This window comes from Drosophila miranda (genome assembly GCF_003369915.1).
Source record: "Drosophila miranda strain MSH22 chromosome Y unlocalized genomic scaffold, D.miranda_PacBio2.1 Contig_Y2_pilon, whole genome shotgun sequence".
NCBI classification, from domain to species: Eukaryota; Metazoa; Arthropoda; class Insecta; order Diptera; family Drosophilidae; genus Drosophila; species Drosophila miranda.
This window is the reverse complement of record NW_022881614.1, coordinates 17737225-17792551: the sequence shown is the minus strand read 5'-3', so window position 1 is coordinate 17792551 and position 55327 is coordinate 17737225. Positions and strand designations below refer to the sequence as shown.

The 55327-nt window shown below is 51.4% G+C and overlaps 6 protein-coding genes across 7 annotated transcripts; all 6 read right to left on the bottom strand.

The window, feature by feature from the left end:
* Window positions 1-8245: 8245 nt before the first annotated feature.
* Window positions 8246-8820, bottom strand: LOC117193131. Its single transcript, XM_033397863.1, has 2 exons — window positions 8608-8820; window positions 8246-8534 (listed from the first exon to the last, which is right to left on the bottom strand). Exons 1-2 carry the CDS (start codon window positions 8678-8680, stop codon window positions 8272-8274), a joined length of 336 nt encoding a protein of 111 aa, XP_033253754.1. The 5' UTR covers window positions 8681-8820; the 3' UTR covers window positions 8246-8271.
* A 788-nt stretch (window positions 8821-9608) lies between these two features.
* LOC117193125 lies at window positions 9609-37952 on the bottom strand. 2 transcript variants are annotated; one of them, XR_004474512.1, is made up of 3 exons: window positions 37748-37952; window positions 37362-37674; window positions 9609-9709 (listed from the first exon to the last, which is right to left on the bottom strand). XR_004474512.1 is itself a non-coding variant. In XM_033397857.1 (3 exons), exons 1-2 carry the CDS (start codon window positions 37818-37820, stop codon window positions 37412-37414), a joined length of 336 nt encoding a protein of 111 aa, XP_033253748.1. In that variant the 5' UTR covers window positions 37821-37952; the 3' UTR covers window positions 9609-9716; window positions 37369-37411. The 2 variants fall into 2 exon arrangements, 1 of the variants encoding a protein (XP_033253748.1); XM_033397857.1 differs by having other exon boundaries at window positions 9609-9716; window positions 37369-37674.
* An 800-nt stretch (window positions 37953-38752) lies between these two features.
* On the bottom strand, window positions 38753-39533 carry LOC117193116. Its single transcript, XM_033397847.1, has 2 exons — window positions 39232-39533; window positions 38753-39158 (listed from the first exon to the last, which is right to left on the bottom strand). The coding sequence occupies exons 1-2, from the start codon at window positions 39305-39307 to the stop codon at window positions 38896-38898; spliced, it is 339 nt and encodes a 112-aa protein (XP_033253738.1). The 5' UTR covers window positions 39308-39533; the 3' UTR covers window positions 38753-38895.
* Window positions 39534-40261: 728 nt separating this feature from the next.
* Window positions 40262-40841, bottom strand: LOC117193123. The gene is made up of 2 exons (XM_033397855.1): window positions 40748-40841; window positions 40262-40674 (listed from the first exon to the last, which is right to left on the bottom strand). Exons 1-2 carry the CDS (start codon window positions 40818-40820, stop codon window positions 40412-40414), a joined length of 336 nt encoding a protein of 111 aa, XP_033253746.1. The 5' UTR covers window positions 40821-40841; the 3' UTR covers window positions 40262-40411.
* A 2009-nt stretch (window positions 40842-42850) lies between these two features.
* Window positions 42851-43568, bottom strand: LOC117193129. The gene is made up of 2 exons (XM_033397861.1): window positions 43340-43568; window positions 42851-43266 (listed from the first exon to the last, which is right to left on the bottom strand). The coding sequence occupies exons 1-2, from the start codon at window positions 43410-43412 to the stop codon at window positions 43004-43006; spliced, it is 336 nt and encodes a 111-aa protein (XP_033253752.1). The 5' UTR covers window positions 43413-43568; the 3' UTR covers window positions 42851-43003.
* Window positions 43569-44334: 766 nt separating this feature from the next.
* Window positions 44335-45029, bottom strand: LOC117193130. The gene is made up of 2 exons (XM_033397862.1): window positions 44824-45029; window positions 44335-44750 (listed from the first exon to the last, which is right to left on the bottom strand). The coding sequence occupies exons 1-2, from the start codon at window positions 44894-44896 to the stop codon at window positions 44488-44490; spliced, it is 336 nt and encodes a 111-aa protein (XP_033253753.1). The 5' UTR covers window positions 44897-45029; the 3' UTR covers window positions 44335-44487.
* Between the last annotated feature and the right edge of the window lie 10298 nt (window positions 45030-55327).

Below are 55327 nucleotides of genomic sequence, written 5' to 3'. Positions count from 1 at the left end.
GCCTACCTCGGTAGGTCAGCTGCGAATAAGCGGGCATCCCTCACGGGAGAGTACCGAAATAAGCAGTCCCGGACAGCCAGCGGGTGTTAGCTAGGTAGCAGCACTGACGATGCGCTTGTGGTGCCGCCTCAATAAGTAGCTCACACACTCCCACAATACACAATACCTACCCACATCCCAACCCCCACACCCACCTCACACCGCGCCGGACTAAGTGTGTTACTCGACCCGTGCCGAGAGTCAGCCTGGCTGGGGGCCCGGTATAAAAACTAGCCCAGTCACTAACGGAGGGCTCAGGGACTTGGCAGCCCCCTGTTCTAATGATGCCTTACCCGGGCAACGTGGATCTCTGCCCGGGCTGACCTTTCCCTTTCTCTGCATCTCGTGGGAACAGGATGTATAACAAGAACAAAAACCAAAAAACAAACAAAAAAACAAATGAGTGCGGCGCTCCCCAAATGCCAACTGGGAGCAATCCCAAGCTCGGAAAGGCAGCGGCCCAAAGGCCTGGCCCAACCGGCTCTATAGTAGGGAATACCTGCAAGGTGGAAGGTGCCTGTGCGAACCCGAGGGGGTCCCATCCCGAATCCGGTGTGGGTGGCAAGGTAACTCCCGAAGCTGACACCTTGGAAGGAAAGCTAAGCAATATTGCGGCTGCCCGACCTTCTGGTAAAGCGGAGGGGGTTGACTTGCCGTCGACAAGCGCCCAAGCCAGACGCTACACATATGCCGAAAAGAGGAGTGCAGGGCACATACTCCGTCGGCAACACGCCAGCAGTGAAGCCAGCCCATCAGCCGACTGGCTGAAGAAGGTGGAATGGGCTTCGGCCGTGATCCCGGAGTTCACCTTGGAACAGAAAAAGGTGGCTCCCCAAGCCAAGAGGCAGCGCTCGCAAGAGACACCGGGACCGGTAGCAAAGCGCTCCAGAGTGCTGCCAAATGTCTCCTTTGCGCAGATTGCCAAGGAGAGGACGCTAATTGGTGTCCTCGACAGAGGCAGCGCAGAGGGTAGAATCCCAAGGAGTCAGTGGAAGTGGGTGGAAGCCTCACTGGCCGACCGCTGCTTCGAACTCCTCGACAAAGACCCTGGACCTCCGCCAGTCTGCAAGGACATGGGGTGGTTCCAGGGTAATGTTAAGATAATTGCCTGCGAAGACGCTTTATAAAGCGGCGGTAGCGCAGGTCGGCGAGGTCTATGCTGGGGCGAAACTCGTCGCAGTCGACTGGAGCGAGGTGCCCAGCAGACCGAGGGCCAGAGTTTGGGTGCCGGCTACCTTTAAGGAGCCAGAACGCATCCTTAAGATGCTGCAGAGATGCAACCCAGGACTACCAACCTCAGATTGGAAGGTAGCCAAGGTTGAGACGACACAAGGGCCGACTAACCAGGCAGTGCTCGTTCTCAATAAAGAGTCGCTGGCCCCGATAGAGGCAGCAAAAGGAGAGCTAAACTTCGGCTTCAGCTCGGTCACCATCAAGGTGTACAAATCGGACGCGGCGGCCGCGGCGCTTCCTGTCGTCAACCCAGACGAGCAGGATGTCGCTGCGGAGATCGAAGCGCCTGACGACGAGCTGGAGCCAGACCAGGAAGGCTTCTCCTCAGAGACAGAGCTGATGCTCGACTTTGAGTCAATGTGCCGAGAGAGAGTCTCAGATGACTCGGACGCGGACATCACGGTGGTGGAGAATCTTGAAGATGGTCCTAAGGATCCTTCAAATAAATCTCCACCACTGTAAAGCAGCATCGGCTGCTCTCATACTCCGCCTAGACGCAAGCGGAGCCGACGTAGTCCTGATCCAGGAGCCTTGGGTGGTAGGAGGCAAGGTCTGTGGATTGGGGACGAGGGAATACAAGATCATTGTATCCCAAAATGAAGGTAAAATCCGTACCTGCATACTTGCTAGAAAGCACCTAAATATCTTTCTGCTCCATAATTATAGCGATAGCACGGCGGTAAGCCTAGAACTAAAAGGGAATCATCTCAGGCTGGTGGCGTCCTATATGGACCACGAGGAGGATGATCCTCCGAACGACCTTGTTCGCAAAATAGCCAGCGACAGCGAAAGGACGGACAAAGACCTACTTATAGGTTGCGATGCCAACGCCCACCACACCCAATGGGGGAGCACGGACACGAATGTAAGGGGTGAGTCACTGTTCAGCTTCATCCTGAACTCAAATTTATGCATATGCAATCGGGGTAACGACCCCACATTTATAATTAAAAATCGGCAGGAGGTCATTGACCTCACGCTAGTGTCAAGCAAACTGCTGGACACAATCAAGAGCTGGAGAGTCCTAGGAGACCACTCCTTCTCGGACCACAGGTATATCGAGACGATATTATCCTTCGATATTCCCAAACCAACCGACTATATCAACCCCAGAAAAGCCAACTGGGAAAAATATAACACAACCCTGGAGGAGCTACTCCCTCCTAACGCCCCTAATTGCCCGAACACTGAAGACAACCTAAACCGTCTTGTGAACAGGTTTACGGATGCGTGCAACAAAGCCTTCAAGGCAGCATGCCCTTCTACCAGACCAAGGGGGAAAAAGAAAGCCCCCTGGTGGTCTAAGCAACTAGACACCCTTCGTAGAACTTGTAGGACTCTATTCAATAGAGCCACAAGAACTAAGGAGGTACTCACTGGGCAGACTATAAAACCAGTCTAGCACTATACAAAAAGGAAACGAGGAAGGCTAAAAGAGCCTCCTGGCAAAAATATTGCTCCGAAATCGAGGAAACTTCGGAGGCCGCAAGACTCCGGAAAGTTCTCTCAAAAACTACCCCATCGGTAGGTTACCTCAAAAAGAATGATGGCACGTGGACCAACTCTAGTGAGGAGTCCCTACACATTCTGCTCGACACGCATTTCCCCGGATGCACATCCACCGAGCCGTCACACCTCCCAGGAGAGGGATCGGTAGAATCGATGGACCATATCCTTACAAAACGGAACATAAGTTGGGCAGTAAACAGCTTCAACCCGTTTAAATCGCCAGGCCCGGACCAGGTAATCCCGGCCCAACTTCAGAAGGCCGGGGAGACGGCCATCAACTGGCTACATAGTATCTTCAGGAAGATACTGGCGGTATGTACAATACCGCAAGCGTGGATTAAGGCTAGGATAGTTTTCATCCCTAAAGCAGGCAAAGCCTCACACTCAACCCCGAAAGACTTTAGACCAATCAGTTTATCGTCTTTCCTACTCAAAACCTTTGAGAGACTTATCGGGTTACAATTACGGACTACCATAAGTCCCCAGCTGTACTCAAGTGCGCAGCATGCCTACCGGAAAGGAAAATCCACGGAAACGGCACTTCACGAAGTGATCTCGAGTGTAGAAAAATCCCTGCATCTCAAAGAATACTCACTAATAGCTTTTCTCGATATCGAGGGAGCCTTCAACAACGTCACACCGGGCGCCATTACAGAAGCCCTGACTGACCTGGGGGTGGACCGTCACTTGGTGATGCTCATTGATCAATTGCTCATACGCAGGACGGTGACATCATCGATGGGATCGTCCACCCAGTCAAGGTATGTCAACAGAGGAACCCCGCAAGGGGGAGTTCTGTCTCCTCTTCTATGGAACATTGCAGTCAATAAGATTCTATGCGACCTGGAAGAGGGGGCTGTAAAGTAGTGGCATACGCGGATGACGTTGCAATTATCTTTGCGGGGAAATACACCCAAACACTATGCGACCTAATGACCGCAAAGCTTGCTCGATTGTCCGAATGGACAGAATCGCGCGGATTGGGACTAAATCCCTCGAAAACGGAACTCGTGTTATTCACAAAAAAATACAAGGTCCCGCCCCTCAACCCCCCAACACTAAACGGATACAGGCTCTTCTTCAGCGACAGTGCCAGTTACTTAGGGTTGGTAATTGACAAAAAGCTTAGCTGGAACCTGAATGTCAAGGATAGAGTGAGGAAGGCAACGACAGCACTCTATACTTGCAAAAAAGCTATCGGCCTAAAGTGGGGCATGAACCCAAGCATAGTCCGATGGATATATCTGGCAATAGTCAGACCTATAATACTCTACGGAGTTACTGTCTGGTGGCCTGCCCTAACAAAAAGGACAATCACCAATCAGCTGGGCAAGGTTCAGCGAACAGCCGCCTTCTCCATCAGTGGAGCTCTTCGAACTACACCAAATGATGCGCTAAACGCCATGTTATGCCTTCAGAGCCTTGACTTTGCAGGAAAGGAGCGGGCAGAAATGGCAGCAATACGTCTTAGGGACTCTGAACAATGGGTACCCCAGAACATAGGTCACTCATCTATACTAAATAAAAACAACATGGTCCCAGCAAGAACGGACTATCAAGTTCCAATGGAGCACACGGAGACTCCATTCAGCATAATCATCCCTCATAGAGACGATTGGCTCGAGGGACTGGAGGAGGAATCTACTCTGAACAACTTAACATAAGGCAATCTTTCAGGCTTCCGGATCACTGTAGCGTCTTCCAAGCGGAAGTTACAGCAATCAGGGAGGCTCTGTACTGCCTTCACACGGTTACCACCACGGCAACCAATCTAAACATCTACAGCGACAGCCAAGCTGCGATCAGATCACTTAACGCGATCTCCTCGAACTCGGCTACTGTGGCGAAGTGCCGCAGATCTCTTCACGAGATGGCTCAACAATTTGCTATCAGCCTTATATGGGTCCCGGGCCACCGGGATATCGAGGGCAACTGCATAGCGGACGAGCTGGCCAGATCTGGCACTACAACCCCCCTTCTCCAAGATAAGGATGATATTTGTATGCCTATGGCCACCTGCAAGCTCATCATAAAGGAGCAGTACACGCGACTGATAGACAACAAGTGGCAAATAGGGCCACGTTGTCGCACAGCTCGGCAAACATGGCCGACCATAGGTAAGAAGCGCACCTCAGAGCTCTGCAAACTAGGCAGGGAAAGGTGCAGCGCAGTCATACGTTCCCTCAAAGGACACTGGCTAGTAGGCACCCACGCAAGCAGGCTGGGTGCCCCATACAATGATTTCTGCCGCAGCTGCAGAGACGAGGACGAGGAGGAAACAGTGGAACACCTGTTCTGTTCCTGTCCAGCTCTCAGCAGAAGGAGGCTGCATCACTTGGGCTCTGCCTTTCTGAACGACATCTCCGAGATGTCCACGCTATGTCCCAGAAAGATCGTCAACTTTATAAGGGCATCTGGATGGGACAACTGTTGACATGAAGTCTCATCTGCAGGGGGGGAATGATCCCAAGCGGTATCACAACGGGCCGAAACCGGCCTAAGTGTGCTGGGCTCCGAGCGAGCTTGGCGGCCGTCTCTACCTAACCCAAGGTGGGGTTCTGATTGCAGTTAAATCTGTTTTCTCATCTGAGTTATTCCCATTCAATAACATTCATGGAATTGAATTTGTTGCAGTCAAAGTTCGTGTTGGCTCCGCATTTTTCTATTTAACCTGCTCTTACATTCCTCCCAGGTCTGATGCTGAGCTTTACTTACACCACCTTTCAGCAATTAATAATGTTGTTTCTACATTAGGGTGCAATGATCGAATTATTGTCATGGGGGACTTTAACCTCCCATTTCTTTCTTGGCTGCCTTGTAATGACGCTAACCTGTTGTTTCCCAATTGCCATAATGACTTTATCAATGGGCTAACGGATATTTCCCTTGTCCAAAGTAATGCCGTTAAAAACATTAGGGACAGACTTCTTGACCTCGTTTTTGTTAACGATGGTTCTCTTGCTACTGTATCTAGAGCAAGCCCAATATCTCTCCCTGAAGATCCTTACCATCCAACTTTGTTGATATCACTGGAATGTACACAATCTGGACTGGTGCTGACAGTTCCATGGCTCCTTGTCACATAAAGTGTTTTCGCAAAACAAACTTTATTGATTTAGATCTACATCTCTCGCGTGTTGATTGGTCGTTTCTTTATTCATTACCGAACATAGATGCAACTGTTAACTCGTTTTATAGTTCTATTTACTCCGCCCTTAATACGTTTGTTCCAGATATCACTGTACCTGTATCGTCCAAGCCTCCCTGGTTCTCCAAGTATTTGTCATACTTAAAAAATAATAAATCCCGGCTCTATAAAAAGTACCAGAAGTCGGGCTCCACGTTGGCCTTAGCTCTCTACTCCTCCGCTCGCTCTCTGTTCCTTGCCGTCAATAGTCAGTGTTATAATCATTACCTTTCACAATGTAGTAGTAACTTTCGTAAAAAATTATATTCGTTCGTTAATTCTAAGCGCAAGTCAAACGTTTTTCCTCCGTCCCTTCATTACCAGAACAAAACAGAAGCTTCTGCTGTTGGTATTGCAAATGTATTCGCTAACTTTTTCGAAACAACGTACTCGTCTCATATTTACAACGCATCCTCTCCGTATCCGTACCAGCTACCTCAAGCTAACAGCATTTTTCTGCCCTTTTTCGAGGAAAGCGTTGTTCTGGAAGGTTCGTCATCTATGGACATATCGTTTTCTGCGGGTCCAGATAAGGTACCAAGTTGCATCTTAAAACACTGTGCCCAGTCCCTTTGCAAACCCTTGACCTTTCTCTTCAACCTCTCCTTGGAACAGTCTTGTCTCCCAGTAATTTGGAATGAGTCCTACATCATTCCGCTTCACAAAAAAGGTTCAAGATCTAACATTGAAAACTATCGTGGTATCGCAAAGCTTTCCGCCATCCCGAAGCTTCTTGAGTTCCTGGTCACACGGCAACTGCAACATCTTTGTTGCAGCTTGATATCTCCGTCGCAACACGGTTTTTTCAGACATCGTTCAACATCGACTAACCTTCTTGAGTTTTCTAACCTAATCCACCGGGGTTTTCAAATTGGTTTGCAGACGGATGTAGTTTTTACGGACTTCAGCAAGGCATTCGATTCTGTGAACCATGCTCTGCTTATTCAAAATCTCTCTTTATTAGGGTTCCCAACGAATCTTCTAGATTGGATTTTGTCCTATCTCTCAAACCGTACTCAACGTGTTTTGTTTTCTAACGTGTTGTCAAATACTGTTAATGTTACTTCAGGTGTGCCACAGGGAAGTCATCTGGGCCCGCTTCTGTTTATTTTATTTGTGAACGACCTTCCTCAAGTTATAACATACTCTACTACACTAATGTATGCTGATGATGTCAAAATCTGTCTTTCTTACTCTGATTGGTATTTGCACACAAGCCTTCAACTGGATCTAAGTGAACTACTATTGTGGTGTTCAACTAATCTTCTTTTTCTGAACCTTTCCAAATGCAAACTTATGACATTTTACCGTCGCGCTCCTCATCTTGTCTCATATGTTCTAGGAAATCATGTCCTTGAGCGAATTTCGAGTTCAAATGACCTCGGAGTCCTTTTTAATCATAAGATGTGTTTCAACACCCATATAGCTGCAACTGTAAATAAAGCTAAGGGTGTTTTAGCGTTCATCAAGCGTTGGTCCAAGGAGTTTGACGACCCGTACGTTACGAAACAACTGTACATCTCGTTAGTACGTCCTATATTGGAGTATTGTTCTTGTGTGTGGAGCCCGCAGTATAAAGAGCAGCAGGCTGTTATTGAATCCGTGCAAAAGCAATTTTTAATTTTTGCCCTTCGGAACTTTAACTGGGACTCGGGTAGAATCTTGCCACCCTACCGGTCTAGGCTAAATCTTATTGACCTGCCGTCGTTGCACCATCGCAGAATATGCAATGGCGTAATGTTCGTGCACAAGCTCCTTCTTGGGACTGTTGACTCCCAAACTCTCTTAGGTCAGATTAACTTGGCCGTTCCATCCAGACCTACCCGTACTTTTAGGCCTATCCGTCTACCCATATGTAGGTCTAATTATGCTGATCATGAACCTTTTAGGGTTTTATGCCATAATTATAACTCCCTCTGTCAAACCCTATCCCCTGAACTGTCTCTTAAACTAATTGCATGCAATATTTATAATCATTTAAATTTAGCTAACTTTTAACTTATCTTTTTCCGCCTTTAGTAACTAAGTACCATTATTAACAGAAAATTTGTTAATTTAATAAATAAATAAATAAAAAAAAGCAAGAGACGCTCTGCGCAAAGTAGACATCCCCACTCTGCTCAAGTCCTAGTATTCTTTTGGATGAAACGATGTTACAGTGCAGTATTTTTTAATTGCTTTAGTCTTAGGATCCATCCACACCCGTGCACATGTATGAGTGTTCGCATGGAATGTGTATGTAGTATTTCAGACGTATGTATGTTTATAAACCCGTGTGAATCGTGTGATTATCCGTTGCTCGACTACTTCTGGGATGTGTCACCGACGCTATTGGACAGGGAGCTCTCCGTGTAGCGTGATGGTGGGGTTTTAATGGAGTAATGCCTGGACGACCCAGACTCGTTGTTACCCGGCGATTTCCAGGATTGGGTCCGCTTTGCCCGCCGCAGCAAGATCCGGCGCACCATGAAGAACCCAGCTGCCAACAGGGGAACTATCAAATACGGCTTGCAGAACAGACCCAAAATGAAAAGACTAAACGACATCATCCAATTGATTAGGATCTCTGTGGGATCAGATCAGACAGTCATACAGCTCATACGCTCGAACCAAATCATCTTTCCACTTTCTACACTCACGTTGAACCTGCCAAAGGGTGGCCACCGTAGTATAGATTGCCATCGAGAGTGTCACCAGCATGCCGTAAATCATGATTTAATTTGTAGGTTTCACCTTACTCGTATTTTACGGGAGAAATAAAATCTGTTGGGGCGAGGCAGCCGTCCACTGACTTTTTTGGTCAGGCTTACTATGTATTGTAACGATTAAGTAGGCTGCCTATTGGGTTTTCATGCTGGTGAATTGACTATAAAAAGTGTGTCTTGCTTAGCTCAACACAAAAATTCTTTTGAAAATGAATTCTTCCTAAATAATAGAAAATATTCTTCGAAGGGGAGCAGTATGTGTGTTAGAAAAATAATAATAAAATCGAAAGTGATAAAAATGATATATGTATTCATCTATGTGTACAGTGTTCTTGCAGCAAATAAAACTTGTTGTTTCTTCTTTTATTATTGAACGAAATGGTCGTCTCGTCGTTTTACTTCTTCGTTAATGAACTTAAGCCTTTTTCTTCTTAATGTGTTTTGTTTTTTGGATTTGTTTCTTAGGAACAGCAAAAAAAAGTTAATCAAAAATAAATTAAAACTTAAATAGAAAATAGTTTTGTTTGATAGTTGTGTTGTTGTGGTTGTTTCAAAAAGGTTAAATTCTAGATTATAGCGTACATTTAAGGTGGTACATTTAAATGCGGTGCTGGAGCAGCACGTGGACAACACCAAGGTTGGCTATGCCAAGGTGATGGGCGAGGTGGCCGAACTGAAGGAGGAGAATGTGCGACTGGAGGCGTACGTGAAGGGTCTGCGCCAGAAGCTGGTTGCAGCCCTCAATGGTGTCCCATTGCCTCCGCTGGAACCGTCCGGTCCGAGCGTTGGCAACATTGACAGGTATATGCATCACTTGGCCGGCCTCACTGGCCAGCCGCACAATACTATGCTCCTCAAAGCAAGAGACGCTCTGCGCAAAGTAGACATCCCCACTCTGCTCAAGTCCTAGTATTCTTTTGGATGAAACGATGGTACAGTGCAGTATTTTTTAATTGCTTTAGTCTTAGGATCCATCCACACCCGTGCACATGTATGAGTGTTCTCATGGAATGTGTATGTAGTATTTCAGACGTATGTTATATGTTTTATAAACCCGTGTGAATCGTGTGATTATCCGTTGCTCGACTACTTCTGGGATGTGTCACCGACGCTATTGGGCAGGGAGCTCTCCGTGTCACGTGATGGTGGGGTTTTAATGGAGTAATGCCTGGACGACCCAGACTCGTTGTTACCCGGCGATTTTCCAGGCTTGGGTCCGCTTTGCCCGCCGCAGCAAGATCCGGCGCACCATGAAGAACCCAGCTGCCAACAGGGGAACTATCAAATACGGCTTGCAGAACAGACCCAAAATGAAAAGACTAAACGACATCATCCAATTGATTAGGGTCTCTGTGGGATCAGATCAGACAGTCATACAGCTCATACACTCGAACCAAATCATCTTTCCACTTTCTACACTCACGTTGAACCTGCCAAAGGGTGGCCACCGTAGTATAGATTGCCGTCGAGAGTGTCACCAGCATGCCGTAAATCATGATTTAATTTGTAGGTTTCACCTTACTCGTATTTTACGGGAGAAATAAAATCTGTTGGGGCGAGGCAGCCGTCCACTGACTTTTTTGGTCAGGCTTACTATGTATTGTAACGATTAAGTAGGCTGCCTATTGGGTTTTCATGCTGGGGAATTGACTATAAAAAGTGTGAGTCTTGCTAAGCTCAACACAAAAATTCTTTTGAAAATAAGGCCTTCCTAAATAATAGAAAATATTCTTCGAAGGGGAGCAGTATGTGTGTTAGAAAAATAATAATAAAATCGAAAGTAATAAAAATTATATATGTATTCATCTATGTGTACAGTGTTCTTGCAGCAAATAAAACTTGTTTCTTCTTTTATTATTAAACAAAATGGTCGTCTCGTCGTTTTACTTCTTCGTTAATGAACTTAAGCCTTTTTCTTCTTAATGTCACGGGCGCAGCCGGATCCGCAGCTTAGAACACCACGACGGCCAACGCTTCCGCGTATGCATCAGCGGGAATTTGGTGCGCATTTCACCGCGCCCCACCCCGAAGTAGGAAGGGAGTGTGAAGGCATAAGCCTCCACAGCACTAACCACGACACCATCCCCTGGAGGGACCGCCCCGACGCCTGGTTATCTAATTTCATTATTTCATTATCACTTTTTATCCGATTCTTATTACTTCTATTATAATTAGTATTACTTAGACAACGAACAATGAATCCTTAGTTTCCCCAATTAAAATAAGAAATAGGCTAAGAAAACCCCTTATTAGCAGCGAAGAGACAACACGAAGGAGAGACGCCTACTACGGCCACGCAGCAAAGAGAGCCGACATGGAAGAGAAGGAAACGAAGAGACTCGCCGGTCGCTCTTACGCCCACGCAGCCAAAGCAAGAGAGAGAACGGCCGAACGCAAAGGAACAGCATGCAAGAGAGCGAAGCGGCAGAGAAGCCGCCGATCCCCCACGCACCCGAGGCCGACAGCCACGAAGCGACGGAGAAACTGCAAAAGGTAAAGCAGAGGCCTGGCACGGTCCAGCGCGGGCGAGGCTCGGGAGTGATCTCGGAGGGCTGAGCCAGACCGGTTGTGCGGCGGAAGCCAAAATAGATTTAAAAACTAGCCGTGACCGCGCCGTGTACGCAATAAGCCGGACGCGGTGAATAAAAACCAGCTGTGACCGCGGACCCAAGGAAGGGAAAGCAAGGGTGAGCCACCTCACGTATGTGAGCTCTGGGGGGGATAGATCGGTGCAGTAGGCAGGGTGTACGCACAGAACCAGAAGTTTTCCCGAAAATGTTGTAAATTTTTGTCATTTATTCCCCCCACAATAAAGACACCCACCTCAACCCACCGGTTTCAGAACTTTCGCCCGTAGGAGTCCCTCAGCCCCACCCCCTCTCTTCCCTATTCCCTGGGGGCCCGGCGAAGGGGATGTGAGTTGTGGATCATGCGGCATCCCCCAAGCTGGGCTTCCCTTCCCCATACCTGTCTCCCCTGGGACCCGGCGATGCTGGATGTGAGTCGTGGATTCACGCGGCATCCGCAAAGCTGGGTTCCCTCTCCTACACCCTCGCCCTGGGGGACCCGGCGATGCTGGATGTGAGTCGTGGATTCACGCGGCATCCGCAAAGCTGGGTTCCCTCTCCTACACCCTCGCCCTGGGGATCCGGCGACGCAGATGTGAGTCGTGGATCATGCGGCGTCTGCTAAGCTGGGCTCCCCTCTCCCCTACCCTTCCGACCACTGACCCAAACCCCCTCCTCCCGCCTCGCATGACCCCCAACACACGTCTCGGCAGCTCCCCAAGCACGGGTTCACCCGCGCCACGATCCACCCCACGGGTGCGCTTTCGCTGCGAACGGCTCTCCCCTTAGGTCCTCACACAACAAATTTTGCTGTGGGGAAGGACCCGGCCCTGGACAGACTGAGAAGCTGTACCTCGGCCTGAGAACTTCCTTACAGATGGCGCCCGAGCAGGGACACGAGGGGAGTGTCGGTGAGCATAGGGAATAAGTGAAAAGCAGTTAGAAGTGAAAAGGGAACCAAGCAGCAGCCAACAATTAAAAGGCAAGACCCACAAAAGCAAAACGGCAAACGATGTTTAGGAGCCACGGATCAGGAAAAGCAGCAGGAGAAAAGGAAGGAAAACTTAAAATCAGTGATCAGCAGCCAAAAATCAGAGTCCCGGCAAATAGCCAGCACCAATCGTTGATCCCTCGACTTATGTACAGCTGAGTCTGGTTTCTCTAATACCCCCCAAGCAACAGCCGCCGGCACGTGTCCCAGACGCGCCGGCGAAACCACGCAGCCAGCCACCTACGCGCCAGAAAGAGACGGGGAGAGACGCGAAAAACCACGCAGACAGCCACCTACGCGACAGAAAGAGACGGGAGAGACGCCGAAGACACAGCACCGCGTGCCGGGAGAAAATGGCCGCGGACGGCGCCTAAAACTTTGGCACGCGACGGCGACAAAGCGGCACCAACGACAGAGTAGCAAAACAGCAGCAGCGGCGCAGCGGCAGAGCAGGAAAGCAGCGACGACAGAGCAACGAGGCAGCGGCAGAGCGGAGAAGCAGCAGCGACAGAGCAACGTGGCAGCGGCAGAGCGGAGAAGGCGCAGCGACAGAGCAGCGAGGCAGTGACCGAGCAGCGAGGCAGTGACAGAGCAGCGAGACAATGACCGAGCAGCGAGGTAGTGACAGAGCAGCGAGACAGTGACAGAGCAGCCAAGCAGCGAAGCAGCGGTAGAACAACGGAGCAGCGGGGGACAGAGGGCGATCGCAGAGGAGCAGCTACATGGCAGAGAAGCCCTCGGCCACAAAGCCATGGCCAATATAAGGCGGAGCAGGAACACCAGTCAGACAGTCATTACCGAGCAGTCGGACAGTTGTTACCGAGCAGTCAGACAGTCACTACCGAGCAGTAGGACAGTTGTTACCGAGCAGTCAGACAGTCATTACCGAGCAGTCACACAGTTACCACCGGGCAGTCAGACAGAACCTCTCCCTGTACCGCCATCCAACCCAGTGCTGCGTATCCTAGTACAGGATCACCGATCTAGTACAGTGCCACGTATCCTTCGACAGGATCATCCAACCCACTGCTCTGTATCCTAGTACAGGATCACCGATCTAGTACAGTGCCTCGTGTCCTTCGAACAGGATCCTTCACCCCAGTGCCGTGTATCCTAGTATAGGATCACCGATCCAGTACCTCGCCACGTATCCTTCGACAGGATCCCCCCACCCCAGTGCCGTGTATCCTAGTATAGGATCACCGATCCAGTACCGTGCCGCGTGTCCTTCGGACAGGACTCTTCACCCAGTGCCGTGTATCCTAGTACAGAAGCCCCAGACCCAGTACCGTGCTGATAAGGACTCGTACCGGTGCCCCGATTAGTGTTCCAGGATCAGGATGAACATCCGCTGGATAGCGTCCCGCAAGAAGGACGAGCTGCAGAGCCTAGCTAAGGAGTTTGGACTAGGAGAAACTGGGACTGTAGAGGACCTACGGAGCCGGATCACCGCATTCATCGCACGCCCTGGGCACCCCGAAGCCGTGCAGGCAAGGCTGGACGAATTGGCTACGCACTTTGGGAACATACCGAGCCCCAGGGACCACCGGAGTCCAGCCACGTCACCCGGGCCAGAGAGCCGGACGAAGATGGAAGACAGCAAGGAGGGACCAAAACTGCGATTAATTGTACCCGAGCTGCCCAGCACGAGCCAAGGATCCACCCACGGATACCGCGAGTCAGCAACCGAGACACCGGCCGCCCAGGACGAGCAACCACAACGAGCTGACCAAGGGCACATCCAAGGAACCAGACCAGAGGCGTCCAGCAAGAACCACGCGCCAGTACCCACTACCGCTGGACCCCTGGCCACGCCTAGCCACCAGACAACCACGGAAGGAGAACATCCACGTCTTCCTCAGGGACATCGGGTCTCACGCCCCGGAGGGGGTGAGATCTCGTACTCGTTACTGGCGGACAAACTCCGGAAATGGGGATTTACTTTCGACGGTCACGCGGACCCACTAGCGTTCATCGAAAGGCTCGAGGAGCGAGTGGAATCATACGGCGGGAGCCCAGAGCAGCTGCCGCGAGCCATCTCCGGTCTCCTTACAGGTAAGGCCGAAGGATGGTTCCGAACTTTTCAGATGCAGGGACAGAATTGGACAGACTTTCGGAAAGAATTCCTAGAATTCTTCCTGCCCCCCAGATACTTCCAGCGCCTGGAAGACACCATACGAAGTCGGGAACAGACGCCCAAGGAATCCTTCCGGGATTACCTTATCGAGTTGCGTCTGATGATGCAACGAGCCCAGTATACTCGGGAACAGGAACTCGAACGGATCTACTAAAATCTCCGTCCGGAGTATCAAATGTACACGCGCAGACAAGATTTCCGATCACTCACAGAATTGACCCAGCTCGTCTCGGCCTACGAAACCGCGCGGGACCGAGACGCACTCCGCAGCATCGCGACCACGCAGAACCATCGACCCCGTGCCGCCTTTACCGGCAATGGCACCAACCCCCAACGGGGCAACACACACGAGACACCCGGGAAGACCGAGATCACCAACCGAGGAATCGGCCAGGAGCAAGAGCAGGCGATCGATGTACAACGAGCCTGCCGGAACTGCGGGGAAAACGGTCATTTCAGTGGTGCGTGCACAAACCGACAGAAGCTGTTCTGTTGGGAATGTGGCCACCGAGGGGTCCGGACCATCAACTGCTGCCGGAAGCCAGCGTCGGGAAACGGATCGGGTCTCCGCCCAACTGGGACATGGACGGAGGCGCGCACCCCGGAACAGGAGAAACCCACCCATTAAGCATGACCGGAGGAAGGATCGCTGCCCTGGTGGACATCAATGGGAGAGCATTTGCGGCCACCCTCGACACTGGAGCCACACGATCCTTCATCAGTGAGCGGCTGGCGAAGGAGATATGGACGACCGAGAACAGGCGAGAGGTGAGGACCAGGATCCGCCTGGCAGATGGAACCAGGAAGGAGATCAACCAAGCGATAGCAGTCACAGTGCGCCTGGATCAGCAAGAAACACAGGTATCTCTTCTTATGCTCCCCACGGTATTAGACGACTTCATTTTGGGGCTCGACTTCCTCTGTGGCATCCGCGCAACGATCCACTGCGGAAGGGCATATCTACAGCTGAAGTTTCAGCAGAAACCCGCCGGGACGATACCATCATGCACCGCCCAGCCACGCCCACGGTCTGTCACGTTTGCGGACTCCACTGCCATCCGAGACCAGCCGCAGACCAACACCCCACAGCCAACCACGAACCATCCAACCGCAATGACAACAAAGCCCTACCAGACAAGATCAAGCAACAACCCCAGGACTACGCCACCACAACAGGACACCAAGAAAGCTACGACGGAAAGAACTGCGACACCGATGGAACCAACCATGGCCAGTTCCCCAGCACGAACCCCGACACCAACAGGACAACGCAACAAAACGAAGACTTTGGCAGAGACAGCTACGGCCCTACTGGATCAATCCAGGGCCAGCTCGTCGAACCGGGAGTCACCCACAGGACACAGCAGGAAACAAAGGACTTGGGCAGAGACAGCTCCGGCTCCACTGGATCAATCCAGGGCCAGCTCGTCGAACCAGGAGTCACCAACAGGACACAGCAGGAAACAAAGGACTTGGGCAGAGACAGCTACGGCTCCACTGGATCAATCCAGGGCCAGCTCGTCGAACCAGGAGTCACCAACAGGACACAGCAGGAAGCAAGGGACTTGGGCAGAGACAGCTGCGGCTCCACTGGATCAATCCAGGGCCAGCTCGTCGAACCAGGAGGCACCAACAGGACACAGCAGGAAGCAAGGGACTTGGGCAGAGACAGCTGCGGCTCCACTGGATCAATCCAGGGCCAGCTCGTCGAACCAGGAGTCACCCACAGGACACAGCAGGAAACAAAGGACTTGGGCAGAGACAGCTTCGGCGCCGCTGGACCAACCCAGGGCCAGCTCATCGAACCGGGAGCCAGCAACAGGACCCAGGAATCACCAGGATATTCCAGCAAAGATAGCTGCGGCCCCGCGGGATCAATCCAGGGCCAGCTCATCGAACCGGGAGTCACCACGTAGTCACCCAACACGACAGACATCACGTAAGCCACGAACCCCGATAACACAGGACGAGATCACAGAAACCCCGACGACGGACTACCAACTGGAACTAGCTCTAGCTACCAACTAGCTCGGGAACGCAACCCGTTTCGCCCAGCCGACTCGGATGACTACGAGAACGCGATCTTGGCCACCATTACCGCCCTGGAACTGAAGGACCTGTCGCCGTGGCAGCTAGCCCTATACCCCACAACAAAACCCCACGGAACGAGCCAACAGGACGATCAAAACCATGATCGCCCGTACATCGATGGAGACCAGCGGACATGGGACGAGCTGCTGCCCGAACTCAGCCTAGCCATCAACAGCAGCACATCGGACACCACAGGCTTCAGCCCAGCAATCATCGCACTCGGCCGGGAATCTCGGTTGCCTGGAGCCTTGTACGAAGAGACGACCCCAGGACTAGGCGAAGTGACAGAGACCCCAACCAACAAGGCCAAGCGACTCAAGGAAATCTTCGCCATCGTACAAGAAAATACCCAGCAGGCATCACAGACGCAGAGCAGGACCTACAACCTACGTCGACGCGAATGGAGACCCACGATCGGGACGCTCGTGATGCTACGCCAACATCACCTGTCCAAAGCGGCGGACAACTTCGCTGCCAAACTGGCTCCCAAATATGAGGGGCCTTACAAAGTAATTAAATTTATTTCTCCCACCATAGCACGACTCCAGAAGCATCCGGGTAGACAACGACGAACGGCCGTACTAGCCGACCTCAAGGCCTACCACGACAACGAGCACACACTCACCAGCGAAAACAACGAAGACAACGATGCAACGACCCCAGCACCAGGAAAACCGCGAGTTCATGAGGGCCACTTATGGTAGTGCGCTGCCGCCCCGCAAGGGGAAACCGCGTCCACACTCAGTAAGATAGCTTAGAGTAAGACATAGCCAGAAACTAGAAAATGCACCGATCAGGGAAACCCAAGGCACAGGACACATCAGTAGCACAGGGCAGGTTCTAACCAAACAAGGTTTCTTCCCCCCACCAGATCCGACATGGACAACCGAAGGACGAGCGACGCACAGCCTCTAAAGGCAAAGGATGGCACGGAGGGGCATCCTAGGGGTGCGTCGCCGCCCAGCTCAAGGCAACCACGGTCCACGACCAGCCAACCACCAGCAAGCCACCACTCTCCGACCCCGCAAGCAGAACCGGGCAACACCACGCAGCCTGGACCATCAACAGGAGCCGTACCACGACCACCCAGGCCACCTAGGCCATCCCGACGTCGGGCCCGCCCCGAAGGCCCACCGTCGCCCCGCCGGGCGACAACCATGACCTGGGCATGGCTCAACGACGTCGTCCATCCGAACACGTCACGAAACAACCTGGCTGGGATCATCACAGTGGAGGCGATGCGGCCATCGGACTCAGACGAGGAGGTCCGAGCAGGCTAGGCCCAGCAGGAGCCACCAAGACGCCTACGCCGCCGCAAGCATCCAGGCCAAGGAACAGGCACCGCCGTCACCCCACGCGCGACTCGAAGACGCGTCGAGCCAGGACACGTCAACCTGGACCCCAACTCCGAGGGGCAGAGCAGCTCCCCAGTCGCGCCCAAACTGCGGCTGCGGTCCCCACCACCACCGCCCTATTACCTCTACCGCATGGGAGAACCGCTGACCCCACGGCCGAGCTACGACAGCAGCTCCGACGAAGGGTTCACCAGCCCCACGATGGAGGCCGACAAGCACTGGGAGCCGACCTGCCAGGCAAGCACCGATGAAGAGTTCTTGCACGACCGACGCTTCGGAAAAGCGGGTGGCCGTCCATGGGTCAAGCACTCCGTCCAGGAGCTAAACCGCCAACTGGAGGCTGAGCGGGCCACGACGGGCCCATACTCGGACGTGAGCGAGGACGAAGATGGGCCGGCCAACTGCCAGAAGAACACTCCAGCCAACATCGCGGTTGACGTGGCACCTTGGACCACCTGGAAGGACGCCGACAGGACCCTGCAACTGCTGCTCGCCCATCCACGGCCCATCACCCCACCCGGGCCCGAGAGGGAGATCATCCCCGCGTCGGACAACGACACAACAAGCGACGACGAGGTACAGCTCCTAGGAGAGGACGACACCACTCCGCTACGGATCCGCGACGGCAGTCTGGGACGGCTCCGGAACCTCGGCCTTCAGGATGAACACGAGGCGCGTCACGGGCGCAGCCGGATCCGCAGCTTAGAACACCACGACGGCCAACGCTTCCGCGTATGCATCAGCGGGAATTTGGTGCGCATTTCACCGCGCCCCACCCCGAAGTAGGAAGGGAGTGTGAAGGCATAAGCCTCCACAGCACTAACCACGACACCATCCCCTGGAGGGACCGCCCCGACGGCTGGTTATCTAATTTCATTATTTCATTATCACTTTTTATCCGATTCTTATTACTTCTATTATAATTAGTATTACATAGACAACGAACAATGAATCCTTAGTTTCCCCAATTAAAATAAGAAATAGGCTAAGAAAACCCCTAAAATAGTGAGGCGTTTACTTATTAGCAGCGAAGAGACAACACGAAGGAGAGACGCCTACTACGGCCACGCAGCAAAGAGAGCCGACATGGAAGAGAAGGAAACGAAGAGACTCGCCGGTCGCTCTTACGCCCACGCAGCCAAAGCAAGAGAGAGAACGGCCGAACGCAAAGGAACAGCATGCAAGAGAGCGAAGCGGCAGAGAAGCCGCCGATCGCCCACGCAGCCGAGGCCTACAGCCACGAAGCGGCGGAGAAGCTGCAAAAGGTAAAGCAGTGGCCTGGCACGGTCCAGCGCGGGCGTGGCTCGGGAGTGATCTCGGAGGGCTGAGCCAGACCGGTTGTGCGGCGGAAGCCAAAATAGATTTAAAAAGGAGGGGGAACGTTGTGAGTTGCTGCGGACACCGCAACTCTACGGTTATACCCGATACTAAGTCAGTATGGCTCTCCTCCGGCAGACGCCGCTAATATTGAACGACACGACAAAGAGTGCGTGCGAGAGAGACAGAAAATCAGTCTGAGCGAGACGTCGGGCGCTGCGTAGCCACTGCAAATTGATTTGTTCCTTTCGGCTATAAAAATGATCTGATCTGATCCAGATTCAGCAATCTGATAGATATGGTCATTATCTATGATTCTGCGTTTTTAGTTTTCTCGAATGTGCAATATTGTGGATGCAACAGATTTTCGTCCTTTGTGTGGTCGGAAGGGGGTGGGGCGAAATTTTGAGATACACATTTTATAGTAAGATCTAACAGGAGTGCGGATAACAAAATTGGTTACTCTAGCCTTAATAGTCTCTGAGATTTTTGAATATCCACAGATTTTCGTCCTTTGCCGGGGCGGAAGGGGGTGTGGCGAAATTTTGAAACAATTTTGAGTGTGGATACCGAATTTGGTTGCTCTAGCTTTTGTAGTCTCTGAGATCTAGGCGCTAATGTTTTACTCTAAGCAAAGCCGCCTATGCTACGTGTGTGTTAGAGAGAGACAGGGCGAGAAAAAATGAAATTGTTTTCTTGATGCTGGCTATAATAATAATACGATCCAATTCAGATTCTGCAGTCTTAAAGATATGGTCATTCTCTACAATTTTTGGTTTTTTCATATCTTTAAAATTGTGGATGCCACAGATTTTCATCCTTTGTGGGGGCGGAAGTGGGCGGGGCGAAGTTTTGAAATATTTTTGTAGCAGTGACATATCACAGAAGTCTGGATCCAAAACATCGTTGCTCTAGCTCTTATAGTCTTTGAGCACTAGGCGCTGAAGGGGACGGACAGACGGACGGACGGACGGACGGACGGACAGACGGACAGACGGACAAACGGACAGACAGACAGACAGACAGGGGTCAATCGACACGGCTATTGATGCTGATCCAGAATATATACACTTTATTGGGTCGGAAACGATTCCTTCTGGACGTTACACACATCCTCTTTTACCACAAATCTAATATACCCCAATACTCATTTTGAGTATCGGGTATAACTAGCCGTGACCGCGCCGTGTACGCAATAAGCCGGACGCGGTGAATAAAAACCAGCTGTGACCGTGGTGTGCAAAGGAAGCCACCGACGTGACGAGGACCGGCCGCCGGACCCAAGGAAGGGAAAGCAAGGGTAAGCCACCTCACGTATGTGTGGTCTGGGGGGGATAGATCGGTGCAGTAGGCAGGGTGTACGCACAGAACCAGAAGTTTTCCCGAAAATGTTGTAAATTTTTGTCATTTATTTCCCCCACAATAAAGACACCCACCTCAACCCACCGGTTTCAGAACTTTCGCCCGTAGGAGTCCCTCAGCCCCACCCCCTCTCTTCCCTATTCCCTGGGGGCTCGGCGAAGGGGATGTGAGTCGTGGATCATGCGGCATCCCCCAAGCTGGGCTTCCCTTCCCCATACCTGTCTCCCCTGGGGACCCGGCGATGCTGGATGTGAGTCGTGGATTCACGCGGCATCCGCAAAGCTGGGTTCCCTCTCCTACACCCTCGCCCTGGGGGACCCGGCGATGCTGGATGTGAGTCGTGGATTCACGCGGCATCCGCAAAGCTGGGTTCCCTCTCCTACACCCTCGCCCTGGGGATCCGGCGACGCAGATGTGAGTCGTGGATCATGCGGCGTCTGCTAAGCTGGGCTCCCCTCTCCCCTACCCTTCCGACCCCTGACCCAAACCCCCTCCTCCCGCCTCGCATGACCCCCAACACACGTCTCGGCAGCTCCCCAAGCACGGGCTCACCCGCGCCTCGATTCACCCCACGGGTGCGCTTTCGCTGCGAACGGCTCTCCCCTTAGGTCCTCACACAACAAATTTTGCTGTGGGGAAGGACCGGGCCCTGGACAGACTGAGAAGCTGTACCTCGGCCTGAGAACTTCCTTACAGATGGCGCCCGAGCAGGGACACGAGGGGAGAGTCGGTGAGCATAGGGAATAAGTGAAAAGCAGTTAGAAGTGAAAAGGGAACCAAGCAGCAGCCAACAATTAAAAGGCAAGACCCACAAAAGCAAAACGGCAAACGATGTTTAGGAGCCACGGATCAGGAAAAGCAGCAGGAGAAAAGGAAGGAAAACTTAAAATCAGTGATCAGCAGCCAAAAATCAGAGTCCCGGCAAATAGCCAGCACCAATCGTTGATCCCTCGACTTATGTACAGCTGAGTCTGGTTTCTCTAATACCCCCCAAGCAACAGCCGCCGGCACGTGTCCCAGACGCGCCGGCGAAACCACGCAGCCAGCCACCTACGCGCCAGAAAGAGACGGGGAGAGACGCGAAAAACCACGCAGACAGCCACCTACGCGACAGAAAGAGACGGGGAGAGAAGCCGAAGACACAGCACCGCGTGCCGGGAGAAAATGGCCGCGGACGGCGCCTAAAACTTTGGCACGCGACGGCGACAAAGCGGCACCAACGACAGAGTAGCAAAGCAGCAGCAGCGGCGCAGCGGCAAAGCAGGAAAGCAGCGACGACAGAGCAACGTGGCAGCGGCAGAGCGGAGAAGCAGCAGCGACAGAGCAACGTGGCAGCGGCAGAGCGGAGAAGGCGCAGCGACAGAGCAGCGAGGCAGTGACAGAGCAGCGAGACAGTGACCGAGCAGCGAGGCAGTGACAGAGCAGCGAGACAGTGACAGAGCAGCCAAGCAGTGACAGAGCAGCCATGGCCAATATAAGGCGGAGCAGGAACACCAGTCAGACAGTCATTACCGAGCAGTCGGACAGTTGTTACCGAGCAGTCAGACAGTCATTACCGAGCAGTAGGACAGTTGTTACCGAGCAGTCAGACAGTCATTACCGAGCAGTCACACAGTTACCACCGGGCAGTCAGACAGAACCTCTCCCTGTACCGCGCCACGTATCCTTTGACAGGATCATCCAACCCAGTGCTGTGTATCCTAGTACAGGATCACCGATCTAGTACAGTGCCGCGTGTCCTTCGAACAGGATCCTTCCCCCCAGGGCCGTGTATCCTAGTATAGGATCCCCGATCCAGTACCTCGCCACGTATCCTTCGACAGGATCCCCCCACCCCAGTGCCGTGTATCCTATTATAGGATCACCGATCCAGTACCGTGCCGCGTGTCCTTCGGACAGGACTCTTCACCCAGTGCCGTGTATCCTAGTACAGAAGCCCCAGACCCAGTACCGTGCTGATAAGGACTCGTACCGGTGCCCCGATTAGTGTACCAGGATCAGGATGAACATCCGCTGGATAGCGTCCCGCAAGAAGGACGAGCTGCAGAGCCTAGCTAAGGAGTTTGGACTAGGAGAAACTGGGACTGTAGAGGACCTACGGAGCCGGATCACCGCATTCATCGCACGCCCTGGGCACCCCGAAGCCGTGCAGGCAAGGCTGGTCTAATTGGCTACACATTTTGGGAACATACCGAGCCCCAGGGACCACCGGAGTCCAGCCACGTCACCCGGGCCAGAGAGCCGGACGAAGATGGAAGACAGCAAGGAGGGACCAAAACTGCGATTAATTGTACCCGAGCTGCTCAGCACGAGCCAAGGATCCACCCACGGATACCGCGAGTCAGCAACCGAGACACCGGCCGCCCAGGACGAGCAACCACAACGAGCTGCCCAAGGACCACTCCAAGGAACCAGACCAGAGGCGTCCAGCAAGAACCACGCGCCAGTACCCACTACCGCTGGACCCCTGGCCACGCCTAGCCACCAGACAACCACGGAAGGAGAACATCCACGTCTTCCTCAGGGACATCGGGTCTCACGCCCCGGAGGGGGTGAGATCTCGTACTCGTTACTGGCGGACAAACTCCGGAATTGGGGATTTACTTTCGACGGTCACGCGGACCCACCAGCGTTCATCGAAAGGCTCGAGGAGCGAGTGGAATCATACGGCGGGAGCCCAGAGCAGCTGCCGCGAGCCATCTTCGGTCTCCTTACAGGTAAGGCCGAAGGATGGTTCCGAACTTTTCAGATGCAGGGACAGAATTGGACAGACTTTCGGAAAGAATTCCTAGAATTCTTCCTGCCCCCCAGATACTTCCAGCGGCTGGAAGACACCATACGAAGTCGGGAACAGACGCCCAAGGAATCCTTCCGGGATTACCTTATCGAGTTGCGTCTGATGATGCAACGAGCCCAGTATACTCGGGAACAGGAACTCGAGCGGATCTACTAAAATCTCCGTCCGGAGTACCAAATGTACACGCGCAGACAAGATTTCCGATCACTCACAGAATTGACCCAGCTCGTCTCGGCCTACGAAACCGCGCGGGACCGAGACGAACTCCGCAGCATCGGGACCACGCAGAACCATCGACCCCGTGCCGCCTTTACCGGCAATGGCACCAACCCCCAACGGGGCAACACACACGAGACACCCGGGAAAACCGAGATCACCAACCGAGGAATCGGCCAGGAGCAAGAGCAGGCGATCGATGTACAACGAGCCTGCCGGAACTGCGGGGAAAACGGTCATTTCAGTGGTGCGTGCACAAACCGACAGAAGCTGTTCTGTTGGGAATGTGGCCACCGAGGGGTCCGGACCATCAACTGCTGCCGGAAGCCAGCGTCGGGAAACGGATCGGGTCTCCGCCCAACTGGGACATGGACGGAGGCGCGCACCCCGGAACAGGAGAAACCCACCCATTAAGCATGACCGGAGGAAGGATCGCTGCCCTGGTGGACATCAATGGGAGAGCATTTGCGGCCACCCTCGACACTGGAGCCACACCATCCTTCATCAGTGAGCGGCTGGCGAAGGAGATAGGGACGAGAACAGGCGAGAGGTGAGGACCAGGATCCGCCTGGCAGATGGAACCAGGAAGGAGATCAACCAAGCGATAGCAGTCACAGTGCGCCTGGATCAGCAAGAAACACAGGTATCTCTTCTTATGCTCCCCACGGTATTAGACGACTTCATTTTGGGGCTCGACTTCCTCTGTGGCATCCGCGCAACGATCCACTGCGGAAGGGCATATCTACAGCTGAAGTTTCAGCAGAAACCCGCCGGGACGATACCATCATGCACCGCCCAGCCACGCCCACGGTCTGTCACGTTTGCGGACTCCACTGCCATCCGAGACCAGCCGCAGACCAACACCCCACAGCCAACCACGAACCATCCAACCGCAATGACAACAAAGCCCTACCAGACAAGATCAAGCAACAACCCCAGGACTACGCCACCACAACAGGACACCAAGAAAGCTACGACGGAAAGAACTGCGACACCGATGGAACCAACCATGGCCAGTTCCCCAGCACGAACCCCGACACCAACAGGACAACGCAACAAAACGAAGACTTTGGCAGAGACAGCTACGGCCCTACTGGATCAATCCAGGGCCAGCTCGTCGAACCGGGAGTCACCCACAGGACACAGCAGGAAACAAAGGCCTTGGGCAGAGACAGCTCCGGCTCCACTGGATCAATCCAGGGCCAGCTCGTCGAACCAGGAGTCACCAACAGGACACAGCAGGAAACAAAGGACTTGGGCAGAGACAGCTACGGCTCCACTGGATCAATCCAGGGCCAGCTCGTCGAACCAGGAGTCACCAACAGGACACAGCAGGAAGCAAGGGACTTGGGCAGAGACAGCTGCGGCTCCACTGGATCAATCCAGGGCCAGCTCGTCGAACCAGGAGTCACCAACAGGACACAGCAGGAAGCAAGGGACTTGGGCAGAGACAGCTGCGGCTCCACTGGATCAATCCAGGGCCAGCTCGTCGAACCAGGAGTCACCCACAGGACACAGCAGGAAACAAAGGACTTGGGCAGAGACAGCTTCGGCGCCGCTGGACCAACCCAGGGCCAGCTCATCGAACCGGGAGCCAGCAACAGGACCCAGGAATCACCAGGATATTCCAGCAAAGATAGCTGCGGCCCCGCGGGATCAATCCAGGGCCAGCTCATCGAACCGGGAGTCACCACGGAGTCACCCAACACGACAGACATCACGTAAGCCACGAACCCCGATACCACAGGACGAGATCACAGAAACCCCGACGACGGACTACCAACTGGAACTAGCTCTAGCTACCAACTAGCTCGGGAACGCAACCCGTTTCGCCCAGCCGACTCGGATGACTACGAGAACGCGATCTTGGCCACCATTACCGCCCTGGAACTGAAGGACCTGTCGCCGTGGCAGCTAGCCCTATACCCCACAACAAAACCCCACGGAACGAGCCAACAGGACGATCAAAACCATGATCGCCCGTACATCGATGGAGACCAGCGGACATGGGACGAGCTGCTGCCCGAACTCAGCCTAGCCATCAACAGCAGCACATCGGACACCACAGGCTTCAGCCCAGCAATCATCGCACTCGGCCGGGAACCTCGGTTGCCTGGAGCCTTGTACGAAGAGACGACCCCAGGACTAGGCGAAGTGACAGAGACCCCAACCAACAAGGCCAAGCGACTCAAGGAAATCTTCGCCATCGTACAAGAAAATACCCAGCAGGCATCACAGACGCAGAGCAGGACCTACAACCTACGTCGACGCGAATGGAGACCCACGATCGGGACGCTCGTGATGCTACGCCAACATCACCTGTCAACGACCCCAGCACCAGGAAAACCGCGAGTTCATGAGGGCCACTTATGGTAGTGCGCTGCCGCCCCGCAAGGGGAAACCGCGTCCACACTCAGTAAGATAGCTTAGAGTAAGACATAGCCAGAAACTAGAAAATGCACCGATCAGGGAAACCCAAGGCACAGGACACATCAGTAGCACAGGGCAGGTTCTAACCAAACAAGGTTTCTTCCCCCCACCAGATCCGACATGGACAACCGAAGGACGAGCGACGCACAGCCTCTAAAGGCAAAGGATGGCACGGAGGGGCATCCTAGGGGTGCGTCGCCGCCCAGCTCAAGGCAACCACGGTCCACGACCAGCCAACCACCAGTAAGCCACCACTCTCCGACCCCGCAAGCAGAACCGGGCAACACCACGCAGCCTGGACCATCAACAGGAGCCGTACCACGACCACCCAGGCCACCTAGGCCATCCCGACGTCGGGCCCGCCCCGAAGGCCCACCGTCGCCCCGCCGGGCGACAACCATGACCTGGGCATGGCTCAACGACGTCGTCCATCCGAACACGTCACGAAACAACCTGGCTGGGATCATCACAGTGGAGGCGATGCGGCCATCGGACTCAGTCGAGGAGGTCCGAGCAGGCTAGGCCCAGCAGGAGCCACCAAGACGCCTACGCCGCCGCAAGCATCCAGGCCAAGGAACAGGCACCGCCGTCACCCCACGCGCGACTCGAAGACGCGTCGAGCCAGGACACGTCAACCTGGACCCCAACTCCGAGGGGCAGAGCAGCTCCCCAGTCGCGCCCAAACTGCGGCTGCGGTCCCCACCACCACCGCCCTATTACCTCTACCGCATGGGAGAACCGCTGACCCCACGGCCGAGCTACGACAGCAGCTCCGACGAAGGGTTCACCAGCCCCACGATGGAGGCCGACAAGCACTGGGAGCCGACCTGCCAGGCAAGCACCGATGAAGAGTTCTTGCACGACCGACGCTTCGGAAAAGCGGGTGGCCGTCCATGGGTCAAGCACTCCGTCCAGGAGCTAAACCGCCAACTGGAGGCTGAGCGGGCCACGACGGGCCCATACTCGGACGTGAGCGAGGACGAAGATGGGCCGGCCAACTGCCAGAAGAACACTCCAGCCAACATCGCGGTTGACGTGGCACCTTGGACCACCTGGAAGGACGCCGACAGGACCCTGCAACTGCTGCTCGCCCATCCACGGCCCATCACCCCACCCGGGCCCGAGAGGGAGATCATCCCCGCGTCGGACAACGACACAACAAGCGACGACGAGGTACAGCTCCTAGGAGAGGACGACACCACTCCGCTACGGATCCGCGACGGCAGTCTGGGACGGCTCCGGAACCTCGGCCTTCAGGATGAACACGAGGCGCGTCACGGACGCAGCCGGATCCGCAGCTTAGAACACCACGACGGCCAACGCTTCCGCGTATGCATCAGCGGGAATTTGGTGCGCATTTCACCGCGCCCCACCCCGAAGTAGGAAGGGAGTGTGAAGGCATAAGCCTCCACAGCACTAACCACGACACCATCCCCTGGAGGGACCGCCCCGACGCCTGGTTATCTAATTTCATTATTTCATTATCACTTTTTATCCGATTCTTATTACTTCTATTATAATTAGTATTACTTAGACAACGAACAATGAATCCTTAGTTTCCCCAATTAAAATAAGAAATAGGCTAAGAAAACCCCTTATTAGCAGCGAAGAGACAACACGAAGGAGAGACGCCTACTACGGCCACGCAGCAAAGAGAGCCGACATGGAAGAGAAGGAAACGAAGAGACTCGCCGGTCGCTCTTACGCCCACGCAGCCAAAGCAAGAGAGAGAACGGCCGAACGCAAAGGAACAGCATGCAAGAGAGCGAAGCGGCAGAGAAGCCGCCGATCGCCCACGCAGCCGAGGCCGACAGCCACGAAGCGACGGAGAAACTGCAAAAGGTAAAGCAGAGGCCTGGCACGGTCCAGCGCGGGCGAGGCTCGGGAGTGATCTCGGAGGGCTGAGCCAGACCGGTTGTGCGGCGGAAGCCAAAATAGATTTAAAAACTAGCCGTGACCGCGCCGTGTACGCAATAAGCCGGACGCGGTGAATAAAAACCAGCTGTGACCGCGGACCCAAGGAAGGGAAAGCAAGGGTGAGCCACCTCACGTATGTGAGCTCTGGGGGGGATAGATCGGTGCAGTAGGCAGGGTGTACGCACAGAACCAGAAGTTTTCCCGAAAATTTTGTAAATTTTTGTCATTTATTCCCCCACAATAAAGACACCCACCTCAACCCACCGGTTTCAGAACTTTCGCCCGTAGGAGTCCCTCAGCCCCACCCCCTCTCTTCCCTATTCCCTGGGGGCCCGGCGAAGGGGATGTGAGTTGTGGATCATGCGGCATCCCCCAAGCTGGGCTTCCCTTCCCCATACCTGTCTCCCCTGGGACCCGGCGATGCTGGATGTGAGTCGTGGATTCACGCGGCATCCGCAAAGCTGGGTTCCCTCTCCTACACCCTCGCCCTGGGGGACCCGGCGATGCTGGATGTGAGTCGTGGATTCACGCGGCATCCGCAAAGCTGGGTTCCCTCTCCTACACCCTCGCCCTGGGGATCCGGCGACGCAGATGTGAGTCGTGGATCATGCGGCGTCTGCTAAGCTGGGCTCCCCTCTCCCCTACCCTTCCGACCGCTGACCCAAACCCCCTCCTCCCGCCTCGCATGACCCCCAACACACGTCTCGGCAGCTCCCCAAGCACGGGTTCACCCGCGCCACGATCCACCCCACGGGTGCGCTTTCGCTGCGAACGGCTCTCCCCTTAGGTCCTCACACAACAAATTTTGCTGTGGGGAAGGACCCGGCCCTGGACAGACTGAGAAGCTGTACCTCGGCCTGAGAACTTCCTTACAGATGGCGCCCGAGCAGGGACACGAGGGGAGTGTCGGTGAGCATAGGGAATAAGTGAAAAGCAGTTAGAAGTGAAAAGGGAACCAAGCAGCAGCCAACAATTAAAAGGCAAGACCCACAAAAGCAAAACGGCAAACGATGTTTAGGAGCCACGGATCAGGAAAAGCAGCAGGAGAAAAGGAAGGAAAACTTAAAATCAGTGATCAGCAGCCAAAAATCAGAGTCCCGGCAAATAGCCAGCACCAATCGTTGATCCCTCGACTTATGTACAGCTGAGTCTGGTTTCTCTAATACCCCCAAGCAACAGCCGCCGGCACGTGTCCCAGACGCGCCGGCGAAACCACGCAGCCAGCCACCTACGCGCCAGAAAGAGACGGGGAGAGACGCGAAAAACCACGCAGACAGCCACCTACGCGACAGAAAGAGACGGGGAGAGACGCCGAAGACACAGCACCGCGTGCCGGGAGAAAATGGCCGCGGACGGCGCCTAAAACTTTGGCACGCGACGGCGACAAAGCGGCACCAACGACAGAGTAGCAAAACAGCAGCAGCGGCGCAGCGGCAGAGCAGGAAAGCAGCGACGACAGAGCAACGAGGCAGCGGCAGAGCGGAGAAGCAGCAGCGACAGAGCAACGTGGCAGCGGCAGAGCGGAGAAGGCGCAGCGACAGAGCAGCGAGGCAGTGACCGAGCAGCGAGGCAGTGACAGAGCAGCGAGACAATGACCGAGCAGCGAGGTAGTGACAGAGCAGCGAGACAGTGACAGAGCAGCCAAGCAGCGAAGCAGCGGTAGAACAACGGAGCAGCGGGGGACAGAGGGCGATCGCAGAGGAGCAGCTACATGGCAGAGAAGCCCTCGGCCACAAAGCCATGGCCAATATAAGGCGGAGCAGGAACACCAGTCAGACAGTCATTACCGAGCAGTCGGACAGTTGTTACCGAGCAGTCAGACAGTCACTACCGAGCAGTAGGACAGTTGTTACCGAGCAGTCAGACAGTCATTACCGAGCAGTCACACAGTTACCACCGGGCAGTCAGACAGAACCTCTCCCTGTACCGCCATCCAACCCAGTGCTGCGTATCCTAGTACAGGATCACCGATCTAGTACAGTGCCACGTATCCTTCGACAGGATCATCCAACCCACTGCTCTGTATCCTAGTACAGGATCACCGATCTAGTACAGTGCCTCGTGTCCTTCGAACAGGATCCTTCACCCCAGTGCCGTGTATCCTAGTATAGGATCACCGATCCAGTATCTCGCCACGTATCCTTCGACAGGATCCCCCCACCCCAGTGCCGTGTATCCTAGTATAGGATCACCGATCCAGTACCGTGCCGCGTGTCCTTCGGACAGGACTCTTCACCCAGTGCCGTGTATCCTAGTACAGAAGCCCCAGACCCAGTACCGTGCTGATAAGGACTCGTACCGGTGCCCCGATTAGTGTTCCAGGATCAGGATGAACATCCGCTGGATAGCGTCCCGCAAGAAGGACGAGCTGCAGAGCCTAGCTAAGGAGTTTGGACTAGGAGAAACTGGGACTGTAGAGGATCTACGGAGCCGGATCACCGCATTCATCGCACGCCCTGGGCACCCCGAAGCCGTGCAGGCAAGGCTGGACGAATTGGCTACGCACTTTGGGAACATACCGAGCCCCAGGGACCACCGGAGTCCAGCCACGTCACCCGGGCCAGAGAGCCGGACGAAGATGGAAGACAGCAAGGAGGGACCAAAACTGCGATTAATTGTACCCGAGCTGCCCAGCACGAGCCAAGGATCCACCCACGGATACCGCGAGTCAGCAACCGAGACACCGGCCGCCCAGGACGAGCAACCACAACGAGCTGCCCAAGGACCACTCCAAGGAACCAGACCAGAGGCGTCCAGCAAGAACCACGCGCCAGTACCCACTACCGCTGGACCCCTGGCCACGCCTAGCCACCAGACAACCACGGAAGGACTGTGACTGCTATCGCTTGGTTGATCTCCTTCCTGGTTCCATCTGCCAGGCGGATCCTGGTCCTCACCTCTCGCCTGTTCCCGGTCGTCCATATCCCCTTCGCCAGCCGCTCACTGATGAAGGATCGTGTGGCTCCAGTGTCGAGGGTGGCCGCAAATGCTCTCCCATTGATGTCCACCAGGGCAGCGATCCTTCCTCCGGTCATGCTTAATGGGTGGGTTTCTCCTGTTCCGGGGTGCGCGCCTCCGTCCATGTCCCAGTTGGGCGGAGACCCGATCCGTTTCCCGACGCTGGCTTCCGGCAGCAGTTGATGGTCCGGACCCCTCGGTGGCCACATTCCCAACAGAACAGCTTCTGTCGGTTTGTGCACGCACCACTGAAATGACCGTTTTCCCCGCAGTTCCGGCAGGCTCGTTGTACATCGATCGCCTGCTCTTGCTCCTGGCCGATTCCTCGGTTGGTGATCTCGGTCTTCCCGGGTGTCTCGTGTGTGTTGCCCCGTTGGGGGTTGGTGCCATTGCCGGTAAAGGCGGCACGGGGTCGATGGTTCTGCGTGGTCGCGATGCTGCGGAGTGCGTCTCGGTCCCGCGCGGTTTCGTAGGCCGAGACGAGCTGGGTCAATTCTGTGAGTGATCGGAAATCTTGTCTGCGCGTGTACATTTGATACTCCGGACGGAGATTTTAGTAGATCCGTTCGAGTTCCTGTTCCCGAGTATACTGGGCTCGTTGCATCATCAGACGCAACTCGATAAGGTAATCCCGGAAGGATTCCTTGGGCGTCTGTTCCCGACTTCGTATGGTGTCTTCCAGGCGCTGGAAGTATCTGGGGGCAGGAAGAATTCTAGGAATTCTTTCCGAAAGTCTGTCCAATTCTGTCCCTGCATCTGAAAAGTTCGGAACCATCCTTCGGCCTTACCTGTAAGGAGACCGGAGATGGCTCGCGGCAGCTGCTCTGGGCTCTCGCCGTATGATTCCACTCGCTCCTCGAGCCTTTCGATGAACGCTAGTGGGTCCGCGTGACCGTCGAAAGTAAATCCCCATATCCGGAGTTTGTCCGCCAGTAACGAGTACGAGATCTCACCCCCTCCGGGGCGTGAGACCCGATGTCCCTGAGGAAGACGTGGATGTTCCTCTGTGGCATCCGCGCAACGATCCACTGCGGAAGGGCATATCTACAGCTGAAGTTGCAGCAGAAACCCGCCGGGACGATACCATCATGCACCGCCCAGCCACGCCCACGGTCTGTCACGTTTGCGGACTCCACTACCGTCCGAGACCAGCCGCAGACCAACACCCCACAGCCAACCACGAACCATCCAACCGCAATGACAACAAAGCCCTACCAGACAAGATCAAGCAACAACCCCAGGACTACGTTACCACAACAGGACACGAAGAAAGCTACGACGGAAAGAACTGCGACACCGATGGAACCAACCATGGCCAGTTCCCCAGCACGAGACCCGACACCAACAGGACAACGCAACAAAACGAAGACTTTGGCAGAGACAGCTACGGCCCTACTGGATCAATCCAGGGCCAGCTCGTCGAACCGGGAGTCACCAACAGGACACAGCAGGAAACAAAGGACTTGGGCAGAGACAGCTACGGCTCCACTGGATCAATCCAGGGCCAGCTCGTCGAACCAGGAGTCACCCACAGGACACAGCAGGAAACAAAGGACTTGGGCAGAGACAGCTCCGGCTCCACTGGATCAATCCAGGGCCAGCTCGTCGAACCAGGAGTCACCAACAGGACACCGCAGGAAACAAAGGACTTGGGCAGAGACAGCTACGGCTCCACTGGATCAATCCAGGGCCAGCTCGTCGAACCAGGAGTCACCAACAGGACACAGCAGGAAACAAAGGACTTGGGCAGAGACAGCTGCGGCTCCACTGGATCAATCCAGGGCCAGCTCGTCGAACCAGGAGTCACCAACAGGACACAGCAGGAAGCAAGGGACTTGGGCAGAGACAGCTGCGGCTCCACTGGATCAATCCAGGGCCAGCTCGTCGAACCAGGAGTCACCAACAGGACACAGCAGGAAGCAAGGGACTTGGGCAGAGACAGCTGCGGCTCCACTGGATCAATCCAGGGCCAGCTCGTCGAACCAGGAGTCACCCACAGGACACAGCAGGAAACAAAGGACTTGGGCAGAGACAGCTTCGGCGCCGCTGGACCAACCCAGGGCCAGCTCATCGAACCGGGAGCCAGCAACAAGATCCAGGAATCACCAGGATTTTCCAGCAAAGATAGCTGCGGCCCCGCGGGATCAATCCAGGGCCAGCTCATCGAACCGGGAGTCACCACGTAGTCACCCAACACGACAAACATCACGTAAGCCACGAACCCCGATACCACAGGACGAGATCACAGAAACCCCGACGACGGACTACCAACTGGAGCCATTAGCCGACGCCGAGATAGCTCGGGAACGCAACCCGTTTCGCCCAGCCGACTCGGATGACTACGAGAACGCGATCTTGGCCACCACTACCGCCCTGGAACTGAAGGACCTGTCGCCGTGGCAGCAAGCCCTATACCCCACAACAAAACCCCACGGAACGAGCCAACAGGACGATCAAAACCATGATCGCCCAGTACATCGATGGAGACCAGCGGAAATGGGACGAGCTGCTGCCCGAACTCAGCCTAGCCATCAACAGCAGCACATCGGACACCACAGGCTTCAGCCCAGCATTCATCGTACTCGGCCGGGAACCTCGGTTGCCTGGAGCCTTGTACGAAGAGACGACCCCAGGACTAGGCGAAGTGACAGAGACCCCAACCAACAAGGCCAAGCGACTCAAGGAAATCTTCGCCATCGTACAAGAAAATACCCAGCAGGCATCACATACGCAGAGCAGGACCTACAACCTACGTCGACGCGAATGGAGACCCACGATCGGGACGCTCGTGATGCTACGCCAACATCACCTGTCCAAAGCGGCGGACAACTTCGCTGCCAAACTGGCTCCCAAATATGAGGGGCCTTACAAAGTAATTAAATTTATTTCTCCCACCATAGCACGACTCCAGAAGCATCCGGAAAGACAACGACGAACGGCCGGACTAGCCGACCTCAAGGCCTACCACGACAACGAGCACACACTCACCAGCGAAGACAACGAAGACAACGATGACGACGACCCCAGCACCAGGAAAACCGCGAGTTCATGAGGGCCACTTATGGTAGTGCGCTGCCGCCCCGCAAGGGGAAACCGCGTCCACACTCAGTAAGATAGCTTAACTCCCCTTAAGGGATTAGAGTAAGACATAGCCAGAAACTAGAAAATGCACCGATCAGGGAAACCCAAGGCACAGGACACATCAGTAGCACAGGGCAGGTTCTAACCAAACAAGGTTTCTTCCCCCCACCAGATCCGACATGGACAACCCAAGGACGAGCGACGCACAGCCTCTAGAAGCAAAGGATGGCACGGAGGGGCATCCTAGGGGTGCGTCGCCGCCCAGCTCAAGGCAACCACGGTCCACGACCAGCCAACCACCAGCAAGCCACCACTCTCCGACCCCGCAGGCAGAACCGGGCAACACCACGCAGCCTGGACCATCAACAGGAGCCGTACCACGACCACCCAGGCCACCTAGGCCATCCCGACGTCGGGCCCGCCCCGAAGGCCCACCGTCGCCCCGCCGGGCGACAACCATGACCTGGGCATGGCTCAACGACGTCGTCCATCCGAACACGTCACGAAACAACCTGGCTGGGATCATCACAGTGGAGGCGATGCGGCCATCGGACTCAGACGAGGAGGTCCGAGCAGGCTAGGCCCAGCAGGAGCCACCAAGACGCCTACGCCGCCGCAAGCATCCAGGCCAAGGAACAGGCACCGCCGTCACCCCACGCGCGACTCGAAGACGCGTCGAGCCAGGACACGTCACCCTGGACCCCAACTCCGAGGGGCAGAGCAGCTCCCCAGTCGCGCCCAAACTGCGGCTGCGGTCCCCACCACCACCGCCCTTTTACCTGTACCGCATGGGAGAACCGCTGACCCCACGGCCGAGCTACGACAGCAGCTCCGACGAAGGGTTCACCAGCCGCACGATGGAGGCCGACAAGCACTGGGAGCCGACCTGCCAGGCAAGCACCGATGAAGAGTTCTTGCACGACCGACGCTTCAGAAAAGCGGGTGGCCGTCCATGGTTCAAGCACTCCGTCCAGGAGCTAAACCGCCAACTGGAGGCTGAGCGGGCCACGCGGGCCCATACTCGGACGTGAGCGAGGACGAAGATGGGCCGGCCAACTGCCAGAAGAACACTCCAGCCAACATCGCGGTTGACGTGGCACCTTGGACCACCTGGAAGGACGCCGACAGGACCCTGCAACTGCTGCTCGCCCATCCACGGCCCATCACCCCACCCGGGCCCGAGAGGGAGATCATCCCCGCGTCGGACAACGACACAACAAGCGACGACGAGGTACAGCTCCTAGGAGAGGACGACACCACTCCGCTACGGATCCGCGACGGCAGTCTGGGACGGCTCCGGAACCTCGGCCTTCAGGATGAACACGAGCCACCCAGACACGTAACCGGCAATGAGCTGCCCCAACTGCTCCAGGAACTCGGCCTGGGGGACGGACCCGTGTCCCCGATACCCAGGGATGACGGAGACGAGGAGGTAGTCTGGATCCTGGGAGGGCCCAACCGGCCCGATCCCGGACACCAGCTGGGACGACGGGTGGCACGCCAGACTGCAGGAGTGGGACGCGCAGGAGGAGGCGGCAGCCCCGGAAAGAAGGGAGAATCCCGATTGGCAGCCGCTGGACCACGCACCAATGAAGTGGCTATCGCCAGTTCCCACCGACCACAACGCCCCGAACCCGGAACCGACGAGCTGCACGGCCCGAGAGGCCGAACCAGGAAACGCGAGCCAACCAAAGGACAGCGACCTGTCATTGGGTTTGGAAGAGGCAGAGGCGGGCGGACTGCTCACAGCGTTCGAGGAGATGCCCGAGCTAAACACGCTGCAGGAGGAGCAGGAATGGCCAATCGCCCCAGTCGCCTGGCGGGTAAGCACGCCTGACCGCCGCATCCCGCAAAGCCTGTTGGAAGGCGCCAGCCCTCAGGCAAACGCGGCGCGTCACGGGCGCAGCCGGATCCGCAGCTTAGAACACCACGACGGCCAACGCTTCCGCGTATGCATCAGCGGGAATTTGGTGCGCATTTCACCGCGCCCCCCCCGAAGTAGGAAGGGAGTGTGAAGGCATAAGCCTCCACAGCACTAACCACGACACCATCCCCTGGAGGGACCGCCCCGACGGCTGGTTATCTAATTTCATTATTTCATTATCACTTTTTATCCGATTCTTATTACTTCTATTATAATTAGTATTACTTAGACAACGAACAATGAATCCTTAGTTTCCCCAATTAAAATAAGAAATAGGCTAAGAAAACCCCTAAAATAGTGAGGCGTTTACTTATTAGCAGCGAAGAGACAACACGAAGGAGAGACGCCTACTACGGCCACGCAGCAAAGAGAGCCGACATGGAAGAGAAGGAAACGAAGAGACTCGCCGGTCGCTCTTACGCCCACGCAGCCAAAGCAAGAGAGAGAACGGCCGAAGGCAAAAGAACAGCATGCAAGAGAGCGAAGCGGCAGAGAAGCCGCCGATCGCCCACGCAGCCGAGGCCTACAGCCACGAAGCGGCGGAGAAGCTGCAAAAGGTAAAGCAGAGGCCTGGCACGGTCCAGCGCGGGCGAGGCTCGGGAGTGATCTCGGAGGGCTGAGCCAGACCGGTTGTGCGGTGGAAGCCAAAATAGATTTAAAAACTAGCCGTGACCGCGCCGTGTACGCAATAAGCCGGACGCGGTGAATAAAAACCAGCTGTGACCGCGGTGTGCAAAGGAAGCCGCCGACGTGACGAGGACCGGCCGCCGGACCCAAGGAAGGGAAACCAAGGGTGAGCCACCTCACGTATGTGAGCTCTGGGGGGATAGATCGGTGCAGTAGGCAGGGTGTACGCACAGAACCAGATGTTTTCCCGAAAATGTTGTAAATTTTTCCCCCCACAATAAAGACACCCACCTCAACCCACCGGTTTCAGAACTTTCGCCCGTAGGAGTCCCTCAGCCCCACCCCCTCTCTTCCCTATTCCCTGGGGCCCGGCGAAGGGGATGTGAGTTGTGGATCATGCGGCATCCCCCAAGCTGGGCTTCCCTTCCCCATACCTGTCTCCCCTGGGGCCCGGCGATGCTGGATGTGAGTCGTGGATTCACGCGGCATCCGCAAAGCTGGGTTCCCTCTCCTACATCCTCGCCCTAGGGGACCCGGCGATGCTGGATGTGAGTCGTGGATTCACGCGGCATCCGCAAAGCTGGGTTCCCTCTCCTACACCCTCGCCCTGGGGACCAGGCGACGCAGATGTGAGTCGTGGATCATGCGGCATCTGCTAAGCTGGGCTCCACTCTCCCCTACCCTTCCGACCCCTGACCCAAACCCCCTCCTCCCGCCTCGCATGACCCCCAACACACATCTCGGCAGCTCCCCAAGCACGGGTTCACCCGCGCCTCGATCCACCCCACGGGTGCGCTTTCGCTGCGAACGGCTCTCCCCTTAGGTCCTCACACAACAAATTTTGCTGTGGGGAAGGACCGGCCCCTGGACAGACTGAGAAGCTGTACCTCGGAATGAGAACTTCCTTACAAGACGTATGTTATATGTTTTATAAACCCGTGTGAATCGTGTGATTATCCGTTGCTCGACTACTTCTGGGATGTGTCACCGACGCTATTGGGCAGGGAGCTCTCCGTGTCGCGTGATGGTGGGGTTTTAATGGAGTAATGCCTGGACGACCCAGACTCGTTGTTACCCGGCGATTTCCAGGCTTGGGTCCGCTTTGCCCGCCGCAGCAAGATCCGGCGCACCATAAAGAACCCAGCTGCCAACAGGGGAACTATCAAATACGGCTTGCAGAACAGACCCAAAATGAAAAGACTAAACGACATCATCCAATTGATTAGGGTCTCTGTGGGATCAGATCAGACAGTCATACAGCTCATACGCTCGAACCAAATCATCTTTCCACTTTCTACACTCACGTTGAACCTGCCAAAGGGTGGTCACCGTAGTATAGATTGCCGTCGAGAGTGTCACCAGCATGCCGTAAATCATGATTTAATTTGTAGGTTTCACCTTCCTCGTATTTTACGGGAGAAATAAAATCTGTTGGGGCGAGGCAGCCGTCCACTGACTTTTTTGGTCAGGCTTACTATGTATTGTAACGATTAAGTAGGCTGCCTATTGGGTTTTCATGCTGTGGAATTGACTATAAAAAGTGTGAGTCTTGCTTAGCTCAACACAAAAATTCTTTTGAAAATAAGGCCTTCCTAAATAATAGAAAATATTCTTCGAAGGGGAGCAGTATGTGTGTTAGAAAAATAATAATCAAATCGAAAGTAATAAAAATGATATATGTATTCATCTATGTGTAGTCTTCTTGCAGCAAATAAAACTTGTTGTTTCTTTTTTATTATTGAACAAAATGGTCGTCTCGTCGTTTTACTTCTTCGTTAATGAACTTAAGCCTTTTTGTTCTTAATGTGTTTTGTTTTTTTGATTTGTTTCTTAGGAACAGCAAAAAAAAGTTAATCAAAAATAAATTAAAACTTAAATAGAAAATAGTTTTGTTTGATAGTTGTGTTGTGGTTGTTTCAAAAAGGTTAAATTCTAAATTATAGCGTACATTTAAGGTGGTACATTTAAATGCGGTGCTGGAGCAGCACGTGGACAACACCAAGGTTGGCTATGCCAAGGTGATGGGCGAGGTGGCCGAACTGAAGGAGGAGAATGTGCGACTGGAGGCGTACGTGAAGGGTCTGCGCCAGAAGCTGGTTGCAGCCCTCAATGGTGTCCCATTGCCTCCGCTGGAACCGTCCGGTCCGAACGTTGGCAACATTGACAGGTATATGCATCACTTGGCCGGCCTCACTGGCCAGCCGCACAATACTATGCTCCTCAAAGCAAGAGACGCTCTGCGCAAAGTAGACATTCCCACTCTGCTCAAGTCCTAGTATTCTTTTGGATGAAACGATGGTACAGTACAGTATTTTTTAATTGCTTTAGTCTTAGGATCCATCCACACCCGTGCACATGTATGAGTGTTCTCATGGAATGTGTATGTAGTATTTCAGACGTATGTTATATGTTTTATAAGCCCGTGTGAATCGTGTGATTATCCGTTGCTCGACTACTTCTGGGATGTGTCACCGACGCTATTGGGCAGGGAGCTCTCCATGTCGCGTGATGGTGGGGTTTTAATGGAGTAATGCCTGGACGACCCAGACTCGTTGTTACCCGGCGATTTCCAGGCTTGGGTCCGCTTTGCCCGCCGCAGCAAGCTCCGGCGCACCATGAAGAACCCAGCTGCCAACAGGGGAACTATCAAATACGGCTTGCAGAACAGACCCAAAATTAAAAGACTAAACGACATCATCCAATTGATTAGGGTCTCTGTGGGATCAGATCAGACAGTCATACAGCTCATACGCTCGAACCAAATCATCTTTCCACTTTCTACACTCACGTTGAACCTGCCAAAGGGTGGCCACCGTAGACGTATAGATTGCCGTCGAGAGTGTCACCAGCATGCCGTAAATCATGATTTAATTTGTAGGTTTCGCCTTACTCGTATTTTACGGGAGAAATAAAATCTGTTGGGGCGAGGCAGCCGTTCACTGACTTTTTTGGTCAGGCTTACTATGTATTGTAACGATTAAGTAGGCTGCCTATTGGGTTTTCATGCTGGGGAATTGACTATAAAAAGTGTGAGTCTTGCTTAGCTCAACACAAAAATTCTTTTGAAAATAAGGCCTTCCTAAATAATAGAAAATATTCTATTCCTTCCTAAATAATAGAAAATATTCTTCGAAGGGGAGCAGTATGTGTGTTAGAAAAATAATAATCAAATCGAAAGTAATAAAAATGATATATGTATTCATCTATGTGTAGTCTTCTTGCAGCAAATAAAACTTGTTGTTTCTTCTTTTATTATTGAACAAAATGGTCGTCTCGTCGTTTTACTTCTTCGTTAATGAACTTAAGCCTTTTTCTTCTTAATGTGTTTTGTTTTTTGGATTTGTTTCTTAGGAACAGCAAAAAAAAGTTAATCAAAAATAAATTAAAACTTAAATAGAAAATAGTTTTGTTTGATAGTTGTGTTGTGGTTGTTTCAAAAAGGTTAAATTCTAAATTATAGCGTACATTTAAGGTGGTACATTTAAATGCGGTGCTGGAGCAGCACGTTGACAACACCAAGGTTGGCTATGCCAAGGTGATGTGCGAGGTGGACGAACTGAAGGAGGAGAATGTGCGACTGGAGGCGTACGTGAAGGGTCTGCGCCAGAAGCTGGTTGCAGCCCTCAATGGTGTCCCATTGCCTCCGCTGGAACCGTCCGGTCCGAGCGTTGGCAACATTGACAGGTATATTCATCACTTGGCCGGCCTCACTGGCCAGCCGCACAATACTATGCTCCTCAAAGCAAGAGACGCTCTGCGCAATGTAGACATCCCCACTCTGCTCAAGTCCTAGTATTCTTTTGGATGAAACGATGGTACAGTGCAGTATTTTTTAATTGCTTTAGTCTTAGGATCCATCCACACCCGTGCACATGTATGAGTGTTCTCATGGAATGTGTATGTAGTATTTCAGACTATGTTATATGTTTTATAAACCCGTGTGAATCGTGTGATTATCCGTTGCTCGACTACTTCTGGGATGTGTCACCGACGCTATTGGGCAGGGAGCTCTCCGTGTCGCGTGATGGTGGGGTTTTAATGGAGTAATGCCTGGACGACCCAGACTCGTTGTTACCCGGCGATTTCCAGGCTTGGGTCCGCTTTGCCCGCCGTAGCAAGATCCGGCGCACCATGAAGAACCCAGCTGCCAACAGGGGAACTATCAAATACGGCTTGCAGAACAGACCCAAAATGAAAAGACTAAACGACATCATCCAATTGATTAGGGTCTCTGTGGGATCAGATCAGACAGTCATACAGCTCATACGCTCGAACCAAATCATCTTTCCACTTTCTACACTCACGTTGAACCTGCCAAAGGGTGGCCACCGTAGTATAGATTGCCGTCGAGAGTGTCACCAGCATGCCGTAAATCATGATTTAATTTGTAGGTTTCACCTTACTCGTATTTTACGGGAGAAATAAAATCTGTTGGGGCGAGGCAGCCGTCCACTGACTTTTTTGGTCAGGCTTACTATGTATTGTAACGATTAAGTAGGCTGCCTATTGGGTTTTCATGCTGGGGAATTGACTATAAAAAGTGTGAGTCTTGCTTAGCTCAACACAAAAATTCTTTTGAAAATAAGGCCTTCCTAATAATAGAAAATATTCTATTCCTTCCTAAATAATAGAAAATATTCTTCGAAGGGGAGCAGTATGTGTGTTAGAAAAATAATAATCAAATCGAAAGTAATAAAAATGATATATGTATTCATCTATGTGTACAGTCTTCTTGCAGCAAATAAAACTTGTTGTTTCTTCTTTTATTATTGAACAAAATGATCGTCTCGTCGTTTTACTTCTTCGTTAATGAACTGAAGCTTAATGTGTTTTGTTTTTATACCCGATACTCAAAATGAGTATTGGGGTATATTAGATTTGTGGTAAAAGTGGATGTGTGTAACGTCCAGAAGGAATCGTTTCCGACCCCATAAAGTATATACATTCTGGATCAGCATCAATAGCCGAGTCGATTGAGACCTGTCTGTCTGTCTGTCTGTCCGTCTGTCCGTCTGTCCGTCTGTCCGTCCGTCCGTCCGTCCGTCTGTCCGTCCCCTTCAGCGCCTAGTGCTCAAAGACTATAAGATCTAGAGCAACGATGTTTTGGATCCAGATTTCTGTGATATGTCACTGCTACAAGTATATTTCAAAACTTCGCCCCGCCCACTTCCGCCCCCACAAAGGACGAAAATCTGTGGCATCTACATTTTTAAAGATACGATAAAACCAAAAACGCAGAATCGTAGAGGATGACTATATGTTCTAGAGTGTAAAATCTCAACCAGATCGTATAATTATTATATCCAGAATCAAGAAAATAATTTCATTCTTTCTCGCTCTGTCTCTCTCTAACACACAGTATTCATGGTCGGCTTTGCCAATTGAAAAATATGAGTTCAAGGATCTCAGAACCTATAAGAGCCAGAGCAACCAAATTTGGTATCCACACTCCTGTGATATCGGACCTTGACCGTTTTGTGTCCAAATTTCGCCACACCCCCCTTCCGCCCCCGCAAAGGACGAAAATCTGGGGCATCCACAAATCTCAGAGACTATTAAAGCTAGAGTAACCAAATTTGGTATCCGCACTTCTGTTAGATCTCACTATAAAACGTATATCTCTGAATTTCGCCCCACCCCCTTCCGCCCACACAAAGGACGAAAATCTGTTGCATCCACAATATTGCAGATTCGAGAAAACTATAAACGCAGATCATTTTTATACCCAAAAGGAACAAATCAATTTGCACTGGCTACGCAGCGCCCCACGTCACGCTCAGACTGATTTTCTGTCTCTCTCGCACGCACTCATTGTCGTGTCGTTTAATATTAGCGGCGTCTGCCGAAGGAGAGCCATACTGACTAAGTATCGGGTATAACTGTAGAGTTGCGGTGTCCGCAGCAACTCACAACGTTCCCCCTCGTTTGGATTTGTTTCTTAGGAACAGCAAAAAAAAGTTAATCAAAAATAAATTAAAACTTAAATAGAAAATAGTTTTGTTTGATAGTTGTGTTGTGGTTGTTTCAAAAAGGTTAAATTCTAAATTATAGCGTACATTTAAGGTGGTACATTTAAATGCGGTGCTGGAGCAGCACGTGGACAACACCAAGGTTGGCTATGCCAAGGTGATGGGCGAGATGGCCGAACTGAAAGAGGAGAATGTGCGACTGGAGGCGTACGTGAAGGGTCTGCGCCAGAAGCTGGTTGCAGCCCTCAATGGTGTCTCATTGCCTCCGCTGGAACCGTCCGGTCCGAGCGTTGGCAACATTGACAGGTATATGCATCACTTGGCCGGCCTCACTGGCCAGCCGCACAATACTATGCTCCTCAAAGCAAGAGACGCTCTGCGCAAAGTAGACATCCCCACTCTGCTCAAGTCCTAGTATTCTTTTGGATGAAACGATGGTACAGTGCAGTATTTTTTAATTGCTTTAGTCTTAGGATCCATCCACACCCGTGCACATGTATGAGTGTTCTCATGGAATGTGTATGTAGTATTTCAGACGTATGTTATATTTTTTATAAACCCGTGTGAATCGTGTGATTATCCGTTGCTCGACTACTTCTGGGATGTGTCACCGACGCTATTGGGCAGGGAGCTCTCCGTGTCGCGTGATGGTGGGGTTTTAATGGAGTAATGCCTGGACGACCCAGACTCGTTGTTACCCGGCGATTTCCAGGCTTGGGTCCGCTTTGCCCGCCGCAGCAAGATCCGGCGCACCATGAAGAACCCAGCTGCCAACAGGGGAACTATCAAATACGGCTTGCAGAACAGACCCAAAATGAAAAGACTAAACGACATCATCCAATTGATTAGGGTCTATGAGGGATCAGATCAGACAGTCATACAGCTCATACGCTCGAACCAAATCATCTTTCCACTTTCTACACTCACGTTGAACCTGCCAAAGGGTGGCCACCGTAGTATAGATTGCCGTCGAGAGTGTCACCAGCATGCCGTAAATCATGATTTAATTTGTAGGTTTCGCCTTACTCGTATTTTACGGGAGAAATAAAATCTGTTGGGGCGAGGCAGCCGTCCACTGACTTTTTTGGTCAGGCTTACTATGTATTGTAACGATTAAGTAGGCTGCCTATTGGGTTTTCATGCTGGGGAATTGACTATAAAAAGTGTGAGTCTTGCTAAGCTCAACACAAAAATTCTTTTGAAAATAAGGCCTTCCTAAATAATAGAAAATATTCTTCGAAGGGGAGCAGTATGTGTGTTAGAAAAATAATAATAAAATCGAAAGTAATAAAAATTATATATGTATTCATCTATGTGTACAGTGTTCTTGCAGCAAATAAAACTTGTTTCTTCTTTTATTATTAAACAAAATGGTCGTCTCGTCGTTTTACTTCTTCGTTAATGAACTTAAGCCTTTTTCTTCTTAATGTGTTTTGTTTTTTGGATTTGTTTCTTAGGAACAGCAAAAAAAAAATCAAAAATAAATTAAAACTTAAATAGAAAATAGTTTTGTTTGATAGTTGTGTTGTTGTGGTTGTTTCAAAAAGGTTAAATTCTAAATTATAGCGTACATTTAAGGTGGTACACTTAAATGCGGTGCTGGAGCAGCACGTGGACAACACCAAGGTTGGCTATGCCAAGGTGATGGGCGAGGTGGCCGAACTGAAGGAGGAGAATGTGCGACTGGAGGCGTAGGTGAAGGGTCTGCGCCAGAAGCTGGTTGCAGCCCTCAATGGTGTCCCATTGCCTCCGCTGCAATCGAGCGGTCCGAGCGTTGGCAACATTGACAGGTATATGCATCACTTGGCCGGCCTCACTGGCCAGCCGCACAATATTATGCTCCTCAAAGCAAGAGACGCTCTGCGCAAAGTAGACATCCCCACTCTGCTCAAGTCCTAGTATTCTTTTGGATGAAACGATGGTACAGTGCAGTATTTTTTAATTGCTTTAGTCTTAGGATCCATCCACACCCGTGCACATGTATGAGTGTTCTCATGGAATGTGTATGTAGTATTTCAGACGTATGTTATATGTTTTATAAACCCGTGTGAATCGTGTGATTATCCGTTGCTCGACTACTTCTGGGATGTGTCACCGACGCTATTGGGCAGGGAGCTCTCCGTGTCGCGTGATGGTGGGGTTTTAATGGAGTAATGCCTGGACGACCCAGACTCGTTGTTACCCGGCGATTTCCAGGCTTGCGTCCGCTTTGCCCGCCGCAGCAAGATCCGGCGCACCATGAAGAACCCAGCTGCCAACAGGGGAACTATCAAATACGGCTTGCAGAACAGACCCAAAATGAAAAGACTAAACGACATCATCCAATTGATTAGGGTCTCTGTGGGATCAGATCAGACAGTCATACAGCTCATACGCTCGAACCAAATCATCTTTCCACTTTCTACACTCACGTTGAACCTGCCAAAGGGTGGCCTTCGTAGTATAGATTGCCGTCGAGAGTGTCACCAGCATGCCGTAAATCATGATTTAATTTGTAGGTTTCACCTTACTCGTATTTTACGGGAAAAATAAAATCTGTTGGGGCGAGGCAGCCGTCCACTGACTTTTTTGGTCAGGCTTACTATGTATTGTAACGATTAAGTAGGCTGCCTATTGGGTTTTCATGCTGGGGAATTGACTATAAAAATTGTGAGTCTTGCTTAGCTCAACACAAAAATTCTTTTGAAAATAAGGCCTTCCTAAATAATAGAAAATATTCTTCAAAGGGGAGCAGTATGTGTGTTAGAAAAATAATAATAAAATCGAAAGTAATAAAAATGATATATGTATTCATCTATGTGTACAGTGTTCTTGCAGCAAATAAAACTTGTTGTTTCTTCTTTTATTATTGAACAAAATGGTCGTCTCGTCGTTTTACTTCTTCGTTAATGAACTTAAGCCTTTCTCTTCTTAATGTGTTTTGTTTTTATACCCGATACTCAAAATGAGTAATGGGGTATATTAGATTTGTGGTAAAAGTGGATGTGTGTAACGTCCAGAAGGAATCGTTTCCGACCCCATAAAGTATATATATTCTTGATCAGCATCAATTGCCGAGTCGATTGAGCCCTGTCTGTCTGTCTGTCTGTCCGTCTGTCCGTCTGTCCGTCTGCCCGTCTGTCCGTCCGTCCGTCCGTCCGTCCGTCCGTCTGCCCGTCCCCTTCAGCGCCTAGTGCTCAAAGACTATAAGAGCTAGAGCAACGATGTTTTGGATCCAGACTTCTGTGATATGTCACTGCTACAAAAATATTTCAAAACTTCGCCCCGCCCCCTTCCGCCCCCACAAAGGACGAAAATCTGTGGCATCCACATTTTTAAAGATACGATAAAACCAAAAACGCAGAATCGTAGAGGATGACTATATGTTCTAGAGTGTAAAATCTCAACCAGATCGTATAATTTTTATAGCCAGAATCAAGAAAACAATTTCATTCTTTCTCGCTCTGTCTCTCTCTAACACACAGGTTTCATGGTCGGCTTTGCCAATTGCAAAATATGAGTTCAAGGATCTCAGAACCTATAAGATCCAGAGCAACCAAATTTTGTATCCACACTCCTGTGATATCGGACCTTGACCGTTTCGTGTCCAAATTTCGCCACACCCCCTTCCGCCCCCGCAAAGGACGAAAATCTGGGGCATCCACAAATCTCAGAGACTATTAAGGCTAGAGTAACCAAATTTGGTATCCGCACTTCTGTTAGATCTCACTATAAAACGTATCTATCAGAATTTCGCCCCTCCCCCTTCCGCCCCCACAAAAGACGAAAATCTGTTGCATCCACAATATTGCACATTCGAGAAAACTAAAAACGCAGAATCATAGATAATGACCATATCTCAGACTGATTTTCTGTCTCTCTCGCACGCACTCCTTGTCGTGTCGTTTAATATTAGCGGCGTCTGCCGGAGGAGAGCCATACTGACTTAGTATCGGGTATAACTGTAGAGTTGCGGTCTCCGCAGCAACTCACAACGTTCCCCTCATTTTTATACCCGATACTCAAAATGAGTATTGGGGTATATTAGATTTGTGGTAAAAGTGGATGTGTGTAACGTCCAGAAGGAATGGTTTCCGACCCCATAAAGTATGTATATTCTTGATCAGCATCAATAGCCGAGTCGATTGAGCCATGTCTGTCTGTCCGTCCGTCCGTCTGTCCGTCTGTACGTCTGTCCGTCCGTCCGTCTGTCCGTCCCCTTCAGCGCATAGTGCTCAAAGACTATAAGAGCTAGAGCAACGATGTTTTGGATCCAGACTTCTGTGATATCTCACTGCTACAAAAATATTTCAAATCTTCGCCCCGCCCCCTTCCGCCCCCACAAAGGACGAAAATCTGTGGCATCCACATTTTTAAAGATACGATAAAACCAAAAACGCAGAATCGTAGAGGATGACTATATGTTCTAGAGTGTAAAATCTCAACCAGATCGTATAATTTTTATAGCCAGAATCAAGAAAACAATTTCATTCTTTCTCGCTCTGTCTCTCTCTAACACACAGGTTTCATGGTCGGCTTTGCCAATTGCAAAATATGAGTTCAAGGATCTCAGAACCTATAAGATCCAGAGCAACCAAATTTTGTATCCACACTCCTGTGATATCGGACCTTGACCGTTTCGTGTCCAAATTTCGCCACACCCCCTTCCGCCCCCGCAAAGGACGAAAATCTGGGGCATCCACAAATCTCAGAGACTATTAAGGCTAGAGTAACCAAATTTGGTATCCGCACTTCTGTTAGATCTCACTATAAAACGTATCTCTCAGAATTTCGCCCCACCCCCTTCCGCCCCCACAAAAGACGAAAATCTGTTGCATCCACAATATTGCACATTCGAGAAAACTAAAAACGCAGAATCATAGATAATGACCATATCTCAGACTGATTTTCTGTCTCTCTCGCACGCACTCCTTGTCGTGTCGTTTAATATTAGCGGCGTCTGCCGGAGGAGAGCCATACTGACTTAGTATCGGGGATAACTGTAGAGTTGCGGTCTCCGCAGCAACTCACAACGTTCCCCCTCATTTTTATACCCGATACTCAAAATGAGTATTGGGGTATATTAGATTTGTGGTAAAAGTGGATGTGTGTAACGTCCAGAAGGAATGGTTTCCGACCCCATAAAGTATGTATATTCTTGATCAGCATCAATAGCCGAGTCGATTGAGCCATGTCTGTCTGTCCGTCCGTCCGTCTGTCCGTCTGTACGTCTGTCCGTCCGTCCGTCTGTCCGTCCCCTTCAGCGCATAGTGCTCAAAGACTATAAGAGCTAGAGCAACGATGTTTTGCATCCAGACTTCTGTGATATCTCACTGCTACAAAAATATTTCAAATCTTCGCCCCGCCCCCTTCCGCCCCCACAAAGGACGAAAATCTGTGGCATCCACATTTTTAAAGATACGATAAAACCAAAAACGCAGAATCGTAGAGGATGACTATATGTTCTAGAGTGTAAAATCTCAACCAGATCGTATAATTTTTATAGCCAGAATCAAGAAAACAATTTCATTCTTTCTCGCTCTGTCTCTCTCTAACACACAGGTTTCATGGTCGGCTTTGCCAATTGCAAAATATGAGTTCAAGGATCTCAGAACCTATAAGAGCCAGAGCAACCAAATTTGGTATCCACACTCCTGTGATATCGGACCTTGACCGTTTCGTGTCCAAATTTCGCCACACCCCCTTCCGCCCCCGCAAAGGACGAAAATCTGGGGCATCCACAAATCTCAGAGACTATTAAGGCTAGAGTAACCAAATTTGGTATCCGCACTTCTGTTAGATCTCACTATAAAACGTATCTCTCAGAATTTCGCCCCACCCCCTTCCGCCCCCACAAAAGACGAAAATCTGTTGCATCCACAATATTGCACATTCGAGAAAACTAAAAACGCAGAATCATAGATAATGACCATATCTCAGACTGATTTTCTGTCTCTCTCGCACGCACTCCTTGTCGTGTCGTTTAATATTAGCGGCGTCTGCCGGAGGAGAGCCATACTGACTTAGTATCGGGTATAACTGTAGAGTTGCGGTCTCCGCAGCAACTCACAACGTTCCTCCTCATTTTTATACCCGATACTCAAAATGAGTATTGGGGTATATTAGATTTGTGGTAAAAGTGGATGTGTGTAACGTCCAGAAGGAATGGTTTCCGACCCCATAAAGTATGTATATTCTTGATCAGCATCAATAGCCGAGTCGATTGAGCCATGTCTGTCTGTCCGTCCGTCCGTCTGTCCGTCTGTACGTCTGTCCGTCCGTCCGTCTGTCCGTCCCCTTCAGCGCATAGTGCTCAAAGACTATAAGAGCTAGAGCAACGATGTTTTGGATCCAGACTTCTGTGATATCTCACTGCTACAAAAATATTTCAAATCTTCGCCCCGCCCCCTTCCGCCCCCACAAAGGACGAAAATCTGTGGCATCCACATTTTTAAAGATACGATAAAACCAAAAACGCAGAATCGTAGAGGATGACTATATGTTCTAGAGTGTAAAATCTCAACCAGATCGTATAATTTTTATAGCCAGAATCAAGAAAACAATTTCATTCTTTCTCGCTCTGTCTCTCTCTAACACACAGGTTTCATGGTCGGCTTTGCCAATTGCAAAATATGAGTTCAAGGATCTCAGAACCTATAAGATCCAGAGCAACCAAATTTTGTATCCACACTCCTGTGATATCGGACCTTGACCGTTTCGTGTCCAAATTTCGCCACACCCCCTTCCGCCCCCGCAAAGGACGAAAATCTGGGGCATCCACAAATCTCAGAGACTATTAAGGCTAGAGTAACCAAATTTGGTATCCGCACTTCCGTTAGATATCACTATAAAACGTATCTCTCAGAATTTCGCCCCACCCCCTTCCGCCCCCACAAAAGACGAAAATCTGTTGCATCCACAATATTGCACATTCGAGAAAACTAAAAACGCAGAATCATAGATAATGACCATATCTCAGACTGATTTTCTGTCTCTCTCGCACGCACTCCTTGTCGTGTCGTTTAATATTAGCGGCGTCTGCCGGAGGAGAGCCATACTGACTTAGTATCGGGTATAACTGTAGAGTTGCGGTCTCCGCAGCAACTCACAACGTTCCCCCTCATTTTTATACCCGATACTCAAAATGAGTATTGGGGTATATTAGATTTGTGGTAAAAGTGGATGTGTGTAACGTCCAGAAGGAATGGTTTCCGACCCCATAAAGTATGTATATTCTTGATCAGCATCAATAGCCGAGTCGATTGAGCCATGTCTGTCTGTCCGTCCGTCCGTCTGTCCGTCTGTACGTCTGTCCGTCCGTCCGTCTGTCCGTCCCCTTCAGCGCATAGTTCTCAAAGACTATAAGAGCTAGAGCAACGATGTTTTGGATCCAGACTTCTGTGATATGTCACTGCTACAAAAATATTTCATATCTTCGCCCCGCCCACTTCCGCCCCACAAAGGACGAAAATCTGTGGCACCCACATTTTTAAAGATACGATAAAACCAAAAACGCAGAATCGTAGAGGATGACTATATGTTCTAGAGTGTAAAATCTCAACCAGATCGTATAATTATTATAGCCAGAATCAAGAAAACAATTTCATTCTTTCTCGCTCTGTCTCTCTCTAACACACAGGTTTCATGGTCGGCTTTGCTAATTGCAAAATATGAGTTCAAGGATCTCAGAACCTATAGAATCCAGAGCAACCAAATTTTGTATCCACACTCCTGTGATATCGGACCTTGACCGTTTCGTGTCCAAATTTTGCCACACCCCCTTCCGCCCCCACAAAGTACGAAAATCTGGGGCATCCACAAATCTCAGAGACTATTAAGGATAGAGTAACCAAATTTGGTATCCGCACTTCTGTTAGATCTCACTATAAAACGTATATCTCAGAATTTCGCCCCACCCCCTTCCGCCCCCACAAAAGGCGAAAATCTGTTGCATCCACAATATTGCACATTCGAGAAAACTAAAAGCGCAGAATCATAGATAATGACCATATCTCAGACCGATTTTCTGTCTGTCTCGCACGCACTCCTTGTCGTGTCGTTTAATATTAGCGGCGTCTGCCGGAGGAGAGCCATACTGACTTAGTATCGGGTATAACTGTAGAGTTGCGGTCTCCGCAGCAACTCACAACGTTCCCCCTCGTTTTTATACCCGATACTCAAAATGAGTATTGGGGTATATTAGATTTGTGGTAAAAGTGGATGTGTGTAACGTCCAGAAGGAATCGTTTCCGACCCCATAAAGTATGTATATTCTTGATCAGCATCAATAGCCGAGTCGATTGAGCCATGTCTGTCTGTCCGTCCGTCCGTCTGTCCGTCTGTACGTCTGTCCGTCCGTCCGTCTGTCCGTCTGTCCGTCCCCTTCAGCGCATAGTGCTCAAAGACTATAAGAGCTAGAGCAACGATGTTTTGGATCCAGACTTCTGTGATATGTCACTGCTACGAAAATATTTCAAATCTTCGCCCCGCCCACTTCCGCCCCCACCACGGACGAAAATCTGTGGCATCCACATTTTTAAAGATACGATAAAACCAAAAACGCAGAATCGTAGAGGATGACTATATGTTCTAGAGTGTAAAATCTCAACCAGATCGTATAATTATTATAGCCAGAATCAAGAAAACAATTTCATTCATTCTCGCTCTGTCTCTCTCTAACACACAGGTTTCATGGTCGGCTTTGCCAATTGCAAAACATGAGTTCAAGGATCTCAGAACCTATAAGATCCAGAGCAACCAAATTTTGTATCCACACTCCTGTGATATCGGACCTTGACCGTTTCGTGTCCAAATTTCGCCACACCCCCTTCCGCCCCCGCAAAGGACGAAAATCTGTTGCATCCACAATATTGCACATTCGAGAAAACTAAAAACGCAGAATCATAGATAATGACTATATCTATCAGATTGCTGAACCTGGATCAGATCGGATGATTTTTGTAGCCAAAAGCAAGAAATCAATTTGCAGTGGCCACGCAGCGCCCCACTTCACGCTCAGACTGATTTTCTGTCTCTCTCGCACGCACTCTTTGTCGTGTGGTTCAATATTAGCGGCGTCTGCCGCAGGAGAGCCATACTGACTTAGTATCGGGTATAACTGTAGAGTTGCGGTGTACGCAGCAACTCACATCGTTCCCCCTCGTTTTTTAATTGCTTTAGTCTTAGGATCCATCCACACCCGTGCACATGTATGAGTGTTCTCATGGAATGTGTATGTAGTATTTCAGACGTATGTTATATGTTTTATAAACCCGTGTGAATCGTGTGATTATCCGTTGCTCGACTACTTCTGGGATGTGTCACCGACGCTATTGGGCAGGGAGCTCTCCGTGTCGCGTGATGGTGGGGTTTTAATGGAGTAATGCCTGGACGACCCAGACTCGTTGTTACCCGGCGATTTCCAGGCTTGGGTCCGCTTTGCCCGCCGCAGCAACATCCGGCGCACCATGAAGAACCCAGCTGCCAACAGGGGAACTATCAAATACGGCTTGCAGAACAGACCCAAAATGAAAAGACTAAACGACATCATCCAATTGATTAGGGTCTCTGTGGGATCAGATCAGACAGTCATACAGCTCATACGCTCGAACCAAATCATCTTTCCACTTTCTACACTCACATTGAACCTGCCAAAGGGTGGCCACCGTAGTATAGATTGCCGTCGAGAGTGTCACCAGCATGCCGTAAATCATGATTTAATTTGTAGGTTTCACCTTACTCGTATGTTACGGGAGAAATAAAATCTGTTGGGGCGAGGCAGCCGTCCACTGACTTTTTTGGTCAGGCTTACTATGTATTGTAACGATTAAGTAGGCTGCCTATTGGGTTTTCATGCTGGGGAATTGACTATAAAAAGTGTGAGTCTTGCTTAGCTCAACACAAAAATTCTTTTGAAAATAAGGCCTTCCTAAATAATAGAAAATATTCTTCGAAGGAGAGCAGTATGTATGTTAGAAAAATAATAATAAAATCGAAAGTAATAAAAATGATATATGTATTCATCTATGTGTACAGTCTTATTGCAGCAAATAAAACTTGTTGTTTCTTCTTTTATTATTGAACAAAATGGTCGTCTCGTCGTTTTACTTCTTCTTTAATGAACTTAAGCCTTTTTCTTCTTAATGTGTTTTGTTTTTTTGATTTGTTTCTTAGGAACAGCAAAAAAAAGTTAATCAAAAATAAATTAAAACTTAAATAGAAAATAGTTTTGTTTGATAGTTGTGTTGTTGTGGTTGTTTCAAAAAGGTTAAATTCTAAATTATAGCGTACATTTAAGGTGGTACATTTAAATGCGGTGCTGGAGCAGCACGTGGACAACACCAAGGTTGGCTATGCCAAGGTGATGGGCGAGGTGGCCGAACTGAAGGAGGAGAATGTGCGACTGGAGGCGTACGTGAAGGGTCTGCGCCAGAAGCTGGTTGCAGCCCTCAATGGTGTCCCATTGCCTCCGCTGGAACCGTCCGGTCCGAGCGTTGGCAACATTGACAGGTATATGCATCACTTGGCCGGCCTCACTGGCCAGCCGCACAATACTATGCTCCTCAAAGGAGGATATGTCGCTTCTAGCTCTTGCTTAAGCCGGTTGTGTTTTTTTCTTGCTCCCGCATTCTCCGCCCTTTGCCTAAATATCATACAACATTGTTGTGTCTTTGTTTTGATTTATTATCGCATCTCTTTAATTTGATTCTACTTTGTGTTAACCACCAGTGTTTTGTTTGTAAACAAGTGTTTAATATAAATTCAATATTGCAACGTAACACATCGGACTCGTGCAGGCAATTTGTTATTGTTTTTTGCCCAGTCTGCTTTTCGATATCGCTTCTTCGGTGTGCACTGTTCTCGCGCATCAGCGTTTGCATCGCCCACACTCTCTCGTGAGCATACGCGGGCTTCTCGCATTGTTGCTCTCACTCTCTCTGGATTGCCTATACTCTCCCTCTCTGTGGACTTTTCTTTTGTGTCTCTGCTTTGGTGAGTTTACTGCTCGTTTTCTGCACTTCGTTGGATCATCTGCTTTGAATTATTGCCGCTGCAGCTGATTGTCTGGCTCGCTCTGCTGTCTGCTCTCCTACTTTACCTTCGATCTCACTCCGTTCTCTTATTATTCGTGCACAGTGATTCTACTGCTGTCAATAATGGCAATCGTTTGTAGTGCAAAGAAATGTGAATTCGGTGGTGTTATCATTGGTGATTCATTTCTTAGCTGCTGGCTGTGCGACAATTTTGCCCACATAAAATGTGCTGGTGGTGGAAATTTTGGCCGGCTGAATGATCTGATCTCGAAACGCATGGGCCTGTCTTGGTCATGTCTGGCTTGTCGGGAGATTGACGCCGAAATGCGCACATTTATGAGACAGACTCGAACTGGGTTTCTGGATGTCCGGAAACAATTTGTGGCTCTCAACGAGAAATTTCTTGCCCTTGAATCACAGTTTCTTGGGCTCAAACTCTTGAGCGAATCGCCTAGACGGAAAATTCCGCATAATGATACCAATCTCTTGCAACCTAATCCGATTGGTACGCCTGCCTCCCACCTTCATCCATCGGAAGCATTTCCGTGTAGTCATGCCACGCCGTTGTCTGTAAATCCGCCAACGGTGGCTCCGGAGTTCTTTACACCGAGCAATGTGCTTCCTTCGAGCACCCAACTCCCCAACAGCATCAATCCCATCCCTGCAGTTTCTGTGGCCGTCACTTCTGACGCGGTGAGTGCTCCTAGTGCGGGTGTGCTGGTTGCTGACGACGTCTTGCCAATTCCTGCTCCAATTCCTGCTCCAATTCCTGCTCCAATTCCTACTCCAATTCCTGCTACAGCCATTGCTACCAATTCCTCTGCCCTTGTACCGAGATCTCTTTTAGGAGTGGCTCCACCATCTCGATCTCGCTCGGGACTTCAACTTAAAGCAGTGGTCCCTCGGAAAGCAATATTTGTTTCTCGTCTTACTCCTGAGGCTACAACGGAGGATGTTAAACAACGTCTTGCCGCTAAACTTAACACTTCGCCTGTTGATATAGTTGTGACTAAATTTACATTTAAACATAAGCGCAACATATCATCCTTTAAAATTCTTCTCCCTGATCTTTACTATCCTGTTCTCTAGAACCGTCAATATGGCCTGAGCATACAATTGTGCATGAGTTCCTTCTCAAAGATTCGAACTCGAATCCAAGAATTACCGAACATGCTCCAAAAAACTGATGTACTATTTTTCCATGCACTATCAGAACGTTCGCAGTTTGCTGGGAAAATTGCGTCAAATTCATACTAATAGCGCGTCCTTTGATTTCGATGCCATCGCGTTTACCGAAACCTGGCTTAACTCCTCTGTCAATGATCACGAATTTTTCATTGATAGTTACACTATTTATTTCTGGTCTGATGAGCTCGTGAGGTAGCTCAAAGGGGGCCTAGCTGAGGCCACCGGACGGGTCGCGGGTTGCGGATAGCGAACGGCCTACCTCGGTAGGTCAGCTGCGAATAAGCGGGCATCCCTCACGGGAGAGTACCGAAATAAGCAGTCCCGGACAGCCAGCGGGTGTTAGCTAGGTAGCAGCACTGACGATGCGCTTGTGGTGCCGCCTCAATAAGTAGCTCACACACTCCCACAATACACAATACCTACCCACATCCCAACCCCCACACCCACCTCACACCGCGCCGGACTAAGTGTGTTACTCGACCCGTGCCGAGAGTCAGCCTGGCTGGGGGCCCGGTATAAAAACTAGCCCAGTCACTAACGGAGGGCTCAGGGACTTGGCAGCCCCCTGTTCTAATGATGCCTTACCCGGGCAACGTGGATCTCTGCCCGGGCTGACCTTTCCCTTTCTCTGCATCTCGTGGGAACAGGATGTATAACAAGAACAAAAACCAAAAAACAAACAAAAAAACAAATGAGTGCGGCGCTCCCCAAATGC

Bases quoted from the DNA above. Each gene is read 5' to 3' on its own strand.
- LOC117193123 (XM_033397855.1), bottom strand. From the start codon at position 40,820: ATGATTTACGGCATGCTGGTGACACTCTCGACGGCAATCTATACTACG. The intron at 40,675-40,747 runs GTGAGTGTAGAA...CTGATCCCACAG, and splicing joins CACCCTTTGGCAGGTTCAAC to AGACCCTAATCAATTGGATG.
- LOC117193125 (XM_033397857.1), bottom strand. From the start codon at position 37,820: ATGATTTACGGCATGCTGGTGACACTCTCGACGGCAATCTATACTACG. The intron at 37,675-37,747 runs GTGAGTGTAGAA...CTGATCCCACAG, and splicing joins CACCCTTTGGCAGGTTCAAC to AGACCCTAATCAATTGGATG.
- LOC117193131 (XM_033397863.1), bottom strand. From the start codon at position 8,680: ATGATTTACGGCATGCTGGTGACACTCTCGATGGCAATCTATACTACG. The intron at 8,535-8,607 runs GTGAGTGTAGAA...CTGATCCCACAG, and splicing joins CACCCTTTGGCAGGTTCAAC to AGATCCTAATCAATTGGATG.
- LOC117193116 (XM_033397847.1), bottom strand. From the start codon at position 39,307: ATGATTTACGGCATGCTGGTGACACTCTCGACGGCAATCTATACGTCT. The intron at 39,159-39,231 runs GTGAGTGTAGAA...CTGATCCCACAG, and splicing joins CACCCTTTGGCAGGTTCAAC to AGACCCTAATCAATTGGATG.
- LOC117193130 (XM_033397862.1), bottom strand. From the start codon at position 44,896: ATGATTTACGGCATGCTGGTGACACTCTCGACGGCAATCTATACTACG. The intron at 44,751-44,823 runs GTGAGTGTAGAA...CTGATCCCACAG, and splicing joins CACCCTTTGGCAGGTTCAAC to AGACCCTAATCAATTGGATG.
- LOC117193129 (XM_033397861.1), bottom strand. From the start codon at position 43,412: ATGATTTACGGCATGCTGGTGACACTCTCGACGGCAATCTATACTACG. The intron at 43,267-43,339 runs GTGAGTGTAGAA...CTGATCCCTCAT, and splicing joins CACCCTTTGGCAGGTTCAAC to AGACCCTAATCAATTGGATG.